At 41.8% G+C, this 59,391-nt stretch overlaps 4 protein-coding genes across 7 annotated transcripts; 2 read left to right on the top strand and 2 right to left on the bottom strand.

The window, feature by feature from the left end:
- The first annotated feature begins 4,327 nt into the window (after positions 1 to 4,327).
- On the top strand, positions 4,328 to 27,316 carry herc4 (HECT and RLD domain containing E3 ubiquitin protein ligase 4). Its single transcript, XM_047351836.1, has 24 exons — positions 4,328 to 4,513; positions 7,168 to 7,412; positions 7,499 to 7,658; positions 10,639 to 10,715; positions 10,812 to 11,033; positions 11,115 to 11,206; positions 13,337 to 13,467; positions 13,594 to 13,748; positions 13,831 to 13,907; positions 15,067 to 15,191; positions 15,321 to 15,380; positions 15,562 to 15,673; positions 15,872 to 16,061; positions 16,147 to 16,319; positions 16,404 to 16,523; positions 18,204 to 18,302; positions 18,406 to 18,573; positions 18,668 to 18,811; positions 19,899 to 20,065; positions 24,969 to 25,035; positions 25,127 to 25,209; positions 25,295 to 25,478; positions 26,337 to 26,439; positions 26,526 to 27,316. The coding sequence occupies exons 2-24, from the start codon at positions 7,187 to 7,189 to the stop codon at positions 26,732 to 26,734; spliced, it is 3,144 nt and encodes a 1,047-aa protein (XP_047207792.1). The 5' UTR covers positions 4,328 to 4,513; positions 7,168 to 7,186; the 3' UTR covers positions 26,735 to 27,316.
- Positions 27,317 to 29,502: 2,186 nt separating this feature from the next.
- On the bottom strand, positions 29,503 to 30,665 carry LOC124859204 (cytochrome c oxidase subunit 5B, mitochondrial). The gene is made up of 4 exons (XM_047351839.1): positions 30,482 to 30,665; positions 30,001 to 30,071; positions 29,813 to 29,912; positions 29,503 to 29,728 (listed from the first exon to the last, which is right to left on the bottom strand). Exons 1-4 carry the CDS (start codon positions 30,582 to 30,584, stop codon positions 29,616 to 29,618), a joined length of 387 nt encoding a protein of 128 aa, XP_047207795.1. The 5' UTR covers positions 30,585 to 30,665; the 3' UTR covers positions 29,503 to 29,615.
- An 8,296-nt stretch (positions 30,666 to 38,961) lies between these two features.
- On the bottom strand, positions 38,962 to 49,202 carry ttl (tubulin tyrosine ligase). Its single transcript, XM_047352086.1, has 7 exons — positions 48,404 to 49,202; positions 47,161 to 47,239; positions 46,822 to 47,054; positions 45,529 to 45,664; positions 45,177 to 45,446; positions 41,060 to 41,203; positions 38,962 to 40,967 (listed from the first exon to the last, which is right to left on the bottom strand). Exons 1-7 carry the CDS (start codon positions 48,573 to 48,575, stop codon positions 40,775 to 40,777), a joined length of 1,227 nt encoding a protein of 408 aa, XP_047208042.1. The 5' UTR covers positions 48,576 to 49,202; the 3' UTR covers positions 38,962 to 40,774.
- A 2,217-nt stretch (positions 49,203 to 51,419) lies between these two features.
- Positions 51,420 to 57,089, top strand: fignl1 (fidgetin-like 1). Of its 4 annotated transcripts, none has more exons than XM_047350736.1 (2): positions 51,420 to 51,516; positions 53,789 to 57,089. In XM_047350736.1, exon 2 carries the CDS (start codon positions 53,806 to 53,808, stop codon positions 55,738 to 55,740), a length of 1,935 nt encoding a protein of 644 aa, XP_047206692.1. In that variant the 5' UTR covers positions 51,420 to 51,516; positions 53,789 to 53,805; the 3' UTR covers positions 55,741 to 57,089. The 4 variants fall into 4 exon arrangements, with proteins under 4 accessions (XP_047206692.1, XP_047206694.1, XP_047206691.1 ...); XM_047350738.1 differs by having other exon boundaries at positions 51,443 to 51,539; XM_047350735.1 differs by having other exon boundaries at positions 51,445 to 51,598.
- The last annotated feature ends 2,302 nt before the right edge of the window (positions 57,090 to 59,391 follow it).

Raw genomic sequence — 59,391 nt, 5'->3', positions numbered from 1 at the left:
AAGACAGGAAATAATTACTAACCTCTTTCAGACCTTTAGAAAAGCAAATTACGACAAACAGTAGTCCAGCAACGATCTGAATGAAAGAAAAACACCAATCAGAATCACTGCTACCATTACTGTCAGAAATACAGAAACCGAAACATTTTAAGAGGCCTTTACTTACTCCAACCAGGTGCAACATGTTTGCTTCTTGAGCTTCTGTCCTGCTTCTGTCCTCAGTCATCACTTCATGTGACTTGTATGAGCCCTGGCTGCTCCAACTCATCAGGCCACTGTGCATACCTGGGAAATCTCCTAGGCAGAACCGGCAGAACGGGATGAGCAGCATAGTCAAGAAGGCACCTGATGATCAGTCTTGAAAATAAACAGTTAAAAAAAAGTACGCTTCTTACGCAAGTGTTTGCATGAAATGGGCCCTTGGAATGAGAAGGATGTTATTGACTGAAGGTTTTTAACGCACAGAGTCATCACAGACCTGTAATCAGAGGGCAAACTGAGACGCACTTGGAAAACATATTCACCTCCATCCTCCTCATCTGCGCAACGCAAAACACTTTGGAGGTTTGTTAATGTGACTTCCTAGAGTCATCTGTAATTCTTTGAATTTCACCACATTTTGAAATGCGTCATCTAGTGTGTGCACTGAAAGAATCTAAAGATTTCCTCCACCTCACTGTTTTCCTGGGACTTGCCCATCTGCAGCTACGCAGAAGACGCCTCTTCTGTGAAGGAAGACATTTTTTTCCTTAAGCTGAAGGGCAAATCTCAGACCTTACCCAGGTTAAAATTACTCGCAGGCCACATTGTTGTCCAATTAAAATCACAAAAATAATTTTGCCTGTGCTGGGGGGCCAAGTCTGTACCCTTCTTGAATTGGGGGTCACATTGAATCATTCCAAGGGCCACAAATGCCCCTGGGCCACACTTTGAAAACCACTGGCTTAAACGATAGTTCGTTATTTTAAGGGAGAAAGAGAGGATTCTGTTTCAGTGACTGAATTTATGTCTTAACTGGATAAGCCAGATAGTATATTTGTTATGTGATGAATGGGACCCTCTCCTCAGTGGGCATGACTTTGCTTTGGTTGATTTTGCTTTGCTACATCTGCTTTAAAGTTCAGTCAGCTTTGTATAAATGCAAAGATGCACTCACAGGTGAAAACGAAAACAACACAGCAACAGCTCCAGTTAAATTTGTCCGTGCTCAAACTGAAAGGTGCTGTTTTTTGCTAAATTATTCATGCCCCATGAATGTTTCCACATTTGGTCATTTTACAACCACAATGTTCCATTTTTCTATTATTTTATTTGCATTTTATGTGACAGTGGATAATTGAAGTGAAAGAAAAACGATACGAAGCTTTCAGTTTTTTACCACATTTTGCTGCGATAACAGCTACAGGTCTTTTGGGATATGTCTACATCAGCTTTACATATTTAGAGGGTTTTGCTCATTCCTCAGCTCAAACTCAGATTGGATGGAAGGCAGAAAATATTGCTTTACCAGACTTTCCACAGATTCTCAGATAGATCTAGGTCTGGACTTTGACTGGGCCATTCTAACACATAAATATTCTTTTCACATAAGTCCTTTCATTGTAGCTCAGGTCTGTTGTCCTGCTTGAAGGTGACCTCCACCCCAGTATCAAGTCTGATGCAGCCTCTAGCAGGTTTTCTTCCAGAATAGTCCTCTATTTAGCTCCATCCATCTTCCTATGACCTCTGGCCAGCTTTCCTGTCCCTGCTGAAGAGAATTATTCCCACAGCATGATGCTGCCACCACTATGTTTCACCATTGGGGCGCTGTATTTGTAGCGATGTGCAGTTTTCATTTTCCAGCAACCATACCTTTTTGCATATACACCAAATACTTTTTTTTCGGCCTCATCTGATCAGAGAAGCTTTCTCCACATATTTGCTGTGTCTTCTGTATACAGTAAAGACCAAAAGTTTGGACACACCTTCTCATTCAAAGAGTTTTCTTTATTTTCATGACTATGAATATTGTAGCTTCACACTGAAGGCATCAAAACTATGAATTAACACATGTGGAATTATATACTGAACAAAAAAGTGTGAAACAACTGAAAATATGTCTTATATTCTAAGTTCTTCAAAGTAGCCACCTTTTGCTTTGATTACTGCTCTGCACACTCTTGGCATTCTGTTGATGAGCTTCAAGAGGTAGTCACCTGAAATGGTTTTCCAACAGTCTTGAAGGAGTTCCCAGAGATGTTTAGCACTTGTTGGCCCTTTTGCCTTCACTGTGCGGTCCAGCTCACCCCAAACCATCTCGATTGGGTTCAGGTCCGGTGACTGTGGAGGCCAGGTCATCTGGCGCAGCACCCCATCACTCTCCTTCTTGGTTAAATAGTCCTTACACAGCCTGGAGGTGTGTTTGGGGTCATTGTCCTGTTGAAAAATAAATGATGGTCCAACTGAACGCAAACCGGATGGAATAGCATGCCACTGCAAGATGCTGTGGTAGCCATGCTGGTTCACTATGCCTTCAATTTTGAATAAATTTGACTGGTTTGCTGCAAGTAACTTTCTATCCATTTCCAGACCCATATATGTCAATTACATTCTAATATGTTCTTGAAATGTCTTAGATTATGGCATAATGTGTTGCTTCTTCAGATAATTTAGCCTCCTTCGTGTTGTTACACTGGTTCTATGTAAGGGATTTCTTTATTCTACACATCTAGCAATGATCAGACTTTATTGGCAAATAAAATTAAACTCAACATTTCAAATGAACTGTTGTTAATCACTGGCAATTCAAGTCTTAACATAAAACTGTAAATTAAAAATTGTTTGGTGACAATACATGTGGAAACTTGGATTCATCAAGTTGGCCAAATGATCTACTTTAACTCTAAATGAGAATATAGTTTTACAAAAAGATCACACACTGAAGAAAATATTTTGTTTTGCTCCCTTCTCTTATATTATATGTGCATCTACTTCCTTTTATATGTCCTCAACACATCGATAACAAAGCCAGACTGAATGTAAATGTTTGTGATAAAAAAACAAATGGCACAAAAATCTTCTTTGGGTGAGAAAAAACGTCATGCTCAGATCGTATGAAATAGATGAGTGTGAAAGCTGTAGTGACTTGATCTGTAGTGTTCCTTCCAATATCATTTATCTCTGTAGTCTTGCCTTCAGTAGTTCGTTCATCTTTATTCATAAGATACTGACAGTAAAGAGCAGAGCAATGAAAGCTACTCTAGATAACTATGTAGTACATTTTACAGCTGGAGGTGTTATTATGGGTTTATGTGTAGCAAAGCCCCTGTATGGACATGTTCAAACTAGTCACATATTTTAAAGTGAGCAGTTTGTCCTACATGTGACGTTCCCGATTTCATTTCCTCCAGAGGGCGCCAAATGATCCACATGCTGCATCAAGTCAAGATAACTCTTTTGGTTTGAAAAACAGAAGCAAGATCCAGCAGATAAATTCCAGATCCTTCCATGAGACGATCAATTCAATTCAATTCAATTCAAAAATACTTTATTAATCCCAAAGGGAAATTAAATATCAAATATCAGTTCTATGACGTAAAATAATCTGTTGAATAAAACGTCTTTTAGTTGTCTAGATAAACACAATTATACTTGGTTTTATAGTTTATATAATCTATTTCTCACAGTTAATATATTTTAAATATATTACTGTCATTTTAGTATTCATCACGAAAAAAGTCAACAGATATTCTAATGAAATTTCGGTTTCTGTGTTATTTTGTAAAAATGGATTTTGCATTATTTATTGAGCCCGACTGCGCACTAAAATGAAACAATTTCGCTTTTTTTTATTTTTTTATTTTATTTAGTAGCTAAATTTAACAACTCAGAAATATTTTTGTGACGCAGCCTAAACAAAGACGATATAATGACATAAAGTCAATAAGTTTGTTTTTGGTGTGGTTAAGGAAACAGTTAAGGATTTGATGTGGGCATTTTCTATTACTGCTTACTATGGCAAGGACACGCATGCGCACACTGTCCATCTAGAACATTTCCGATGCTTCGCGACATTTCTTTACTACTCGAGGGAAGTTTGCGGAAATGCATTAAATTCCCCGGTTAAATTGTCAAACTTTCAAAATTAAATCTCACTATTTGCTCACATACTGATTCTTTACATGCATACTGGCACCGTTTTAGAGTATGTTGCACTTCTAATAGTAATTGGTAAAAGCAAAAAGCTGTTTGACTCCCATTTGAATGATTGGTGTCGCTAACTTTAGCAAATGGCTTTTATTTTTTAAAGCACAACCGGAAATACTGATTATAGCTCAGCTGCTTTGACACTGTACATTAATATCGCCGTATAGCAGTTGTTGACAGATCTTGGAGTTGACTGGAGATTTACTTTCATCCAGCTGATTGTTAGCTTTCGACGGTAGTTTCTGAAAAATGCCGGTTTTAAATATCTGAAAGCAGCCACAGTGCGAACCGTGGGGAGACTGGGAGGCTGGTTGTGGAGAAGCGTTTGGTGAGATTCACTGCTTGACTTGAGATTAACGGCAACTAAAACATGCTCTCAAAGTTGCTTAAGTGGCGACTTTAGCAAAGTAAAAACACTAAGAAAATGTATTTTACGTATTATATATAATATATTTAGTTGAGTGTTTGCTAGTTGGTGTTAGCTTGAATGAACTCAATGCTAAAATCTAATGCTTTAGCTTGCTAACTGCCTCTCCTATGGTGATAAATATCCCATTAAAGCCTTACTGTCGCCACGTGTTGAACGCTTTGATTACATTTAAATTTTATATGTTGAATATGGCATATATATGTATATAATGTGTCAATGTGCTTGCATCTAGCAGTCTTGAGTTCCAGAAGGAACGTTTTGGCTAACCTAAATTAGCTCACCCATTACCTTAACTATTAGCTTGGCTAATTGGTTTAAATGTTACCACTGAAGCCTGTGTGCAGATGCATCTTAATAGTATAGAATATAACCAAAAGGTTAATTTATCAGCAAATTAAAGCCACAAATCAGTACATGAATGTTATGGTTTGGCCATGTTATGTTCTACACAACCATGGAGAAGGAAGCTGATTGGACAGCTGTACAGCAGGCAGTCTGTGACTCCCCCATAAAGAGCGTAAGCCACAAAAGGTCAACGAGCTGGCTGTATTCATGCATGGATACCTGCCCTTATTGACATCGTACCAATACTTGCCCTAATAAGCACCATGGCATCACTGTACTGGATTGGCCAGCAAACCGACCTGTTCTCAACCCTACAGAGAGTCTATAGAGTTTTGTCAAGTGGAAGATGAGAGACACCAGAGCCAATAATGCAGATGGCTTGAAGCCACTATCAAAGCAACTTGGTGTCAGCAGAGCCACAGGCTGATCTCTGCATTGGTGCAACAATTCATGCAAAAGGTGCACAGACCAAGTAATAGGCGCATCTGATCAAATTACATAGTGTACAAGAAGGTTGACTGTTTATTCTGTGTGACCTTTTGTGTTTAGTGACTGGATTTGATTTACCACTCCTAAAAGAACTTCTAATACTTTATTGTAAATACGCTGCTCTCAAAATGAAAAGGAACACTAACATACATCCTAGATCTCAATTAATTAAATATTCTCATTGGAAAACTTTATTATTAACACAGTGTAATTGATTGAGAAGAAAATAACACAAAAATTATCAATGTCAATCAAAAGTATTACACCATGGAGATCTGGATTTGGATTCATACTCGATATGAAAGTGGAAAATAACATTAAAGGCTAATTCAACGTCAGTGAATATTCCTCAAGACAAGTATAAATGAGGTTCAGTAGTGTGTGCGTCCTCCATGGGCCTGTATAACCTCTCAACAACACCTGGGCATGCTGCTGATGAGACGGCGGATGTTCTCCTGAGGGATCTCTTTCCTCACCTGGATTAGAGCATCAGTTAGCTCCTGAACAGTATGGGGTGCGACGTGGCGTTGGTCGATTGACCGAAACATGATGTCCCAGATGTCCTCAGTTGGATTCAGGTCTGAGGAACGGGCGGGCCAGTCCGTAACATCAACGCCCTCATCATGCAGGAAGTGCTGACAAACTTGAGCCTCATGAGGCCTAGCATTGTCAGGCATACCTTATGGCAGTCAGGGCACCTCTGGCTAGTACATGGAGGGCTGTGCAGCCATCCAAAGAAATCCCACCCCCACACCATGACTGACCCACCACCAAACCATGCTGGATGATGTTGGAGGTAGCATAACGTTCTCCACAGTGTCTCCAGACTCTCAAGTCTGTCACATGTGCTCAGTGTGAACCTGCTTTCATCCACGAAGAGCACAGGGCACCAAATGGCGAGTCTGCCAATTTTGGTGTTCCCTCGCAACACCAGTCATCCTGCGCAGTGTTGGGCTGTAAGCACAGGCCCTACATGTGGATGTCGGGTTTGACAGTTTGAGTAGAAACATGCACATTAGTGGCCTGCTGGAGGTCCTTTTGTAGGGCCCTAGCAGTGCTCCTCCTGTTCCTCCTTGCACAAAGGACGAGGTAGTGGTCCTGCTGCTGGGTTGTAGCCCTCCTACAGCCTTCTCCATGTCTCCTGGTGTACTGGCCTGTATCCTGGTACCTATTCCACGCTCTGGACACTGTGCTGAGAGACACAGCAGATCTTCTTGTCACCGGTCACATTGATGTTTCATCTTGGATTAGCTGCTCTACTTGAGCAACTTCAGTGGGCTGTAAAAGACGCCTCATGTACCTCTATGCGTGACAGCACTGACAAAATAGAAAAGTGACTAAAAGTTCAACCAGAAAGGATGAGAACAGAGAAATGATCTGCAGAATCACTCTTTTATAGGGGTTGTCTTGCTAAGGGCCTCTCATTGCCACTTGTTGTATGTTCCACTTGCACATTAGCAGGTGAAATTGATTCACAATAAGTGTTGCTACCTAACTGGTGACATTGATTCGACAAAGGTGTGACTGATTTGGAGTTGCAGTGTTTTGTTTAGGTGTTGCTTTATTTTTCTGAGCAGTGTACTTCCATGTGGTACAAATCACAATATCTTATATTTTCTGGCTGCCTTTTTTCGAGATGCAAACTGCAGAAGGGTTATGGTTAAAATAATGCATTCGATAACATAAGGTTAGAAGAGCCAACATGTTTTTTCCAACAGAGCCAAGGTGAGAGCTACCATGCTTTGCTGGGGAAATGCTTCCTATGGACAGCTCGGTCTGGGCGGGATCGATGAAGAGATTGTAGTTGTGCCACGAAAATGCGAATTTTTTAACGGGAAGCGAGTGAGTGACGTGGGGTGTGGCCGCAGACACACGGCTTTCTTGCTGGATGATGGCACCGTTTACACTTGTGGCTGCAACGATTTGGGGCAGTTAGGACACGAGAAGTCCAGGAAGAAACCAGGTTGGTGATTTTTATGGTTTTGCCTTGTTAAAGTATTCTGCACAATCAGCCACTACTCATAAAAGACTGAACTTGTCATCTATTAGAGCAGGTAGTGGCCTTGGATGCCCAGATCATTGTGGCATTGTCCTGTGGAGAGTCCCACACACTCGCCTTAAACGACAAAGGACAGATTTTCTCCTGGGGGCTCGGTTCAGATGGACAACTGGGTCTAAATAACTTTGAAGAATGTATTCGAGTCCCAAGGTAACTTCAGTAACTTATTTTTATCATGCGTTGTATTTACTAATGGTTGCTATACGAAGCGTTGCAAAAGATGGGCAATTTTTCAGACCATTTTGTCACATTATGACCACAAACTTTGATGTATTTTATCAGGATTTTATGTGACAAACCAACACAAATTGGCAAATAATTATAGTGAAAAGAAACGCATAGTTTTTAAATTGTTCTATTTATTTTTGCATCAGAAAAGTTCAGTGTGCTTTTGTATTTAATCAATGTTACTCTGATACTCCTAAATAAAACGCAGAACCAGAAACTTCCTTCAAAAATCTCCTAATTAGTAAATTGAGTCCATCTCTGTGTGTAATTTAATCTCAGTATAAAGCCTGGTGTTCTGTGAAGACCTCAGAGGTTTGTTAGAGGATATTGGTGAACAAACAGCATCATGAAGACCAAGGACCACAACAGACAGGTCAGAGAGAGAGTTGTGTAGAAGCAGCTTGAGGTTATAAAACAATACATCGAGCTTTAAATATCGCACAGAACTCTGTTCCATCCATCTGAACAGGGAAGGAGGACGGACCACCTGCAGAAATACCGTCCAACTAAATGGCCAGACTGGTCAAAGAGAGCATTAATCAGAGAAGCAGCCAAGAGGCCCAGCATGTACAGGTCCTTCTCAAAATATTAGCATATTGTGATAAAGTTCATTATTTTCCATAATGTCATGATGAAAATTTAACATTCATATATTTTAGATTCATTGCACACTAACTGAAATATTTCAGGTCTTTTATTGTCTTAATACGGATGATTTTGGCATACAGCTCATGAAAACCCAAAATTCCTATCTCACAAAATTAGCATATTTCATCCGACCAATAAAAGAAAAGTGTTTTTAATACAAAAAACATTAACCTTCAAATAATCATGTACAGTTATGCACTCAATACTTGGTCGGGAATCCTTTTGCAGAAATGACTGCTTCAATGCAGCGTGGCATGGAGGCAATCAGCCTGTGGCACTGCTGAGGTCTTATGGAGGCCCAGGATGCTTCGATAGCGGCCTTTAGCTCATCCAGAGTGTTGGGTCTTGAGTCTCTCAACGTTCTCTTCACAATATCCCACAGATTCTCTATGGGGTTCAGGTCAGGAGAGTTGGCAGGCCAATTGAGCACAGTGATACCATGGTCAGTAAACCATTTACCAGTGGTTTTGGCACTGTGAGCAGGTGCCAGGTCGTGCTGAAAAATGAAATCTTCATCTCCATAAAGCTTTTCAGCAGATGGAAGCATGAAGTGCTCCAAAATCTCCTGATAGCTAGCTGCATTCCTGCCCTTGATAAAACACAGTGGACCAACACCAGCAGCTGACACGGCACCCCAGACCATCACTGACTGTGGATACTTGACACTGGACTTCTGGCATTTTGGCATTTCCTTCTCCCCAGTCTTCCTCCAGACTCTGGCACCTTGATTTCCGAATGACATGCAGAATTTGCTTTCATCCGAAAAAAGTACTTTGGACCACTGAGCAACAGTCCAGTGCTGCTTCTCTGTAGCCCAGGTCAGGCGCTTCTGCCGCTGTTTCTGGTTCAAAAGTGGCTTGACCTGGGGAATGCGGCACCTGTAGCCCATTTCCTGCACACGCCTGTGCACGGTGGCTCTGGATGTTTCTACTCCATACTCAGTCCACTGCTTCCGCAGGTCCCCCAAGGTCTGGAATCGGCCCTTCTCCACAATCTTCCTCAGGGTCCGGTCACCTCTTCTCGTTGTGCAGCGTTTTCTGACACACTTTTTCCTTCCCACAGACTTCCCACTGAGGTGCCTTGATACAGCACTCTGGGAACAGCCTATTCGTTCAGAAATTTATTTCTGTGTCTTACCCTCTTGCTTGAGGGTGTCAATAGTGGCCTTCTGGACAGCAGTCAGGTCGGCAGTCTTACCCATGATTGGGGTTTTGAGTGATGAACCGGGCTGGGAGTTTTAAAGGCCTCAGGAATCTTTTGCAGGTGTTTAGAGTTAACTCGTTGATTCAGATGATTAGGTTCATAGCTCGTTTAGAGACCCTTTTAATGATATGCTAATTTTGTGAGATAGGAATTTTGGGTTTTCATGAGTTGTATGCCAAAATCATCCGTATTAAGACAATAAAAGACCTGAAATATTTCAGTTAGTGTGCAATGAATCTAAAATATATGAATATTAAATTTTCATCATGACATTATGGAAAATAATGAACTTTATCACAATATGCTAATATTTTGAGAAGGACCTGTATATGGAGAAGAACTAGCTCTGCACATTACCCTGAACACAACATTCCTGTGCTGAAACTTGGTGGTGGCAGCATTGTTCTTTGGGGATGTTATTTTTCTGCAGGCAAAGTAAATTTGAAAGAGGACTGAGCTAAATCCAGGACAAGCTATGGGGGAAACCCGTTGGAGGGTCAAAAAGATTTGAGACTGGGGTGGAGGTTCACCTTCCAGCAGGAGAACAACCCTAAACATACAGCCAGAGCTACAATGGAAGGATTAATGTGTTAGAATGGCTCAGTCAAAGTACAGACCAAAATCCAGTTGGCGATCAGTAGTAAGACTTGAAAATTAATGTTCACAGACATTTCTATCCAATTAGACTGGGTTCCAGTTTGCAAAGGAGAATGATTCTGGATGTAACGCTGGTAGAGACGGCAGCTGTAACTGCTGCAGATTGAATCAGGCTGAATACAAATGTCCCTCTTTTCAGGTTTCTCTTTAACTATTCTGAAAACTATGTATCCTTTTCATTCAGTTAATATTCATTCCTTTGTGTTGGTCTGTCACATCAATTCCCAATAAAACAGTTTGTGGTTGAAACAAGACGAAATGTGAAAAATAAGTTTGAAGAAAACAAACACTATATTTGCCACTGCTTTTTTGTCTCTGCTTCTAATGATGAAATGTCTTTTTATTAAGGCTGCGGCTCATGATCCATATTTGTTTCTTATTTCAAACATGTCAGAAACATCAAGAGTTTGTCAGATGTACAAATTGCCCAGGTAGCCTGCGGGTTTTGGCACTCCATCGCACTTGCAAGAGGTGAGGATGGTTTGTGGCCTCGTAATGATTGCTTATTTGTTCTACTCCTCATGTTTGTCTCACAGTCGGCCTATCATGATATGTGTTTGTTCGCAGGTGGCCAGATCTTCTCCTGGGGCCAGAATCGGTACAGTCAGCTGGGGCTTGGAATAACTGGACAAAGCATTTCCACACCTCAGATGGTTCAGTCTCTGCAGGCCATTCCTTTCTCTCAGATATCAGCAGGTGGAGCCCACAGCTTCGCTCTCACTTTCTCTGGAGCCGTGTTTGGTTGGGGCTGCAACAAGTTCGGCCAGCTGGGTGTCAATGACACCAATGGTGGGTTATTTACAAGCCTTTAACTGCTTGAGAGTATTTAGGACTTCACCCACAGACTAATTCTTAGGGGCTCTTTAACAGATCGGTGTTTCCCAACACTCCTAAAGTCCTTAAGATCACAGAGAGTGATCTACGTCTCCTGTGGAGAAGATCACACAGCTGTGCTCACCAAGGTAGGTTGGATCTTTTCTGCTCAGTTTATCTGAACAAAAATTTACATTTGAATCAGCAAATCTAACAGTTCAGGAGTTACTTTTAGCTTATTGTTATTTGCCAGTTTTGTTTGTTTCAGTGAAAACTGGGATACCACCAGGTTGCGTTTTCGAAGGCAACGAGTTCACTGAGAAAAAAGCTTTAAAAGGAACATTTCTCTGTGGGTAAAGAGACTCGGTTGAGTCACATGTTGTCCCTCCCAGCTCAGCATTTGACTGCTGGTTGTCTAAACAAAGGGACAACACTCTGACTTCCTGTTGATGCCATCACACAGCAGGTTGGTTGGTGTGTATACAGAGAACACCTGATGGCTCTGGAGGTTGCAGGATAAACGCCAGGATCCTGCATAAGTATTCAGTCTTCTGCAGAAGACGATGTCATTATTCCAACGTTCATTAGTGAATCAATTTCCAGTTTTATGATGCTTGGAAAATTGCTCATACCCCCTGGAATGTTTTCCCATTTCGTCACGTTACAGCCTCTAACCTCTGTGTATTTTAGTGGAATGTCCCGTGATGGACCAACACAAAGTAGTGCATTATTGTACAGAGGAAGCTGCAGCTTTCAGCCAGCTTTGAACATCTACAGGCTGACATTGTGCCTCGTTCACCTTTTTACAAAAACTGTCAGATTGGATGGAAAGGCTCTGTGAACTTAAAGGTTTAAGTCTTGACCTAGACCAGAGGTGTCAGTCTCCAGTCCTAGAGGTTTGGTGTCCTGCAGCTTTAAGATTTGTTCAGGTCCAACACACCTGAATCAAATGGATAAGTTACCTCACCAGTAAAAGTTCCAGGGCCCTCGAGGACTGCAGTTTGACACCTGTACCCTAGACTTTGACTAGGCCATTCTTGTACATGAATATGCTTTGATCACATTTTTAAGTATTTTAAATTCCATGTTTCATTTACTTCCACATCACAATTATGCACTACTTTGTGATTCCTTAGTTTTTCTTAGTTTTATGATTAGAATAGATTAGGAATGTACGTAAGTAACTTGGACGTTCTCGCTGGACTTTTCTCCGACCATTTATTTCTGATTTATGAGTGGATATTTTTTTTTTTTTATCGAATAAGAGCTAATTCATGACAAATGTTGTCTTAAGGCACTATTTAAACTGGTTTCAGTTTCAATTAAGGGGTGTGAATACTTCTGTCATTGTAAATTCAGTTCACACACAACTGAATTAATTCATGTTCATTGTTCAGCACCTAAAAGATTTTGATTCAGTTTGAATTTGAAATTCAGTTCCATGGTTCTTGGTCATTTATTAGTTTTTAATAAAATAAAACAATATTTAATTAGAATAATATATAATTAGCTTATTTAACTGTTTAATTCTCTCCTTTTTCTCTTTGATCATGTAAATGCATTTTATTTTGTCCAATTTTCCAATAAAGCATCTCTAATGAACATGTTTTCCTGCTTTGAGGTAAATTTCTCTGCTGTGGCTGCAGCTGGCTCCTACACATTAACAACACATATGTTGGGCACACAAAACTTTAATCTTTATGCTTCGATGGCTGGGTGTTAATCTGCAGCTTCATTTAAGTTGAAAGCGAGATGAGAGCCACCCTGAACCACACCTACATGCATCTGCTAAGCTTTGGCCTTTGAGGGAAGATGTTCTGTATAAAGATGTTTGTTCTGAAAATGACTCATTTTCCAGATAAAATAAAGAGTTCTGTTAAATGTTGCCTTTCAGTGCTGTGTTCAGTTCATGTTCAACATGTAAAAAAGCAAAAAGCTTTCCAGCCCTTGTGTTTAACACTGCCAGGCGTGTTGTAAGAATATAAATCATTTCGGAAACGGAGGAAAATGTGGCCAAGATGGAAAAAATGTTCACCACAAATTGCTGCTTATGGACATACTTTGGGTAGAGCTTATGCCTGAAAACATGAATAAGTTGCTTCATAAAAAAATAAGAATAATGGGTGAATATCCATTCACAATCCTTATTTAAGAGATTTTGGTCAAAAAATCTATTTGGTGAAGCGTTCTGTAGTTTTTATGGAAATGTGCTAAAAGCACTGCATCATACATGTTTATATGAATCATTTTCAGCTTCATATTTCTGGGTGTTTTCACAGGAAGGAGGTGTGTTTACCTTTGGAGCCGGAGGTTATGGTCAGCTCGGACATAACTCCACTAACCATGAAATCAACCCCAGGAAGGTGTTTGAGCTCATGGGAAATGTAGTCACACAGATTGCCTGTGGAAGGTAAATGCATACATACTGTATTAGCATTAATTTACATGGTGCATTAGAGAACTTATCCGATAATACGTGGATGTTGTAGGATTTTCTTTGCTTCAGTTTAAACTTTTATTCTACACTGAATATTAGGCAGCACACGTTGGCGTTCACACCTGCCTGTGAAAAGATGGATTCCTTTGGGCTGGGAGGCAACGGGCAGCTCGGTACTCGCTCCACCTGTAACAGAAAAAGTCCCGCTCCAGTCAAAGGGCCCTGGGCTACTTCCAGCACTGCAGAGGAGTACGGTGAGACTTCCTAACCAAAGCCTGAGGTGGAGAAAATCATGGTACTAAATATGATTACTAAAACATCCACTCTGATGTCCAGACTCAGAGCAGAGCTGTTTTGTCAAAAGGATTTATGCTGGAGGAGATCAAAGCTTCGCTCACTATTGCACCACTAACGTAAGTATGCTAATAAGAGGCTCTTAAGGCATCTAATGTCTTTCTGGATTTACCCGGTTTGCAAATAAGTTTATGTTCTCCCTGTGGATATTTGTATGCTGTCCCCCCATAATCCAACTGTTCCAAATCCAAAAAGAAATAAAAACAGAAACAGACCCTCTAAAATTGTGAGGACGTGGTTATTAAAGTATCTGAATCCAACAAAACATCTGCATTCACAGGCTGTATCATATGATATGACGCATTCAAGTGCTGCACGTCACACTTAGAAGCTTTTAAATGCAGCTATCACCTGATCCCAGGCTCTATGTGCACCGTAGCCATAAATCCACAGTTGTAGTTGTCCATATTTGATTTAAAACTTAAAACAACTACTTTCTCCACGGTGATATCTTGAAAACTATTTAAAGTTACAGTGTCCTCAAAAAGTATTGACACCCCTTGCCACTACGTGCTTGCTCAGAGGGAGAGAACTGAATTTGATTGCTTTGTATTATAATTGGGACTGAATTTTAATGTCTGTAGTTTAATTTGGATCTGTGCTTATTGGATCTGATTGGATTCTGCTGGATTGATTTGATTCAGCAGTTGGAAGTATAAAGCGGACCTTGTCGTCTAGTAAAGTTTCTGAGACGATGGTTGTTGTAATTGGGATCTGTTTTTTTCCACATTTTGTCACCTTACAACCGCAAACTGCAATGTATCTGAAAAGTGCGGCGTGTGTTTGTGTTCATTACTCTTCCACTTCATCATTATGCGCTGCTGTGCTGCTCTATCGCATAAAATCCCAGTAAAATACATAGAAGTTTGTGATTGTAGCAAGACTGAAAACGTTAGGATATTAAGAATTTTGCAAGACATTGTATCCATAAACAATAGTTCTTATTGTGTATGAATATTATATGTGTAGTATGTTGGTCCTGTACTAGAACCAATGGTATTAAAACATTGTATTGATGGTAAAAACAAATGAAAGTGGGTTGCTTCACCTGATTAGTCACATATTTGATGTTTTACAGGATATTTGAATCCTTGGATTTAAGAAACACTGAAGTAACGTTAAGTTTTAGGATTTTCAAACAGTAAAAGCTGTCAGGTTTGTCTTTCCCTCCACTTACTCTACATAAGTTGATATATTTCTTGTCATGTTTAACTGTAGGACCCTCAGGACATGGACAATGTGAGAATACAGGATTCCCAAAGAAAGATCTGCACCCTGAATGAAGATATTGTACAGAAATGGTTGAATCACTCACCAGGAAGACTCCCGGCAGAAATCTCCAAGTAAAGCCCTCTCCTAAGATTGGTTCTGCCGTCATATTCCTACTGTCCAGTTATATCTCCTAGGTCTGTTTAGAGATTTTGTTGCTAAATGTCACCAAACTCATCAATGATCGTTTCTGATTGCTGCAGTGAAATCGACCTCGTGTTCTCCTCTGCAAGCTGCCTCAACGGATCGTTTCTGTCAACAAGGTAATCACATTTTAGGTGAAGTCTATTTTTCACTCGGAGGGGGTGTCGTTGGTCAAACAGCAGGGAGACCCCAGCAGGAACGCTAACTGCATACACCAGTACTAAACCTTGCCCACCTTCATCAATCTGTTTGATTCTCTGTAGCGTTATCAGCTTGTTTAAAACCGTTTCCTTTGCACAGTCATCCAGGTCACTTCAGCACCAGCAGTAAGTATTCAGGGGTGGATATGAACATGGCTCGCCTGCTGCTCCACAGACTAATTCAACAAGAACGCCCAAAGATTTCTCAGCAGGTCAGTGCTCGCTCTTAATTCATCTCTCTAGATCCTCCCTGATGCTCCCTGATGCTCTCCTCTCTTCAGCTCAACTCAAAGGTTTTCTGCAGGGTTGAGGTCTGGGGCCTGAGATGGCCTTGGAGGGTTTTCAATAGAGTGGAGCCATATCAGCTGGTGGGACTACAGTAACCGTCTCCTCCCTGTTATCTGCCTCAGGTTGCTGCCAGTCTGGAGAAAGCCCTGATTCCCAGACTGACTAACTCTCCTCCAGACATCGAAGCCCTGAGGCTCTACCTCACTCTGCCAGAATGCCCACTCTTCAGCGACCGGAGCAATTACATCACCATCACTATCCCGTTTGCCAAATGTGTCATCAGTCTGAAAGAGGCTCCACTGAAGGTGTTGGGTATGTTGCATTTTTTTACTCACTGAAATTCGTGTGGTGATGAAGGGAGTCATCTTGGTCACAAACCGTTTTTTAACTGCTTCAGGAAACTGGTGGTCCACATTTGAGCCTCTGTTCTTCCAGCGTCTGGTTGATTTGTACAAAGACGTAGTGGTGTATCTGCTCCAGATGCACAAGATGGGGATTCCCTTTGCCGAGCAGAAAATCTTCACCTGCTTTGTGGACACCTCACTCCGGTTCCTGGAGATTCTGCACAAGGTGAGAAAGGAAGAAAAAAGGTTCCCTAATTCGCTTCATCAGCTCCCAAATTTCCTACAACTGCGTTCACTTTGCTCTCTTCAGGTGAATGAGAAAGCAGGAAGCATCATTCAGTACGATAAATTCTACATTCATGAGCTGGATGACCTGATAGACATCAGAAATGACTACGTCACATGGATTCAGAGGCAGATGTACCCAGTGGTGAGTCTACTGAGGCAGTTAGTTTCACTACTCCCTCACAGTGGAATCGTTATCAGAAATCTGGAACTGTTTCACATTTCTGTGATGTTAAAAAACACAAACTTGAATGTATTTTAATGGGATTTTACCTGATTGGTAATCACAACGCATCAAATTACTGTGAAGTGGAAGGAAAATGTAAATGCATGGTTTAGATGTTCTGTATTCAGCTCCCTTTCCCTCCTAATTACCTTCAGAACTCCACTATTCAGTAAATACTCTCCCTGTGCAGATCTTATTTTCAGTAGAAATCAACAAGTTCTGTTTCTGGCTTCAGATGTTTGTTTGAGAATATTAGTGAGCAAACAAAAACCAAGAAACCCAGCAGACAGGTCAAGGAGAAAGTTGTGGAGAAGTTGAATGGAAGGTTAGGGTTGAAAACAATATCCTAAGCTTTGAACATCTTACAGAGCTCTGTTCAATCCCTCATCCAGAAAAAACCTACCAAGGCATGGCCATCCATCTAAACTGACAAGCCAGGCAATAATCTGAGAAGCACATGCTAACTCTGGAGGAGCTGCAGAGATCCGCAGCTCAGTTAGGGGATTCTGTTGACAGGACAACTATTACTCAAACAAATATAGCCCTGACAAAAGAGTCAAAAGCCATATGAAGTTCTGTTTGTAATTTGCTGCCAGCCACGTAGGGGACACGGCAAACATGTTGAAGGGGTGCTGTGGTCAGATGAGACCAAAGTTGAACCATTTGGCCCAGAAGCAAGATGGCGGCGGCAGCATCAACAGGCACAGGGAACCTGATCAGAATTAACGTGAAGGTGGATGGAGCTAAACACGGGACAATCCCAGAAAGAAAACCTGTTAAAGGCTGGAGGAGACTTGAGATTGGGGTGGAGGTTCACCTTCCAGCAGGACAACAACCAGAAACATTCAGCCAGAGCTACCTTGGAATGATTTAGATCCACGGCTTTGAGCCGGCTTAAGTGATACTCTGGTACAATATGTGTATGGTCTGAATGTAAACTAGACATAGGTTATATAATACTGTTTGTAAAAGATTTAATGAGATTGATATCACAAAAATGGCTAATAAAGAGTTTTTTGGGACTGCCATATTAGATGTTGGTTAAAGTTAATAAGGAGCTTCCTACTTTCCCGACTGGTATTCTGAATTCAGGGGAATATTTTTGTTAACTTGGGACATTCAAGATCAAGCAAAGTCTTGAATTTGTGTCCAAGTTACAATTTTAACTTGTGCATCAAGAACTATGTTGCATATTTGACCAATCACTGAGTGGTGATGCATAAGAAAATTTTGAACATTTCTTTGAATTTCTGACTTCATCTACACCGACAAAGCCCAACTCCGACTGGAGTTTTGTTTGAAATGCTCAGTGTGGTGGTGCAAAACCTGGTTTAGATCAAAGTTTATGTGTTAGAGTGGTCTAGTCAAAGTCCAGGCCTAAGTCCAAATGAGAAAATGTGTGTTCACAGACGCCCCCCTTTCACTCCAAGTTTAAAGGCTTTTCCAAAGAAGAATGGACAAAAATGTCAGTCTGTAGGTGTGCTAAATTGGTAGATACTGACCCTAAAGACCTGCAGCGGTAATGGCAGCAAACTATCGGCTCTGGACACTAAAACCTCTGCCATGTGTTGATGTTTGTTTCTGTCTCTGTACCCTCAGGGGCGTGACGGCGTGGTGACTCTCTGCAAGTATCCCTTCGTCTTTGATGCTCAGGCAAAAACAGCGCTGCTTCAGACAGATGCTGTTATTCAGATGCAGGTATCTTAATTCTTCTGCATGATTACATTATAGTGACTCGATGTAGAGGAACATTGGACCGGCTTACAGTCAGTCATTAATCGTACTTGTGTTTGAAAACCAGATGGCAGTGGATCAGGCGCAGCTGCAAAACTTCAGCTCCATGTTCCTGCCAGCTGTTGAATCTGTGAACCCCTGTCTGATCCTCATTGTTCGAAGGGAAAACATCGTTGGAGACACCATGGAGGTTCTCAGGAAATCCAAGAACGTTGACTACAAGAAACCACTAAAGGTGATTTAATATCTAAAGTTTGTTGAGTTAGCTAACTTAACCTTTTATTTCCTTGATGAAATCCAAACTTAAGTGTTTGTGACATTCATTGCAGGTGATCTTTGTGGGAGAAGATGCAGTTGATGCTGGAGGTGTCAGAAAAGAGTTCTTCCTCCTGATCATGAAAGAGCTGCTGAATCCCAAATATGGGATGTTTCGCTACTACGAGGAGTCCAGGCTTATCTGGTTTTCACACAAGGTGTGAGCGCGCTATGCTAATCCAAACATGCTACATATACTAATAATACAATAATAATACCAGCAATTGGTACAGTTATTCCACACTCAATGGCACCGTTGGCTGTGTCAGAGTATCTCTGAGCCACTCCTCAAAATGGGAGACACAAGAGAACATGTCATTCAACTATGGCAGATATTTGTTGATCATCCTAAATCAGGAAAAAAAACAGTTACTTGCCTTAACTTCCTCATATCTACAGTCGGAGCAATAACTGAAACGTTTAAAAGAATTGGAACAGCGAGAATCAAAGCTTGATGAGGACTAAAGCTTATTGTCACCACGCAGTCAGGAGGTTGAGAAAATCTCTAAAGCTCACTATTGGGAAACAGCAGCAAAGAGTGCTATGTCAAGGTCTCCAAGTCTCTAGAAGAGCCATTAGATACCTATCTCTCTCCTACCATCCTGAATGTAAACGGGAGGACCTTATTAAACTCTACTGGGACCTAACAGGAACCAGTTTGACTCGTTTTGCAACAAACACTTCAAGTCTGTTTCGAAACAAAAGATAAATATGGGGAAAACCACCTCTTACTTACTATCAAGTAAGGTAGAGGATCTGTGATGCCGTGGACCTTTTTCTCTCCCAAAGTCCCTATAACTCTGTTATTGTACATGGGATGATTAACTATCCCAGGACATTTTAATAAAAAAATCTCTCGAGTTCTCATAGAAAACTAAAAATGGTTCACAATTGACTCTTTCAGCAGGGCAGTGACCCAAGCATGTGGCCGAATCAACTCGGTCGTGGTTCTTTAGACACATAATCAGTCTTCCATGACTATCTCGGTCCCAGACCTACACTGAAAACCTGGACTGGGCCAAAAAAAACAGCATGAGAGAGCGCTCAAGCTAAGATCCCTCTCTCTGTAAGCAGCTACCTTCTAAAATGTTACAGGAGAAGACTGCTGCTTCGTGTTGGCAAAGGGGCTTGAACAATGTATTGACAGCAGGGAGCTGTATATACCATATCTACATTATAATGTTCTATGAAGTGTCAGAAAAGCACGTCTGTAAAATCTTTTACCATCTCTGCTTGCCGTTGCAGACCTTTGAGGACTTTGACTTGTTTAACCTCATCGGGGTCATCTGTGGTCTGGCCATCTACAATTTCACCATTGTGGAGCTCAACTTCCCTCTGGCACTCTACAAAAAACTTCTGAGGCGGAAACCAACGCTAGAAGACCTGAAAGAGCTAACGCCAGACGTGGGAAGGTCAGTGTTTGCTGGTTTCCTTCAGTGTTCTGTTGACTTCTGTTCATCTAAGGCCTGGTTCAAACTGCAAGATTTCAAGGTTATCGGTTGATTTTTCAAAACCTGAGAGATCCCATACGTGGCGATTCAAAATCTTAGATAAAACAGGTGTGGTCTCACAGTGTGTGGTGTCCAGCCACACGGCAAACACACCACACACCAACAGATTTCACTCAGGAACTTTTAGAGGTCAGAATGGAAATCTCTCGAGATCAAACATGAGTTTACAGTGAATAAACATGGCTGACGAGGAAGAAACAATGGTGATAGTGGGTGGACTAATTTTAACAAAGAAGAAAAAAACATTACAAAAAGAAAAGGCAGTTAAAAGAGTGGAGACGGCGTGAGCAATGGCTCTACTAGCTACACTATGATTAGAAGGTGTGTTGTTACACTGTTTAGATTGTTCTCTGTTCTGAGCTTTCCCCCATTTTGGATCCCCTCTGTGTTTCCGTCCCCTCGCTCTCGGATTGGCCATACGTCACATTCAACAGGCTGCGTGCTCGTTTGTCCTCAGGGAACACCCCACACGCTAGGATATCGAGCCAAGACAATCCAACATGTTGAATATCCCCAATTTGAGGTTGGTGCCGTCCCAACGTCCTTCCTAGCAGACCAGATCACTATTAACACACCACACACAGCAAGAATATCTCATAAGATTATCTTAAGAGCATCACCATAATTGGGGTGTAATTCAGATTCTCGGAGGGGGGAGGATCGGATCAAAAATCGGGATAATTATCTTGCTGTGTTAACCAGGCATAATTCCGTTCAATTCAGTTTTATTTATATAGCGCCAATTCACAACACATGTCGTCTCAAGGTTCTTCACAAAGTCAGGTTCATACATTCCAATTAATCCTAACCATTGAACAGTTCAGTCAGATTCAGTTTTTTATTCAAATTGGATAAAAAGTTTTTCTATCTAAGGAAACCCAGCAGATTGCATCCAGTCAGTGACTTGCAGCATTCACTCCTCCTGGATGAGCATGTAGAGACAGTGGACAGTCACTGGCGTTGACTTTGCAGCAATCCCTCATACTGAGCATGCATGTAGCGACAGTGGAGAGGAAAAACTCCCTTTTAACAGGAAGAAACCTCCAGCAGAACCAGAACCAGGCTCAGTGTGAGCGGCCATCTGCCACGACCGACTGGGAGAACAGAGCAGAGACACAAAGAGAACAAAGAAGCACTGATCCAGGAGTACTTTCTATGGGAAGGAAAAGTAAATGTTAATGGATGTAGCTCCTTTAGTCGTTTCACCTAGAAAGAAAGAACAGATAAACTCTGAGCCAGTTTTCAAGGTTAGAGTCTGAAAGAGAGCACATAGAGTTAGTTATAGTAGAAGCTCAGTCAGTAGCCATGTCTAGGAGAGAGAAAGGGTTAAACACTGAAAGACAGGGCTATGTGGATCATCTGTAGAGGGTGAGCATTAAGTTGTTGCCAGCAGAAGCTCGGACGATTCCCCTCTCCAGAAAGGTGTCACAGGTAGACACAGAGTCAGGCCAGGTGTAGCTTCTAGGAAGAGAAAAGAGAGAGAACACAAAGTTAAAAGCTGAAATAACAGCAAATAATGCAAAATTGGAGAGTAGTGTGAGAATGTAGCGAAGAGGGTGAAAGTGGTCATTATGTCCTCCAGCAGCCTAAGCCTATAGCAGCATAACTACACAGATAGTTTCAGTTTATTTATTTATATAGCGCTTATTTACAACAATGTCGTCTCAAGGCACCCCACAAATGGTCCGGTACGGCGCGGGGCCGCCGGGGAGGCCAGACCAAACCACAGAGTGCCAGAGCCCGGCCACCCCAGAACAGGCCACGTGTAGGGGCACTAAGTAAAATAATAAACTGATAAAGTTTGTCCATCTAGAGCCCACTGATGGTCACTGTTATACTAAAAACCACAAGGATTGTGATACCTCTCTCTGTCAGACTGATTATAACCATTGGAAAAGAGAAGGGGTCATACAGGTAGCAGAAATGGAGGGTGTGTTTGCACCTCAACCATAACTGAGCCGGTTTAGGCTAAACCTGACTCCACCTTACTCCATCCAACAGGGAGGGAGGAAGGCTCCCTCCCTGATAAACTAAGCCACTCTAACTATAAGCATTCTGATAGTAAAGAATTACAATAGTCCAGCCTTGAAGTAACAAATGCATGGACTAGTTTTTCAGCGTCACTCCTGAATAGGATATTTCTAATTTTGGCAATGTTCTGGAGGTAAAAGAAGGAAATCCTAGAAACCTGTTTAATATGGGATTTAAATGACATGTCCTGGTCAAAAATAACACCAAGGTTTTTTACTTTATTACCGGAGGTCAATTTAATGCCATCCAGGTTAAGTGATTGGCTAAGCAGTTTCTTTTTTAAAAATTCCGGTCCAAAGATGACAACTTCTGTCTTGTCTGAATTTAGAAGCAGAAAATTTAAAGTCATCCAAGTTTTTATATCTTCAAGACATGCTTGTAGTCTATCTAACTGGTTGGGTTCATCAAGATTTATGGATAAGTAAAGCTGAGTATCATCAGCGTAACAGTGAAAATTTATCCTATGCTGCCTGATAATTTGACCTATTGGAAGCATATATATAGTGAAGAGAATTGGCCCAAGTACTGAACCCTGTGGTACTCCACAATTAACCCTGGAGTTTAAAGATGATTTATCATTTACATGAACAAACTGGAATCTGTCAGACAGATTTAAACCAGCCTAGCGCTGTTCCCCTGATCCCTACAGCATATTCCAGCCTTTCTAAGAGAATATTATGGTCGACTGGATCAAATGCAGCACTGAGATCTAACAGAACCAGAACAGACACAAGTCCATTATCTGAGGTCATAAGAATATCATTAGTGACTTTCAGCAGAGCTGTTTCAGTGCTATGATGAGCTCTGAAACCTGACTGAAACTCTTCAAACAGGTCATTGCTGTATAAATGTTCACACATTTGATTAGAAACTATTTTCTCAAGAATTTTAGATAAGAATGGAAGATTGGATATAGGTCTGTAATTTATCAAGTCATCTTGATCAAGCGAAGGTTTCTTAAGTAAAGGTTTAATTACAGCTAACTTAAAAGCCTTGTGGTTCTGATCCATTTACTAAAGATAGGATTAATCATAGTCTAAAGTGGGACTGGTAATCAGAGGGAACACTTCCTTAAATAATTTGGTTGGGATTGGGTCTAACATACAAGTTGAAGGTTTAGATGAAGCTAATATTTCTGATAACTCAGGAAGCTCCACAGGATCAAAACAGTCCAAACATAAATCAGGTTCTACAGTTACTTCAAATGTTGTCTCACTTGCTGAGGATGAAGTAATCATCTTCGGGAGTATATCAAAGATTTTCTTTTTAATAGAATCAATTTTATTTAAGAAGAATCCCATAAAGTCATGACTGCTAAGAGCTAAGGGAATGGATGGCTCAACAGAGCTATGACTCTGTGTAAGTTTAGCAACTGTACTAAAGAGAAACCTAGAATTATTCTTGTTCTCTTCTATTAATGATGAGAAATAAGCTGTTCTAGCTTGGCGAAGTGTCTTTTTATACAACACTAGGCTATTTTTCCAGATTAAGTAGGAATCCTCTAGGTGTGTAGAACGCCATTTTCTCTCCAATTTTCTAACATTGTGCTTTAAAGTACGCAGATCTAAATTAAACCAAGGAGCCTCCTATGAATAATCACCTTATTTTTCAAGGGGGCTGCATTGTCTAATGCATCACGCAATAATGAAGAAACACTATGAACAAGAGAATCAATTTGTGAAGGGGAAGAAACAGAATTATTGCCCTCCACTGTGTTTTTCAGTGATAATGAGGAAACCAAAAGTAGAACAGATTCTTTAAAGGTTGTTACAGCATCATCTGATAATGATCTACCATAATGAAATTTTCTTTCAGGTGTGGAGTACTCAGTTAAATTAAACTCAAAGGTTATTAGAAAATGGTCAGACAGGACAGGGTTATGAGAAAATATTGTTATGTCTTTACACTCAATGCCATATGTCAGCACAAGGTCCAGAGAATGAAGACAAAGGTGGGTAGGTTTGTTAATGTTTTGATCAAAGCCAATTGAGTCTAAGATAGCATTAAACGCTATATTTAGGCTATCACTTTCAGCGTCTACATGAATGTTAAAATCCCCCACTATAATAACCTTATCTGTATTTAACACTAAATCAGATAAAAGGTCTGAAAACTGATCTAAAAATTGAGAGTAAGGACCTGGTGGACGGTACAAAACAACTAACAGAAGAGGTTTTAGTGCTTTGCAATTTGGATGAAGAAAACTTAAGGATTAAATATTCAAAAGAGTTGTAGCTATTGATTGGTCTGAGACTAATCAATAAATCGGACTGAAAGATGGTTGCTACTCCTCCTCCTCGCCCACTAATTCGAGGAATGTGAAAATTTTAATAATTAGAAGGAGTTGACTCATTTATAGTAACATAATCCTCTTGCTGCAGCCAGGTTTCTGTGAGGCAAAATAAATCAATCTGATTGTCACAAATCAGGTCATTAACTAGCAAAGTCTTTGAAGAGAGAGATCTTATGTTCAGTAAGCCACATTTAATTGTTTTATTTTTCTTTTTAGTCTGAGTTGTGTTTATTTTTATGAGATTTTTCTGATTTCCTCCTTTTAGATCATTTTTTTATCTATTCAATTTTTGCCGTGGGCGATACACTGTCTTAATAGGGTAATGGGTGGGTAGCAGTACAGAAGCTGCAGAGAGGAGTGTTAAACTATGACCCTGCTTCCTGGTCTGAACCCTGGGTTGTCAGAGTTTTGGAGAACTAATAAATTCGGCCAGATAAGCTGTTCCCATTTTAACAATTCTGTGATTCACCCTTAAACTAGAAGTCTGCAGGAACTGCTTGACTACACAGAGGATGACATTGAAGACACCTTCTGTTTGAATTTTACTGTAAGTTAACATTTTGTGTGAACACTTGTAAGAATAAATATGTTTGTCTTTCAAAGAAACCAACTAAAAACGATGTCTGTGTGTTTTTCAGATCACAGAGGATAACTACGGAGCCACAGAAGTCTTGGAGTTGGTACCAAACGGTGAAAACATTTATGTCAATAAGTCAAACCGGTAAATAAGTCTAAGCCGTCTTTTTACAGTCATTAGCTGATGTGACTATGCTTACCGTTCATTCTACCTATGACGATTTTTCCAGGCAGGACTTTGTCGACGCCTACGTCAACTACGTTTTCAACACCTCAGTAGCTCCTCTGTTTGAGGGGTTCTCTGCAGGCTTCCACAAGGTGTGCGGTGGAAGGGTTTTAGATCTGTTCCAGCCGAGTGAACTGCAAGCTATGATCATTGGCAACACCAACTATGACTGGACAGAGCTGGAAAAGGTGTTTTCAGTAGAATGTGCCATTTTACAAACTTGCAGTGCTTTGTAAAAGTATTCATATGGTTTCACATTTTGCCTCATTGCCAAAGCAAAGTCCAACATTTTTAATGGGGATTTTTTGTGATAGACCAACAAAGTAGCTTTGAAGGAACTGCAGAGACCCATAGCTCAGGTGGGAGAACCTTTACAAATCTGGACTTTATGGACGAAAGCTTCGCTGTAAAGCCTCGATAGTTTCTGTTTGTCAAAAGCCATGTAGGGGACAGAGCAGATGGTGAGATGAGACCAAAACTAAACTTTTTGGTCTACATGCAGGTGGAAGACCACCACCCTGAGCCCACTGCAAAAAGTGGCTTACAAAATGAATGTTCAGTCTTCATCCAACCTGACTGAGCTTCAGCTATTTGTTGAGGAAGAATAGGAAGGATTTCAGTCTTTAATTGTACAGATGTGTTGGAGACATTCCTCAAAACACCTGCGTCTGAAAACTGTGATTCCTTTTCCTCCCACATCAGTTATGAACTGCAGCCAAGTTTCTGCTCGGCAGACTAGAAATGCTTGGAACACATCTGGCTTTACTCTGAGGTGAAAGTAAACACACATGGTTTGTTTACTGAGTCGATAACCTCTGAAAGCAACTGGATTCTATGAAGGGGGGCTGAGGACAAATCCATGCCACACTTTTCAGATTTCTATTTTTAATAAATGGTAAAAACATGCATCATTTCCCTTTACCTTTATAATTATGCACCGCTGTGTTGGCCAATCACGAAATCCTCATAAAATCTTTGAAGTGTTTGGTTGTCACTTGACAAAAAGTTCAATATGTTTGCTTGAATAATTTATTTTATCTCTGCAGAGTACTGAATATAAAGGAGAATACTGGGCTGAACATCCAACCATAAAGCTTTTCTGGGAGGTCTTCCACGGTCTTCCGTTGGAGAAGAAAAAGCTGTTTCTCTGTAAGTTTTGCCCAAAAGGCCTGATGACCCGTCTATGTAAGAAGATCAGTTCCCTCAGCGAGTTCACATTGTTCCTGTTTCTCCAGTGTTCCTCACAGGAAGCGACCGCATCCCCATCTTGGGCATGAAAAGCCTGAAGCTGGTGATCCAGCCAACCGGTGGAGGGGAGCATTACTTGCCTGTAGCCCACACCTGCTTCAACCTCCTGGACCTTCCCAAGTACACAAGTATAGAAACACTCAGAGAGAAGCTTTTACATGCGATAGATCACAATCAAGGCTTTAACCTCGCCTGATGCAAGAAAACGACTTAAGCTTGGCCTGTTGATGGCAAACACATTCCCAAATGTTGTTTTACAAGCTTCCTAGGACTGCACCTCGTTGGAAAGAGGAAACCGATTTTCCAAATTCAGTTCATGTCATCATAGTATTTCGATGTTCTGATCCCGATATATGGTAATGTAGATATGCTTTTATTCATGTTTGGATAATACAAGTATGATGAGGCTAAATAAATAAACTCTTCATCACAAACAGAACTCTTGTAAGATGCAGTGAAACAGCAGCACTGCTCTTGGAAGCTTAAAGGTTTAACGTTTCAGTTGAAATGTTTCAAACTAGCATCAAAGCGGGAAAGCGATCTCGTCCATAAATGCAAAGGTACACGAAGAGGTAATCTGATCCCAGAGTTTGTATTGTTTTTAGGTCTGTTGCTCCATTTTACAGGAGTTGTGTTCAGCAGATGGTTGAGTCCAGACCATGTAAACATGCTGATGGTGGTGGCTGACTTCATTGCCATGGCTGTATGCCTTAAGTGATCCACAATAAATTAAAGATAAAGTACAGCCAATTAAAAAAAATAAAATCCTTTGAGGTGGTGTGTGTGTTGAAGCTGGTGTTTAACTGCTGTTCTGTTAACATTGATTTCTTTGAAGCAATTTCCTTTTATTATAGCTATAAAACAAGTTTTTTAAAACATCCTTTTTTTTTTTATTTGTTAGGAGGGAAAATGTCAGCATCTTCAAAAACCAAATATTCCTGGTCTTCAATGAGTTCTGGTCATTGATGCCGTTTCATTCCTGACGTTCTCAGGAACCAAGTGGAGGCCATGAAACTGTTCTTCAGGTGGTACCTATACAGTCTGCCAGCAGGAGGTCCTTCAGCGTTATTTTGGTTTGGTCAGAGGTAATCTGTCAAATTTCATAAGCGTCAGCAGGCCCAAACGGGGATCAGAACAAACATAAAAAGCAAATAAAATGTAATACCTTTTATGGGTTGTGCGCTTCGCCACGTGCTGCACCTCCTCGGTTACCGTTTTCAGGAAGCTTCGGTTCTTCAGTGTCCGGTGCACGATGCTGCAGATCTTCTATAAGTATGTTGTGGGGAGGGAAGTCTAACATCATCAGTGATGTGAACAAGTTAATGGAGGCTGGTTCTGTTCTGGGGACTCCTCTAGAACCTCTGGAGACGTTGGTCAAAGAAGGATTCTTTATAAAGTGAGGAACATTATGGAGAACCCTGAGCATCCTCTTCATCAAACTGTCATACAGTGTTATCAGATCCACTGTAATACTGACCACTACAGGAGATCCTTCCTGCCCACAGCCTTCACCATCTTCAACAACCCTCAGAAGAAACTTGAATAAGTTACATTTCTTTATCCTTGGTATTGAAAGTTTTTCAATTAAATCAATAATCTTCTGAATATCAATTAATAGGTTAGATTCAAGCATTTTACTGCTTTATCTAATATATCTACCAAAATAAATATGCACAATGATTTAGAACGAAACAGGAAAATGTCAAATAAATTTGTAATCAAATTATCTGGGTAGATTAGATTATTTTGAGACCAGGGAGGCTGTCAGGATTGGGTTACCCTTATTGCAGCGCCGCCCACTTTGCCTCCTCTGGTCTGATGTGTTACACACAGACTCTGTTCTAAACAATGATTTAAGATGCATCATTTAGCACTACTGGCACAGTATGAAGTGTAGTACATAATTATCATTTCTCCTCCTGGCTTATTGAAACATTTTTCCTCATCACATACAGAAAAAAATATATATATATCACAGCACTTTGTTGTAGCTCCTTGAGTTTTTCTGACAGCTTGAAGGCATTGAAGACTTCCCTTTCCACCATTCTTCTAGCATTCAGTTTGGTGGCCAAATGCATCACTCTACATGACTTCATCAGCAAATCTGCTTTGGATTGATAGAAAGGTGTCATACATAGATGTAAATGGCCTGCACTTGTATAACGCCGTATCAAGTCTGAGGACTCCAAAGGTCTTTACGCTACAATCAGTCATCCACCCACTGATAGTGGTGAGTTACGTTGTAGCTGCAGCTGCTCTAAGGCAGACTGACAGAAGAAGGGCTGTCATACAATCTGCACCGCCCAGCCCTCTGACCATCAGCAGGCAAGGCGGGTAAAGTGTTGTACCCAAGGACAACGATTGAAACGGATGGAGCAGGGGTTCGAACTGGCAACGATGGTTCTTTGGCTGCTTTTCCTTCAGCTAATTACTAACAATTCCCTCCAACTTACAGACTGGCTTCTGCATAAGCCTCATAGCATAGTTGCCATAAACCTTTTGCCATTTTAACCCTTATGTTGGGCAATTACTGATGCTTGAAGTTTTCTGTCCTGATGTTTCCACTGGTCTACCTCAATGTCTCCTACAGTTTTCCCAGTTTATTTGGACAGTCCCAGCTAACTGGGAACCAACATCTTTGGTTACACTCCCTGTCCATTTACCCTGTAGGACTTCTAGACCTGACCATTGATTGCTGGAAACTCCCTTGCTGGGTCCATATTTCTTTTTAACTTCCTTAAGATCTGCATCATCTGCTCTGTGCAGGTGTTCGTTTTAGATAGACAGGATTTTCTCTAGGATTCTGCTCGCTTCCCTCTACTCAGGAATATTTTTTTTTTTACCAACAGCTGCTGTTACACTAAAACTCACCAAGCATCCCACAACAATCGTGATTCTGGATTTTTTTCCAGAGCTATGACGATGCAGGTTGATCTTTCCACATACAAACAGACAGGACCCCTGTTCTTTTTGTTACACATTTAATGATAAACTGTACATGTTAAATGATGAGCACACATTCCACTGAAGCAGAACATTGCTGTCCTGATATTTTGGCACAGAGCGTTTGGCCTTTTTTAATGGGGCAGTTCGTGATGGACGAACTTGTAGTGAGACCCACATGAAGGACACCGCTGGGGATCTCCCTCATGAAGCCAGAACCACACGATAGCAGTGTTGTCTTCCTCACCTGCAACAGGAAAATAGTAACACTTGCATACAGAGTTGTTTAGAAACCTGGACCATCTTTAGATAAAACCGCCTCCGAACTTACAAAGACAGCCAACCAGCCTCTTGTTTCCAATGCCCGGAACAATGTGAGGGTCTGCCTTGGTGCCAGTGTACTGTTTGGGCTTCAGGATGCTGTAAGGATCCTGTAAAGTTAACGTGTAGAAAATTGGATCACACACAGCATGGGGTGCACCACCATGTTTACACAGAAAACACAGATCAGAGACCCACTTTTCCTTGTTTGAGGGCCTGCAGGGTGCGCCGCTCCAGTCCAGTGGCTTGCTCTTCATCTGTTGGTATTCCTGAAAAAGATGCAATGCACAGGTTCTGGTGAACACATTCAGCTGAATGGGAGAACAGGATTCATGGCAATAAACGTGAACTTTGTCTCAGGACACCTCCCTCTGCTCAGCAGGGAAACTGGCTGTAATCCAGGGAATGCTGCCAAGGAGGTGGGTCTATTAAAGGCCTCTCCACAGAGCTAAAGTTAAAATGACCTTCATTACAGTTCAAACGCACTCCACGCGAAACAACAAAGACAGTTACAAGGTTTAGGGGTTTCAATAGGTCAGATAAAAGGCGGAGTTTATTTTAGAAACGGCGCAATAACATAGCAGTTTACACCACCACACATTTAACCAGCTTCAACCCCTCTCATGGCCGAAGACAGGTTGTTTTCTCCTCAGTGAAGCATTAAATAACGGCCTCCTACCTCCCGCTGAGGCCACGGCTCGCTGCAGCGGTTTCCCCGCATTGGTCCCCCTCAGCTGCAGGGCTCTCAACGAACAGGTTCGGAGAAGAAGGCGGGCCGCCATGCTGGTGCTGTTCCTCTCAGGTAAAGACAATGACCTAACTCTGACAGGGCTGTTAGCTGGACTGAAATGACCCTGACACAACACATTAACACACTCTGACCAATAGGAGCGAGATTTATGGCTGCAGCAGCCAATGGAATTGAAAGGAGGGCGGAGCTATGAACAACCGCCTTAAAATGATACTAAAACTCAAACTGGCCACATAAACTTAGTATGTCGTAAACAGTTCATGTTTTTGTCCGTCTTTTAAGAAAGTGAATCTCATATATAGATTAATTACACATAGAGTTAAATATTATTATGCCTTTATTTCTTGTAGTTTTGATGGTTATGGCTTACAGAGAATGAAAACCCAAAATTCAGCGGTCCTGAGAAATTAGAACATTACATAAGATCAACAAAAATGGGACATTATAAACGGAAATGTCGGGTGCTGAAAAGTATCTTTTTTCTATGCACTCAGTACTTTGTTGGGCTCCTTTTGCATGAATTACTGCATCAATGCGGTGTGGCATGGAAGTGATCAGCCTTGACATAACTTACTCTATGTGTAATAAATCTATATATTATAGAGTCATATCCAATAAATTAGAATATATGTTCCACGGAAGATTGTTTGTGACATTAAGAGTATTTTTTGAAAATAACAATCTTAAAACAGGTATAAAACATACCTTTCAAACAGCCCACACTTCTGTATTAACAAAGTTTTTTTATTCATCTGATTTAATATTCTAATCTTAAATGTCCTGTTTTCATTAGCTGTAAGCAGAAAATCATAATTAACAAAAGCTTGAAAACATCAGTGTGTGCAGTTAATCTATATAATGTGTTTCATTTAATGAGCTAAATTACTGAAATAAATTCACTTTTCAACAGTTTTTTTAATTTAATGAACAGGTTTGTGTGTGTTTCACTTTCTGAGTTGATTAACAAAATTATTAAACTTTTTGGAGCTCTACTGTATTCAACTGATCACTTGGGATTTTTCCTCTAAGAATTTGCAATCATCTTTTGGCAAAACATCTTATTTTCAAAGAAAATGTAATATTTATCTAGCCAAATTAAACTAAATAAACACACTGACTCTAATAACAGAACAGATAGTGTTACTAAATGCACTTTAAAACTGGTCCCAGAGCCTTAAACCACTAACAAAGGCACATTATCTGTAATCCCTCATTTTGGTCAGAAATATTCTCAGGCTTTGATCATTAAGGAAAATTGAAGATACAGGGGTTGGACAATGAAACTGAAACACCTGTCATTTTAGTGTGGGAGGTTTCATGGCTAAACTGGACCAGCCTGGTAGCCAGTCTTCATTGATTGCACATTGCACCAGTAAGAGCAGAGTGTGAAGGTTCAATTAGCAGGGTAAGAGCACAGTTTGCTCAAAATATTGAAATACACACAACATTTTGGGTGACATACCAGAGTTCAAAAGAGGACAAATTGTTGGTGCACGTCTTGCTGGCGCATCTGTGACCAAGACAGCAAGTCTTTGTGATGTATCAAGAGCCACGGTATCCAGGGTAATGTCAGCATACCACCAAGAAGGACAAAGCACATCCAACAGGATTAACTGTGGACGCAAGAGGAAGCTGTCTGAAAGGGATGTTCGGGTGCTAACCCGGATTGTATCCAAAAAACATAAAACCACGGCTGCCCAAATCACGGCAGAATTAAATGTGCACCTCAACTCTCCTGTTTCCACCAGAACTGTCCATCAGGAGCTCCACAGGGTCAATATACACGGCCGGGCTGCTATAGCCAAACCTTTGGTCACTCATGCCAATGCCAAACGTCGGTTTCAATGGTGCAAGGAGCGCAAATCTTGGGCTGTGGACAATGTGAAACATGTATTGTTCTCTGATGAGTCCACCTTTACTGTTTTCCCCACATCCGGGAGAGTTACGGTTTGGAGAAGGCCCAAAGAAGCGTACCATCCAGACTGTTGCATGCCCAGAGTGAAGCATGGGGGTGGATCAGTGATGGTTTGGGCTCCCATATCATGGCATTCCCTTGGCCCAATACTTGTACTAGATGGGCGCGTCACTGCCAAGGACTACCGAACCATTCTTGAGGACCATGTGCATCCAATGGTTCAAACATTGTATCCTGAAGGCGGTGCCGTGTATCAGGATGACAATGCACCAATACACACAGCAAGACTGGTGAAAGATTGGTTTGATGAACATGAAAGTGAAGTTGAACATCTCCCATGGCCTGCACAGTCACCAGATCTAAATATTATTGAGCCACTTTGGGGTGTTTTGGAGGAGCGAGTCAGGAAACGTTTTCCTCCACCAGTATCATGTAGTGACCTGGCCACTATCCTGCAAGAAGAATGGCTTAAAATCCCTCTGACCACTGTGCAGGACTTGTATATGTCATTCCCAAGACGAATTGACGCTGTATTGGCCGCAAAAGGAGGCCCTACACCATACTAATAAATTATTGTGGTCTAAAACCAGGTGTTTCAGTTTCATTGTCCAACCCCTGTAAGTTTCAAGCACTTGTTTAATTCAGAAATTTTAATTTATGTTAATATGAGTTAAAATTTTCAACATACAGTTTGGCTCAAAATGATCTGCACCCCTTAAAATATCTTTTATAAGAGTGGTCTGGATAACACAAACAAGACACGACAGGTTATAAGAATCAGGGAAATCTAAAAAGGAAATCTTTTCATTTGACCCACGTGTCTCTTCTGAGTGGACTTTCTGGAGAGGCCAGAATCCCAACTCAAAATTAGGGTGATGGCAAGCAGGCCTTCCAACCTCAAAGATTGGGAGCTGATGTTTAATTATCACCCCCAGCGTTGTCTGGGCGCTGCAGATTTTTTCCTGATGTCTGTTCCTAGAATTTAAACGGAATCGAAAAGAGGCTCAAAGATTGTTTCCTGGAATGATTTACAGCCAGTCCTCGACTGATCTGGTTACCCTGGGGAAGTTTAGGCCTACTTTGGTACAAGACAAGGCTTCTCTCGGTCAGTATGACTGTTTGAAGTATACGTACTCCTGCTAGGTTTTTCTGCTAGTTCGGCTGCTCATTGGCTTATATCAGTTTAAAGTCTATGTTGAAAAATTTGCTGCAGTTATTTTGTGTCTTTAGATACTCGTATTATACACAAATGTAATATGTATGTTTTACTGTCCATGTGACCAGGTTTCTCTTGAAAAGCTGATTTTAATGTCGGTGAGACTTTTACCTGGACACATAAAGTATATAATGATATAAAATGCGTCGATAATATATAAATACTTATAAAACAATCTGTACAAATCCAAATGCACCTGAACACGATACGAAAGCAACGAAGGTTGTTATTTGCATTGTTGTCCAGGTGGAGGCGCTGTGATCCCAGCAAGCCGCCGTGGTTTTGGGTTTGTAAAAGAGAAGGTTTTTGCTGCTTTAAGATGCTTTCTTGGTGCAGGTCAGTGTGGAGCGGTTAGTTAGGTGGAGCAGGTGGTGTAAAAAGACTGTGTCCCGCTGTGTTACTCAGGCTGCGCTACAGCGTCTATTCACAGGCGCGATCCCACTACTGAGCGGCACGGGGGCTTTGACCTGCTCCGTTTCCGACCTGGACCGGTGCACCCCTCCTTAGACGACCTGGTGGTCTCGGGCTCCCCCAGGAGCACCATATCGATACCGAACTTAGTGCGGACACCCGATCGGCATAATCCACTGCAGCTCAGAGCTCCTGAGCTCAAACGGTCCGCCAGCCTCAGCCTCCCGGTAGCTTGGATTACAGGAACGAGCCACCGCACCCGGCGAGAGGCGGTCTGAGTTTTTCAACCGAAATCACCGCTTTTTGCTCACAATATAGCGCCTCCAGTCCAGTTGGACAACATGAGTCACACATTCATTATTTGCCAGAACAGATTACTTTGTTCGCTCTAATGTCTCAGTGCTTGTCTTAGATGAACAAATACTGCAGACAGATAAGTTCAAAAACATTTTCTCTCCAGTGCAATTTGACATTTGATTTCTTAAATTCATCTGGAAGATATAAACACAAACGCATTTTTAAAAATGACCAGTAAAGGTACAGTCTCATTGACACGTACCCCCATCACGTAGCATCCACACTCTTTAATGTATTTTATTGGACTTTTATGTGAAAGTCCAAAACAAAGTTAATCAATACCAGCCCTGCTTTAACTCTGGGAACACTGATATTACAAATAAATAAGTAAATGAATAAAGCACAAATTTGGAAAACGGATAATTAATAATAACCAGTTGTTATCAACGTGTTTGGTTTTCTTCTTTGTGCTGAAAAATACTGAATAAGACGAGAGATAAATTGTATGTTGGTTTCATAAAATAAAATAAAGTCTATTAAAATAAATATGATTGTGGTGATGTTAAATGACGTCAGCAGGATCAAAGCCAAAGGCGCTAGAAGTGCTCGAGACCGTCGCCGGGTGCGGTGGCTCGTTCCTGTAATCCAAGCTACCGGGAGGCTGAGGCTGGCGGACCGTTTGAGCTCAGGAGCTCTGAGCTGCAGTGGATTATGCCGATCGGGTGTCCGCACTAAGTTCGGTATCGATATGGTGCTCCTGGGGGAGCCCGGGACCACCAGGTCGTCTAAGGAGGGGTGCACCGGTCCAGGTCGGAAACGGAGCAGGTCAAAGCCCCCGTGCCGCTCAGTAGTGGGATCGCGCCTGTGAATAGACGTTGTAGCGCAGCCTGAGTAACACAGCGGGACACAGTCTTTTTACACCACCTGCTCCACCTAACTAACCGCTCCACACTGACCTGCACCAAGAAAGCATCTTAAAGCAGCAAATTTACTGAAAATCACGACTGAAATCACTGCTGTTTGCTCACAACACAGTGCCTCCATCTGGACAACAACACCTTCATTGCTTTCCTTTTGTGTTCCGGTGCATTTGGATTTGTACTGATTGTTTTATAAGTATTTATAAATTATTGAGCTATTTTATATCATTATATCCTTTATGTGTCCAAGTAAAAGTCTCATCGGGATTAAAATAACCTTTTAAAGAAACAGTAAAACATACATATTGCGTTTGTATAGAATACAAGATTATCTAAAAACACACAAAATAACAGTTTGATGTGCAGTATCCAAGCATATTAATGAAAAATTGAGTGGAGAGAAAAACTGGTAGGTACTGGTACACAAGAAACAGGGATCCCACAGCCTTGAGAGAATAGCGAAGAAAAGCCCATTCTGGAGTTGCAGGAAGGTTAACAAGGTATGGACTGTGGCCAGAGTCAGAGCTTTAAGAGCCATCACGCACAGATGTATTCAGGATCTGGGTAACAGCTGCCACAATCCTTGTGTCAGGGCCACAATCCTTGTGTCAGGGCCACAATCCTTGTGTCAGGGCCACAATCTTTGTGTCAGGGCCACAATCCTTGTGTCAGGGCCACAATCCTTGTGTCAGGGCCACAATCTTTGTGTCAGGGCCACAATCCTTGTGTCAGGGCCACAATCCTTGTGTCAGGGCCACAATCTTTGTGTCAGGGCCACAATCCTTGTGTCAGGGCCACAATCTTTGTGTCAGGGCCACAATCCTTGTGTCAGGGCCACAATCTTTGTGTCAGGGCCACAATCCTTGTGTCAGGGCCACAATCTTTGTGTCAGGGCCACAATCCTTGTGTCAGGGCCACAATCTTTGTGTCAGGGCCACAATCCTTGTGTCAGGGCCACAATCTTTGTGTCAGGGCCACAATCCTTGTGTCAGGGCCACAATCCTTGTGTCAGGGCCACAATCTTTGTGTCAGGGCCACAATCCTTGTGTCAGGGCCACAATCTTGTGTCAGGGCCACAATCTTGTGTCAGGGCCACAATCTTTGTGTCAGGGCCACAATCCTTGTGTCAGGGCCACAATCCTTGTGTCAGGGCCACAATCTTTGTGTCAGGGCCACAATCTTTGTGTCAGGGCCACAATCCTTGTGTCAGGGCCACAATCTTTGTGTCAGGGCCACAATCCTTGTGTCAGGGCCACAATCTTTGTGTCGGGGCCACAATCCTTGTGTCAGGGCCACAATCCTTGTGTCAGGGCCACAATCCTTGTGTCGGGGCCACAATCTTTGTGTCAGGGCCACAATCCTTGTGTCAGGGCCACAATCCTTGTGTCAGGGCCACAATCCTTGTGTCAGGGCCACAATCTTTGTGTCAGGGCCACAATCCTTGTGTCAGGGCCACAATCTTTGTGTCAGGGCCACAATCCTTGTGTCAGGGCCACTTCTGAACCAGAGACAATGTCAGAAACACCTTATCTGGGCAGGGGAGCAAATGGACTGGACTGTGGATCAGTGGCCCAAAGTCACAGCATCATTTACAACTAAAAGGTGTCACCTAGCTTGTAATGAATCTGAGTGTGATTTTTGAAAAATGAATTACTGAAGCAAATAAACCCATTGATGATGTGCAGATTTATTAAGATGCACATGTAAATCTAATGAAGTGAAATCCCAGCACACATCAGGAGTGTCCACAGTATAATGTACTGATTGGTGTGGATCCATTTACAGATTGTAGCACCTAGAACCAAATTAAAGTTCTGACTCATGAGTCAAATGTGTAGAAAAGACAAACAGTGTTAGATTATCAGATGGATATCTGTACCATTTAAAATAGGCATAAAATATCTATTAGAAATACCAAAATATTTTAAAACAAGACTAATAGAAACGTGGATGGTTCAGTCAGACAAAAAATACAAATGTTTAGGGCTGAAACAATTCATTGGATTAATCATGAATAATCAATTATTGAAATACTTGTCAACTAATTTAGTAATCGATTAACGTAAAACAGGCCATTTGCTGAAAGAACCCACTTAGAGCAGTAATTAGGCCAAAATGGTAGAAAAATATACACATTTGACATTTAAGATGAAAAACTTTGTAAATATGCTCTATCCAGAACTCCTCAAGTGGCATAGTCTTAGCTTCACCTGGTTCAAGTTCTGCAAAAATCTCCTTTTAAGCACATTTGGCTCTCCAATTATTCAATCCAATCCAGCTTTATTTGTAGAGCACATTAAATTATCACAACGACCAAAGTGCTGAACAGAAAACATGAGGCATTAAAATGACAAAAAGCCAGTTACACAGACACAAAAACATCAAATAAAAAGCATAAAAAACTAAAAACAATACAAAAAGTACTAAAAAGCATAAAATATTGAAGACAAAATATAAAATACTAATTTCACAGTCATGCAGTAAAACTAAGCTAAACTCAGACTAAAGGTAACATCTCACATGGTGTCAAATGCAGAGGCAATGAGATGAGTTTTAGGAAGCGATGTGTCTAATGTGCGGTAGGTCATTCAGTCAGCAAATTAATCGATTATCAAACATAATCATTAGTTGCAACCCTACAAATGTTAAGTATCATTTTTGTCAGATTACCTGAATTAAAGCTAGAAATGTATCAGAGATCCATATGAATCACAGAAAAACAAGAATCATAAGAATTCAAGACTAAGGTTTGATTAAACAAATGAGTTTTATTCTAACACTGTTCCTCATGAAGACAGAATTCATGCAACTAAATGTTACATTAGGAAAAAATGGTTCACACAATCAGGATGTTTGCTTTTTGATCACTCTACAAAACAACCAACAGCTGGACTGTTTTATCTTTGGTAAAAATGGGACAACATACATTAAACAATATAATAAAAATATGTAAAGAAAATGACATCATGTTTTGTTTTTTTTTAAAAAGAAAAGGCAAATTTAGCTCAATCCAAAGTCATGAAGGTGCTTTTTAATGGTGATTTTCCTTTTTATTGACTGAAATTCCCTCCACAGGCACCTTCTCTCCGACACAGACACATTTCCTACACCGCTCCCATTTTCATGTTTTGTTACTGGGATTTTCCCAATCTTCATGGAAGCAACACACATGATAAAAACACAAGCACAGTGATTAAGAAGCATATATGATCTGAATGAGAGCCAGAGAACCTGAAAAGAAACTATAAAATTTAAAATAAATGAAAACCTTTTGGTTTTCAAAGTGAAAGAGCGATTTTTAAACAAAAGCAGGAAGGGATTGCCATGATACAACTGGAATCTTATATTTAAGTGAAGGAACAACCCAAAGCTCAGGGAAGAGGACGCAACACACTTTATTGCAGGGCTACTACAGATAGCTTGAACAGGGAGTCAACAGCCAGACCACAGAGGAAACTACAGCTATTGTCAGCATAACGATTTTAACATAACGATGATAATTAGCTGCTGCAAGCCATCTTTTTTTTTTCTTTGTGTCTGAGCCAAATGAATCCATAGTGTACTGGTTTGTTAATTCTCCAAGCTACTGCTCTGAGATGATAACAAGTTTATCACAAGTTTATCACAAGTTTATCACAAGTTATCAGAGATGATAACAAGTTTATCACAAGTTCATCTGCGATGTCAGCCGCCTTGTGCTAGCTTTATGTCGCACGATTTAAAAAAAAATGTCTAAATTTCAGACATCAAAATGAATTCAGCTACGAGCCTAAACACAGTTGAAATGGAGAAGTGTGAAAGTCATGATAAATGCCCTTTACAGAAACAGTTTCCCTTTGTAACAGTAGGGGAAGCATAACATGACACCTGTGATCCGAAGATAAAACATGGAAATAATTGTCCAAAACGTCTTATTTTGTAGTTGAAATGAACCAGCTGTCAAAAAATTAAAAAAACGAAAAACACAAAACATCTACCAAGTATCACTCTACAGTCCCTACTGATCACAGAGATTTATCCAAAATAAAAACAGCTGAAGGACCCAAATGAACATACGCTGCCATACACTGACCTCTACTAATAAAGCTTTTCTCTGCAGGTCGGTCTTCATCTTTTAGTCACATCAGTTTCAGAGAATCATGTCTGAAATAATCATTGAGATATTCTGTACAGCCTTCACTACTTCAGGTCCAACCAACACATTGCTTTCATCCAACTACACCAGAACCATAAAGACACAGTCCAAGGGACAGTTTCTTACAGCAGAAGGTGTTCTGCTGGGGACCTAAATGCTACATGCCATCTACAAACATGCTCTCCAAAAAACATGAAACTTAGTTTGGACCTTGTTAACAACACTTTACTACTGCTCCTCATCTTCTTTCTCAGCCAGTAAGAGACTGGGACACAACAGGGCTTCCAGGGCTGCAGTAGATGAACTTGATGTTGTTGATATGGGTCGCCACCCAGGGTGGTACCCTATTGGGGGAGGCAGGAATGCTCATTTTGACAGAAGAAAATGTTTTATTAGTAATTTTCATGTCCAAACATCCCCTCAGAATCACGGTGCAGGGAGTGACCCCTTGCAAGTACTCGTTTGTTGCTTGCTGCCACATGCATTTGGACAGTGGTGGGTAACATTCTCCTCTATGAAGGTGTGTTGGCTACACTAATGGGGCCTCGGAGAAATCTTTATATAATTTCTATATTAAAAAGCATCCTTAGTTTAATAAGCTACAAAAATGTGCAGAATGGATTTTTGTCTGCAGGCAGGCTTGGGATGCTGGACCAGGGTGTCCCTCATCTAAGAACCGCCACAGTAAGGAACTTAAAATGGGTCTTCCATGAGAAAACAGTTGGGTTTGCTACCCAGTTGCCCTTAACATAAACATGTAGCTCCTCCTCTGTCAAATTGTTCACCAATGTTATTCTTCAAGAAGATCTTAAATCATAAATACATTATATGGGTAGAATGGGTCTTCTGTGTGATATGAAAAAGGAAAATCCACAAATTCAATACATAAAGTTTATCACATCATCTAGTCATTGTTTTTTTTAGTGGAGGGATGTTATGGGCATTGATGAGGTGCAGGACGTACAGAACAGGAATCAGCTAATAACAGAGCAGTCTTTAGTGGCAGTCTGTTTGAGGGAGAGTGGCTGGAAATGTAAGGCACAGTAAGTCTCAGCTGGAGCATCTCAGCTTCCTGCACACCTCTATCCATCTGCTCCCGAAACGATCAGGGGATCAACCCAGGGAAAAAAGGGTCTTCTGGCTTCATTCAGAAACCCTGACAGTGTTTGCTGAACAGCTCCCACCATTCTCATACTACCTTCTCTGTAGTGTAACCAACTCTATAAAAACAAAGTCTAAGCCAATTGTCTCCACATGTGCTTCTCCTCATAGGTGCAGGTCATGAGTTTGGATGGATCGTGGATGATGTGTTCAGCAGAGATTGTCCCTAAAGGCGAGTGAAAGGACCCACATGCAGAGGACCCCTCAGCTTTGGAGAGGAGCAGCAGTTGGTGGTGAAGAGAGAGGAAGGCGAGGAGGAGTAAGGTGATGACGATGCAGACGAGGAGTCACTATTGAGAGTGAAGACACTGGAGATGGCCACATCAATGATACCTTGACATAATTCTGGGTAGAGTTTCCTGAATGAATCAATAGCAAAGGAAACAGTTAAATGTAATCTGAATCCTAGTTGGCTTTAAATCTGCAGCACTTTAGGCTAAGTGTTACTGACTGTGCACAGGCTGGAGCTCCGTTGATCTCGATGAGCCACACTTTGAAGTTTTCATCGACCATGAAGTCAAACCCAAAGAGCTGGAAGCTCTGGTAGGAGAGGTGCTTGGTGCTGATTGCCGCCTCGATGCACGACAGACAGCTCCTGAAGGCACACAAACCAAAGTCATTTAACATTATTTACATCACAAAAACCATCAGTTTGACTAATAAGTTGCATTAAAATGTCTGCGTCTAGTTGAGCTCCACCACCACTGTGTTTTATACAGGTCCTTCTCAAAATATTAGCATATTGTGATAAAGTTCATTATTTTCCATAATGTCATGATGAAAATTTAACATTCATGTATTTTAGATTCATTGCACACTAACTGAAATATTTCAGGTCTTTTATTGTCTTAATACGGATGATTTTGGCAAACAGCTCATGAAAACCCAAAATTCCTATCTCACAAAATTAGCATATCATTAAAAGGGTCTCTAAACGAGCTATGAACCTAATCATCTGAATCAACGAGTTAACTCTAAACACCTGCAAAAGATTCCTGAGGCCTTTAAAACTCCCAGCCTGGTTCATCACTCAAAACCCCAATCATGGGTAAGACTGCCGACCTGACTGCTGTCCAGAAGGCTACTATTGACACCCTCAAGCAAGAGGGTAAGACACAGAAAGACATTTCTGAACAAATAGGTTGTTCCCAGAGTGCTGTATCAAGGCACCTCAGTGGGAAGTCTGTGGGAAGGAAAAAGTGTGTCAGAAAACGCTGCACAACGAGAAGAGGTGACCGGACCCTGAGGAAGATTGTGGAGAAGGGCCGATTCCAGACCTTGGGGGACCTGCGGAAGCAGTGGACTGAGTCTGGAGTAGAAACATCCAGAGCCACCGTGCACAGGCGTGTGCAGGAAATGGGCTACAGGTGCCACATTCCCCAGGTCAAGCCACTTTTGAACCAGAAACAGCGGCAGAAGCGCCTGACCTGGGCTACAGAGAAGCAGCACTGGACTGTTGCTCAGTGGTCCAAAGTACTTTTTTCAGATGAAAGCAAATTCTGCATGTCATTCGGAAATCAAGGTGCCAAAGTCTGGAGGAAGACTCTGAGAAGGAAATGCCAAAATGCCAGAAGTCCAGTGTCAAGTACCCACAGTCAGTGATGGTCTGGGGTGCCGTGTCAGCTGCTGGTGTTGGTCCACTGTGTTTTATCAAGGGCAGGGTCAATGCAGCTAGCTATCAGGAGATTTTGGAGCACTTCATGCTTCCATCTGCTGAAAAGCTTTATGGAGATGAAGATTTCATTTTTCAGCAGGACCTGGCTCCTGCTCACAGTGCCAAAACCACTGGTAAATGGTTTACTGACCATGGTATCACTGTGCTCAATTGGCCTGCCAACTCTCCTGACCTGAACCCCATAGAGAATCTGTGGGATATTGTGAAGAGAACGTTGAGAGACTCAAGACCCAACACTCTGGATGAGCTAAAGGCCGCTATTGAAGCATCCTGGGCCTCCATAAGACCTCAGCAGTGCCACAGGCTGATTGCCTCCATGACACGCCGCATTGAAGCAGTCATTTCTGCCAAAGGATTCCCAACCAAGTATTGAGTGCATAACTGTACATGATTATTTGAAGGTTGACGTTTTTTGTATTAAAAACACTTTTCTTTTATTGGTCAGATGAAATATGCTAATTTTGTGAGATAGGAATTTTGGGTTTTCATGAGCTGTATGCCAAAATCATCCGTATTAAGACAATAAAAGACCTGAAATATTTCAGTTAGTGTGCAATGAATCTAAAATATATGAATGTTATATTTTCATCATGACATTATAGAAAATAATGAACTTTATCACAATATGCTAATATTTTGAGAAGGACCTGTAGAATATAACTTCCAGCTGTTATAACTACACCTGAACGCTGTAGGAGGGAAACACAGTCAGCCCCATTGAAAGTGAGAGTTGCGGTCCACGGTTCAGTTAGGATCATTACACTGGTCAGACGTGATACCTGAACACAAATGGGAGAAATGAGCTTCTCCTGTAGAATGGCTGGAGCCAGGTTCATAAGGTGTGATTGTTGTTTGTCTTAAATCGGTAGTCGTTCAGTGGGACAGACAATTCAGCTTCCTCCCAAACAAAGATGAACTTCGACAAATATCAAGCAGTGTCCAATGTTTTCTAGGAAAATCTCCAGTGGATCTACTGCTTCGACCAGCGTCTGATTCTTGTCTTCTTTTTGCTCAGTCATGAGTGTTTCTACCGTCTCTTCTCTCTTTTTCAGGGTCCAATAATAACTGCATTAATACCTGATACTTGCTGTTTATTTATTGTTGGACTGACATCTCAGGCGGATCCTTCTGGGTGATTTCACTGCAGCAGCAAACCCAGCAGTCTGACATCTTCACAGGTCATCTTTAAGACTTTGGGATGAAAAGCTTGTGATGTGTTCAAGTCTTGCACGAATTTGGAAACTGGACAGTGGGTGCCAGGCTTAGAGGTAGGGAGAGCAACTCTGTTGTTCAGAGCCAGCTTGGAGTAGAGCCGGAGACAGTTCCTCTAGAGTGAGCTAAGGTGGGTCTGGTATCTGATCAGGTGGCCTCTCTTTCTAGGTTTACCAGGCATTTCCCGCAGGAAGAAAACTACTGGGCAGAACCAGAACTCGCTGTAGGAACTATAGCATCATTTTGCCCGGGGAACACATTGGGATTCCCCAGAATGAGCTGGAGAATGTTGGAGTTACCCTCCTAAAACGGTTACTCCTCAGCTTCCAGTGATAATGTTGTCAGAACATTACAGCTCTTTTTCCTGCTGTCGGTGGAGGAGGACGCTTTTTCTCTGTCTCCCGCACCCCTCCCATATCTGCCCTGCTTCAGCTCTGTGTCTTGTCTTTTTTTGGAACCTCTTTTTGCATATCTTCCAAATTCTTCCAAAATATGGATTTGGTCAGCTGGTCTCTCAATGCAATTGATCAAATTTTCTCGACGAGAAGACAGGGGTCGGGAGAGCCCACTAGCCTGGACGGGACATTTTTCTCCAGATACACGATGGACTCCTGGCAGAAGTGGAGGATTGTGTGTTTGTCGATAATGTCAGTCGAGGATGTGGAAGATGTGTATATAATTGGATGTTTGATATCAGGATTTCTGCTTGTTGGAGTCAGCGGTTACCTGGCATATCGAGAAATTTGGAGAATGTCAGCAGCTGTTCTGGCCATTGTGAGGCTGCCTGGCATGTATGATGGGATCTTCAGAGCGATCAACACTCAGACTGAGATGTTACGTGAGCTGAACCGCAACCTGCCTGTGATCCTTATACAGGATCACAGGCAGGTTGCGGTTCCTGGACTCAGGGGTGAAATGGGATAAATCTTGGAGAAAGTTGTTCGCTCGGATCTGGCAGAAAGACCAGGAATTTGGCTGTTTGGATTCACCTTTAAGAAGCACCAGTGAGACTCTCAAGGCTGACGGAAAATTAAGAGTCAGCCTAACCCAAATAATTATTGTTTTTCTGAATCTGGCTCCCCTACACGGCTTTGATGGCTGGCTATCTTCAACTTCTCCTGGAAGTTATGTAAACATGACGCTCTGCTCCCTCTGCTCCCTCCCTTCCCTGAGGACACCTGTGGACCTGCTCAGAACTTTGTGGCCAGTTGATGAACATTCCAATGTACCATCAAGGACAATGGCCTCTGTGACAGTGCTTCATGGACTCACTTACACACACTCACTTACACACACACACATGCTCAAGATAAACATTTGCACCCCCTCACACCACCTTCACCGTTCCCAGCATGATGTTGTTTTGTCAACTTGTTGCTTCGTTGTTCTGAGGTTTTTTACAATTTCAAACTGTATCCTGCTGAGGATAAAGTGTGAAATATGATTTTTTTTTCCCTCTACTTACCTAATGTGGCCTCTTTTCTCATCTAACAAGGGCAGCGCCTGTGAGCGGGCAGCAAAGCCTCGGTGACCCGTCCCCCCTTGTCGTGTGTCATGATGTATGTTTGGATGGGTTGTACTGGAATTCTAATTTCCCCTCGGGGATCAATAAAGTATCTTTGAATTGAATTGAACAGCTCCAAAGCAGAAATCAACAGGAAAGAAACAGGAATAAACTTACTTAATGATGTGTTTGATCTGAGGTAAGATGGTTGTCTCCAGGGTGACGTTGTGAGTGTTCAGAAGGTACATCCTGAACTCGTCAAAGAACATCTCGTTCCCCTCTTCATAGCGTCCGTAGTTCTGGGAGTGCTCCATCTGGATGCAGTGGTTGGTCAGGTGGCTGGTCATGTCCTGGAGGTCCGAGCTGTTGTAGGGCTCCGACGAGGTCCGCAGCACGCCCTCCCGGTACAAATAGATGTTATACTGGTGGTCTACCAGCACCCAGCTCCTGTCAATGGCACAACACAAATGGTCTGAGTCACAGGGTTCAGGCAGCTTCTCTGGACTTGTATCATGCCTGAAAGACCTGCCTGATGTCAAACTTCCGATGACCTGGTTCCAGCAGCAGGGGTTTCTCCAGGTACTTCTGGATGACATGGACCTGTCCCTGATTGTCAATATAATCCAGCAGCTGATTTGCATCATGTGATATCAGAATACCAGCACCTGTTGCAATATAAAAGGTTAGGTTGCTACCGAGCCTTTGTTTCAGTATATCCTCAGTTTAATTCATGCAGACAGGATTCTAACATGTTTTATGTCAATACTCTGAACTTATCTAAGCTCAGATTTCTAGAGTTCTCCGTCCCTTTTAGCTTGGAGGTACAAATCAAAAAGCTCTGGATGGATGGATGGAGGGACAGATGGATGGATGGAGGGACAGATGGATGGAAGGACGGATGGATGGATGGAGGGACGGATGGATGGATGGATGGAGGGACGGATGGATGGATGGATGGAGGGACGGATGGATGGATGGAGGGACGGACGGATGGATGGAGGGACGGATGGATGGACGGATGGACAGACCGATGGATGGATGGAGGGACGGATGGATGGATGGACGGACGGATGGATGGACGGATGGACAGACGGACGGATGGATGGAGGGACGGATGGATGGAGGGACGGATGGATGGACGGATGGATGGAGGGACGGATGGATGGACGGATGGATGGAGGGACGGATGGATGGATGGAGGGACGGACGGATGGATGGAGGGACGGATGGATGGACGGATGGACAGACGGATGGAGGGACGGATGGATGGAGGGACGGATGGATGGACGGAGGGGCGGATGGATGGATGGATGGACGGATGGATGGATGGATGGAGGGACGGATGGATGAATGGATGGAGGGATGGATGGATGGAGGGACGGATGGATGGATGGAGGGACGGACGGATGGAGGGACGGATGGACGGAGGGACGGATGGACGGAGGGGCGGACGGATGGATGGACGGAGGGACGGATGGATGGACGGAGGGGCGGACGGATGGATGGACGGACGGATGGATGGACGGAGGGGCGGACGGATGGATGGACGGAGGGACGGATGGATGGATGGACGGAGGGACGGATGGATGGATGGACGGAGGGACGGATGGATGGATGGACGGATGGATGGATGTAAATAAAATTTGGACTTTTTTTTAACTTTAGATATTTTGAAGATACTTTTCCAGCCTGTATGAAGAACTGATTGTATTGAGGTAAAAAGACAAACATCTCTTTTCTCAGGGTGAAATGTATAAGAAATCACCAACAGTCCATAAGAATGACCAATAACTCGGACATAAACCAGTGAAACAGTTTGTACCTTTAGCACCGGTTGAAGACTTAGCGATCCACACAGTTCCTTCTCCACTTTCCTTTCTAGTGTGGTACGAGGCCAAGAAAACCTCCCGCTCATCCGTTTTAGGGTTGCTCTTCAAATGACTGATGCCGTTGGAAGCAGGAGCCACAGGGGTGTTGAGGTTTGTAGGGTAGATTATGTAGGACTCTGGAAACCAGTTGCTGGAGTCGGACAGCTCTGGGCTGGTCTTTATAAGCCTAATGGTGCAGAAGGAGACTGGTCAGCTGATTCTACCCTTCTTGGCTAATTAGCTTTCAGACAAGACAGAGAAAAGTTTTGTAGTCAAAAAAGGTAGATACTCACTTGACCAGGGATGCCTTTCTGCAAACCTTGTCTGCTCCTCTGTAGTAATTCACCAGCTGCACCAGTCCTGGTTCATGGCCTGAAACCACAACATGAGGACACTTCAACATCCAAAAGCCACATATTCAAAATAAATCAAAACAACTGCTCCAAGTAACACTTGAGAAATTCCTAATGTTTAAAAGCACCACTACACTGACACAGAAAAGAAACATGGCCAAGTCCTGTTTCTTTTTGGTGTAGTTTAGGATGTAACTCAAATATTTTTCACTCAGACGTTAGGGTTAGATGTCTGACCCCAACCCTGACCACATATTCAATATGGCTGCCCCATGTCTAAAACAAAGTGAGAGCCGCTTTAAAAAACTGTTTGTTTGCATGTCTCACCGTTTGTATCTTCTTGATTCTTTCAGCAATTCAGTTCTAAAACTTAAACTCATGTAATATATATTTTATGACGCACAGAGGGATATATTTCAAGCATCTATTTCTGCCAACAAAACACTACATTTCAGGTTTTTAGAAAAATTGAATTAAATAAAATAAGTCCAATTACCAGGATTATTTAAACAGAAATGTTTGCCAACTGAAAGGTATAGACTGTGTGGTCAAATACAAAAAAGCTCCTTTTGCATGAATAATGCCATCTCATACCCCAAATCATCACTGACTCTTTTAACTTCACACTGGACCTCAAGCAACATGGATTATGTGTCTCCTCTCGTTTCCTTCAGACTCTGGGACTAAGGACCAGTGAGCAACAGTCCTGTCCTTCTTCTCCTCGGCCCAGGTAAGATGTTTCTGTCATTGTCCCTTGTTCAGGAGTGGCTTAACACAAGGAATGCGACAGTCGTAGCCCATGTCCTTGATAGGTCTGTGTGGGGTTTTTCTTGAAGCTCTGACTGCAGCCAGTCTGCCTACTGATAGTGCACCTTTATCTATCACACCTTTTTCCTTCCACTAAACTTCCCATTGTGTCAATGACTGTGTCCTGGACCACTGTCAAGTTAGCACTCTTCCACATTATTGTATAGGCCATATCATTTCAGTATTATAATTTTTGAAATCAGCCAAATGTAATGTTTTTCTTTTCTCAGAAACTGCATTTTGGGATTTCATTAGCTTTAAGGATTCAAACCTTAGAACACATGAACTTTTTTCCCACAGTAATACATTAAAACGTGGAGGCAGCTGTCTCATCCTGAGTGGGTGGACACTAAATATAGCACACTGAAGCACTCACCAAGGCGTCCAAATGGCAGTCTGTTCCGCTCACCGAGCATTAGGTTGAATCTTGGATTGTCTCTTTTCAGCCTCTTCCAGTGTCCGGTAGAAAGGAGGATTTTGGACACTTCTGCATAAATAGTGCTGTTATCATCGCGGCTAACAAAGGTGTACATTGGAGAACTCATCATTACACGCTGACCACAAACACACGTCTAGTGGGCTACAAATTCTAGACTGGTGTGTTCTGGTTAGCAGAGGGTGAAGGCTGGATCTGCAGCAGACAGCCTGATGTGTCTTATCATCTCTGTCCGAGCCATGATGATGATGATGATGATGATGATGAGTCGGTCATAATAAGTCCACACTTTCAACTGGACTCAAACCGATCTCCAGTAGCTTAAATCCAGCAGCTAGCGGCTAACACATGCTAGTGTAAAACGTCGAGAAATATGAATGAACGTTACGGCATATTGCTGAGCTACAAAGATTAATCCACTGTTCCCAGATAAGGGTGTGACTGAATGACTGGTGCTGCTATGGTTCCTGGGGCTGGTTCCGTCCGACCGGATTCATTCACGTCCTATCACCACTTCAGCTAGCAGCTAATGGTCTCCTATTGCTTCAACAGCCGCTCCGTCAACTCTTCCGCTGCTCGTCACTAAAGGCCACAACAGTAGAAACAAACCGCTCAAAATACAAACTATTTAACAACTTTATGTTTCCATATCACCAACACGCAACATTTCTCCGTCTGCAGCGTGCCTTATTCTCTGAAATCTCAGGCATCCGTTGTCGACCGCTATCAGCAGTATAAACACAGCGGTCAGACATTCTGGGTAATGTAGTTTCAGCTTTCTGTAACACCCAGAATGGCTTACAATAAACGACTTTATTATATCATAAAATAAGCTGTGGATGTGTTTTTAAGAAGTTTCACACAAAAGTAAAACGTTTTGTAAATTCTATCAAATTAAGGGCCGTGTGTGTTTATAATTATCACACAAAGAAATCCCACATTTCCCAGTATGCAGCGCGCTAAACCGATGCCGTCCCACTAAAGAAGTCCCCCGTTATGGCATTCCCCATATTGGGAGTGGAAAGTGCTTCCCAGAACTTTAAAACTTTCTTTTCCATATAAAAAAGGCAACAAAGTTTACGTTCAGTTACTTTTAATCAGTGGGTCTTTAATTCTGATAATGGATTTATTTTGTACAAAAATGAAAATGATTTTATGAATAAGAAGCACAAACTGTGTGGCAAAATGTTCTCAAAATACACTTAAATCGACTTTATTTAATCTCTGAAAACATACTAAACGCACTGATTAAATATAGTTTAGGATTAGGGTTAGGGTAATTTCTAAACTGCAGTTGTGCAAAAAATAAATAAATAAATAAAATATTGTAAATGCAAAACTCCTTAATTCTTGTTTTTCAGATATTTATTATTACTGTTATTATTTATAACTTTCTGTATTATCAGACTTGTAAATTAGACTTTTTTATATAGTTAATATAAATAATGCTAAAATTATTATTATTATTATTTTGGCCCAATGTCGATATACGATATTAATATTGCTGTTATGGCTGACAACTGATATTTATTGATATTACATTTATATTATACATATATATTTCCCTACTCGTTCAACACTGAAAAAAAGGACCACATCACTGACATTGCTTCTCTGTTTCATTCAAACAGCCCTCAATCTTGCGCTTTATCACTGTTACTGTCAAATGCCCAAATAAACACCACATCGCCAACACCCTCTCCTCCTCCTCTCGAAAAACACATACAAAAATGGCAACATGATGGAAATAAACATCAGTTATTAATATCGGGCCGGTTTTAAAAAAATCACTAACATCGGCCGATACCAATGTTAATACCGATAAATTGTGGTTCCCTACTTATTATTTAAGAGCTCAAACCAACTTTTTAGGAATAGGTTGACTAAGCACATTGAAAAGCAGTCTCTAATCATTCAGTCATTAATGTATAATCATACAATAATGGAGAAACCATTTAAGGTGCCTAGGTGCTTACACTTCAATAAAATACATCAGTTTAAACAAAGCAGAGAAGAAAATCATCAAAGGTCTCATTTAAGATGATAATTGTGTTAATTTTTTTTTTAGAGTATTCATGTTTCTAGTTACATATTTAGTTTAGTTTTTTTTTACTCATTCATTTGCTCTCTAATAAGCTTTGCATAACACTTCACTGTAAAACAACAGCGTAGAGCTGCAACCCAGGGAAATGTAAAATAGAGCTTATATCACATTAAACATGAAAACGTCCTTGTTCTAACAGTATTCTTTTGGCATATGGAAAAACGTACCATTACAATATTTATCATGTTATAACCAAAAACATTTAATGCTTGTACAATATAATGTAAGAACATAAAAAGTTATGTCGTTTTGCGTGGTGTGACAGTATATTGTCCTAACATAAAACATATAAAATAAAGCTGCCACGTTATAAAGTGATGTTGCTATATTTTTTTATTTTGCCTGGGTGGCAGTTCTGCGCTTCCGTACCTCACAGTCACACAGCTTGACTGGGGTTAGGGAACTTTATCTCACAGCTTTTATGGTTTCATCAAAGATGCCACCCACAATATGGCGGTAGCTCTTATTTTGCTTGTTACGTTAAGGCCACAAGATGGCGATGTAAAACCTTTCTACAAACTGGAAGATCGTTATTCAAATCATGCCCCGGTAATCATTTGATTTAAAAATATCATATGTTCCCTCTGTAGAAAACCGTCCCCTGTAATAAAAAAAAATAAACATAAATTAGAGCGTATCTGTTGAATTTGACCTGTATCTAAATGAAAAGTGGGACACGTTTGGGTCTCGTTCCATTCTCTGTTGGAGAACTATTTGGAACCAAGATCTCTATATCGGTTCAGGAATGTTATCCTAAGAAAACTGAATGTCGGTTTAATTAACTCAGTAAGTTTAATGATTTTTCTGGTCATCTAAATTTCCCTTAAAAGCGACCCTGAACGTTGTCATTGTAGGATTCCTTTGAGCGAATCGGAACGAGACAGGAAGTGGTGTCGCGGAAGAAGAAGCAAGTGGCGGGAATTAACAGGGACGCTAATGGAGTTTTAAGGTGGAGCTTTTACCGCCATAAAGGTCACTGTTTCTATCGCACTTTTAACGTGGTCAGACATAACAGGAAGGCAGTTCTAACTGTAAGTGACGCCCGTCATTCTCAGCACCGTGTCTGGTTTTATGGTGGAGATATTATCTGTAGACAGTCCAGGTCTGGAGGACATGCGATGATGGAGGCTGTCTTCACCTAAAACGGCCGCTTTTTGCTAGTAAATATTTCCTAAACACGATTTTATCACATTTGTCACTTTACAACAACAAGCTTAATGTATATTATTGGGACTTCCTGTGATAGTTTTGCATTAGGTAGTGCATCATTTAGCAGATATCAACAAAGTTTATAAATATATGTTTGGATATGATAGTTTAAGTCAGGGGTTCCCAAACCTTTCCATACCATGGCCCCCCAAACAGCATTAGTTTCTGGGTGGGGACCCCCTTTTGCAAACCCACAGACGATGTTAAAAATTCTGTAAAGAAACTTCAACTTTTTAAAATGTTTTTTATTAACTATTCAATAATCAAAACATTTCTTTTATATAATAATATTATTAAAATATGTTAACACAATTAAAATCCCATTGAATACCATTCAATAAACTGTTGAGAATAAGAACCATGTTTGTTTTTTTTTATCCGCCCCCCCCCCCCCCAGCATAAAAAATACAAAAGTACTACAAATGTTTTTTCCCTGTCTGACGTTAACTCAAACTAAACTTTCCTTGTTTTAGGTCAGTTGGGATTAACAAAATAATACAATTTGTTGAATATCAGAATAATATGAGGAAATTTTTCAAAAAAATCTTTCAGATGTAGAAGTTTACATAAATTTCGGGAGTATTTGGTGGCTTTTAAACTGCATGACTCCAGTAAAACATTTTAGGTTTCCTTCTACTAGTCCTTCAGAAGACTTTGTTGGAATTTTGGCCCGTTCCTCCTGACAGAATTGCTGTAACCAATCCCGGTTTGTAAGCCGCCTTGCTATCACACACCCTCTCAGCGCTGCCTACAAATGTTCTAGGAGACTAAAACCAGGGCTTTGTGACGGCCGCTCCAAAACATCGCCTGAGTCACTGTGTAACATGTATGGCAGTGAGCTTATGGTTATTGTCCATTTGGATCCACTTGTGCCCAAACTTGACCTTTCTGGCTGATTTTGTGTTAATATTTCCAAATAAACTCCTCTCCTCATGATGCTATGAATTTGTGCACCAGACCAGATCTGCAGCAAAACATCCCCACAGCATGATGCTTCCTCCTCTGTACTTAACAGTTGGGTGAGGTGTCCTCATGTTTGAAAGCTTCTTCGTTTTTTTCTCTAAATGCTTCAGTTTTAGTTTCAGCAGACCACGGGACATGTCTTCAGAAAATAAGGTCTGAGTCATTTTGCTTCCTGTAATCTGTCTTATTATGTTGCTTTTGGAGTTATGGCTTCTTCCTCTCTGAGTGGCGTTTCGCCCCATATGGGTTCCAGACTCGTTCAGTGTGGATGAGGAGACTCTCTTACCAGCTTCAAACAGCATCTTCACAGCCTTTTGTTTTTGTTCTGAGGTTGATTTGCATATTTCAACCCAAAACATGTTCATCTCTGGGTCATGGGACCCATCTGTTTCCTAAACAGTTTTAATATCTGGACATTCTCATGGTGTTAATGGTTGCATATGATTGCTTGAACAGATCAACCTGGCATCTAGAAATTGTACCTAAAGAAGAACCAGAGGTGTGGAGGTTCACAGTTCTCTTCCTGAAATCTTGGCTGGTTTCTTTTAAAATTGCTTCCATGATGTCACACAGGTAGACAGCCTGTTTGAAGTGTAAATACATCCAGAGGAGCGCCTGTGTTTAACCCGGATGTTGTAAACGAGTCTATCAGAAGTTCACCAAGCCATGAAAACATCAGCATCATCTGGGCCTTGTCAAATTGTTTGAAAGGCATAGCAATCTTAGTGTATGTAAACGTCTGACTTAGAAGAAAGTAATAAAAAAATGTATTTCCTGATTCTGTCATTTAGCAAATTGAAATAATTGTAGGGATCCTGAGTGTCCCTAATAGGAATCTGATTTATTGTTAGACAGTGAGAAGGATTGTTGTTCAGTTCCAGTAAATATCTGCTTTAAACTGTGTTTAAACGTGTGAATCCTGTTCATAGTGTATTCAGGACAAACTGTGAAGAAGGCACTTCTTGTCTGTCTGGGTCAGGTGTGGAGTGTGTTTGGCGTTTACAGAGGTCATGTATTTTTCATAACGTTTGTTCCCTCTCCTTCACCAGGCTGGAGCAGGCCAGGCATGAGCGGCGCACACCTGGAGGAATGGCAGAGGAGGTCCTTTGACATTTCATCTGGCAGCTGCACACCTGAACAGAAGGCCGGTGCCTACCGTGCCCACATCCTCTCCATTCAGTATGCATGGGCAAGCTCCCAGCTTTCTCAGGCCGGAACGGCTAGTCTGCTCAGGACCTACTCGGAGCGCTACGCCGCCGTGCTGGACTCGGATGACCCCCAAGCAGGGCTCAACAACTATGCAGAGAGCGCTCTCCATCTGGCACGCAGTCAGAGGAACCTCAGTGACCAATGGGAGTCCTCGCTCACTGCAGAGAGTGTGCTGCAGATTCCTTTAGTGCAGAGGATGATTGAGACAAGCTCAGGAAGAGAAAGCTTCTCAGTGGCACCAGCAGATGTTGACATACCTGTGGGACAAGAGGGCAGAGGTGATCTCCCTTCGGTTCCGTTTACCACAAGCAGGTCAGAGGCTGCGTGGTTCAAAGCTGCACCGTCTAGCTCAGAGACTAACAACACTACCAATAATCTAACTAATATATCTGCAGAGAGACCAAGAGCTTCAGTCGGAATCTCAATTAATCCAAACATTTTCCCTCGACCGGCAGTCCGACCTCAGTCAGTGTTTAGTCATCCCTCTTCAGCTCTTCCACAGGGGAATCCTGGTCCTTCAGGAGGAGCACAGAACCATCAGTCCTCCTCGTTTCCTTCCTCAAACCCGTCCAAACGAAAGAATTTTTACAATCCAGATGGAAGCGATGGCATAAGGGGCCAATATGGAGGTCAAGGGGGAACTGAACCCCGAGCCGGAAGCAATTTTAAAACTGCTCGGGAGCAGCTCATGGTCGATCAACAGAAAAAACATTCCTACCAGCCCCAGAGAGGTCAGCCCCCTGGGATGGCAGCAGCTATGAAGAAGTCTCTGGGTGCTAACAGGCCTCGGGGGACTTTTTCCAAATTTGTGTCACCTATCCCTCGGCAGGGCGAGGAAGACGGCACTGCAAGTAGAAATTCCAACCCTGAACTCCAAATCCTGGACGAGCGTCTGAAGAATTTTGAGCCGAAGATAGTGGAGCTCATCATGAGTGAGATCATGGATCACGGCCCTCCCGTCGCCTGGGATGACATCGCTGGCCTGGAGTTTGCTAAGACTACCATAAAGGAGATTGTGGTGTGGCCAATGCTGCGTCCTGACATCTTTACGGGTCTCCGTGGACCGCCCAAAGGCATCTTGTTGTTTGGGCCCCCAGGAACAGGGAAAACGCTCATAGGAAAATGCATTGCCTGCCAATCAGGCGCCACCTTCTTCAGCATCAGTGCTTCATCGCTCACATCCAAGTGGGTGGGCGAAGGAGAGAAAATGGTCCGGGCCCTGTTTGCCATCGCCCGCTGCCACCAGCCAGCTGTGATTTTCATTGATGAAATCGACTCCTTGCTGTCCCAGCGGACGGACGGGGAGCACGACTCGTCCCGCAGAATAAAGACCGAGTTCTTGGTTCAGTTGGACGGCGCCGCCACGGCGGCTGACGATCGCATCCTGGCGGTCGGGGCCACCAACCGGCCCCAGGAGATCGACGAAGCTGCACGACGGCGCCTCGCGAAGCGGTTGTACATCCCCCTCCCTGAAGCGGCTGCCCGGCGGCAGATCGTGACGAACCTCATTTCTCGAGAGAAAAACCAGCTGAGGGAACATGAGCTGGAGAGCGTGGTAACGGCCACGGAGGGTTTCTCCGGAGCCGACATGACTCAGCTGTGCCGGGAAGCCGCCCTGGGGCCCATCCGCAGCATACAGCTCAATGACATCGCTACCATCAGCGCAGATCAGGTGAGACCGATTCTGTACGGCGACTTCCAGGAGGCTTTAAAGACCGTACGGCCCAGCGTGTCCGCTAAAGACCTGGAGCTGTATGAGGAGTGGAACAAGACCTTCGGATGTGGACGATGAACCTGGTTCCTCGACTGCCTCTGCCATACGTTCTTTAGCAAAGACCAAACCAAAAGCTTTGAGCTCTGGTAGGCATGAGCTTGAGTAAGAATACCTCAGATTCATGTTAATAACACATAAAATAACCTGTAACATGTGAACTAAGACCCCGTTTATTTTATTTAAAAGAGAAAAATATTTAAAAATATTCCTTTTGCTAATAAAATATTAGATATCGCTTCTTAGTAATAAGGGTGTTTCCAACATTCATTTGTTCTAATTTTGATACACAGCAAAAATATAGAATGAAAACCTGTTAAATTTAGTGGTTATTAAGAGCTTTTTGCACAGAACATTATTCCTCTCTCCCTTTCTGCTTCTCCCAGACTAATGATCAGAACAGGCTGCCTGCTGCTGTAGCCTGCCATCAGCCTGCCTTGCCAGCATGCTGCTTATAGCCAAGTTTTAAAACAGCATGATTTTACTGAGAGGGATGCACAACACTTCTTTAGTTAAAGCTGTCCATGTTTTCTGCAGCTGGAAATATTTCCAAAGAGCTGAATTTGTGTTTGTTGTAAGCAGTGGGTAATGTAGTTGCCTTCTTTCTGTGTGCAGCAACAGGTGGGGGAGGGTTTGTGCTTCCTTTATGTTCTAAACAGCCGGAGGAAATTTCAGTGACACTGTGTGCTGTAATAAAAACACTCTGGTAAACCTTGAATCCGGTGACCGGCCCACGCCAAGGTGCTGGTTATTTCGTACCCGACTGCCTCAGGTATGACATGGCTGCAACCTGGTTGACCAACAACAAAGTCGAGTTAATTTCCATAATCCACTCATGGTCTGCTGGAAGGAAGTACAGTTTTATGACCCCAGTAAATAAAAGAGACCAGCTGGACGTCGCTGGATTAGTCATACGTGACTCGGAGTCTAACACACTCACCAAAGGATTTATTAAAGCAGCTTCTAGAAATTGCTTCTCAAATAGGGGAATTCGGGTTGATTCTAGCTTGCTACTCTGATGTTTACGTTCCTGTTCTGTATTGTGGTGCATCCTCAGGTTTTAGGATCCTTCAGCTCTTTATGTTTCATTCAGAATTTAAAGAAGAAAATCAGCAGCTGTTACTGAGACTCATTTCTGAAACCTTGACTTGAGCATTGGCCCTGAATCATGTTTGTTTCTTCTAACGTTGTGATCTGGTGTTTTATTCAGCATCTTGCTTCGTTCACCAAGCATGTGCCACCTTAGTATGTTTCAGGCGATTTGCATCATTCTGTATGCTCAAAGTATTATTGTATGAAAACAGAAAGAGGACTTTCAGATCTGTGTAAAGATTGTGACCCAGAATTGAAAAATAAACGTTTGTCTTTGGTTTGTTCTCTGTGTGGCGTCTCTCTCTGTCCTCCTTGCTGATGTGATCCACAGAGGGCAGTGTTTTCCCCTCCGTTTGCATGAAGTCGCCCTGTCCTGAAATCTTCCTGACTCTGGATGGGTTAATATCTACGGATGTTGAGCAATGCTCAGAGGATCCTAAGTTTCATGCATAACATTTTGTTTTTGTTGCTTTGCCTCCCTTCCTGTTAGAGATTGAGACTGCCCTGGAGTCAACAGAAAAAGTGCTTCTGCGGTGCATGTCTTAATAACATGCATGCAGTTCAGCACAGATCCTCATCCAGATGTGTCGTGACGGGTTGAAATGCTTTTATTTGAGATATTTGCAGCTCAGTGGTAGTTTCAGTCAGAAGACAAACTGGACTAGTTGAGGTGTTAAACATACAGTTGTTTGCAAAAGTATTCACACCCTCTGAACTTTTTCACATCGTGTAACAGCAAACAGACATCAAACGTAATGCCAATTTTCAAGTCTTGCCACATTTTCTTAATTGGATTTAGTTCTAGACTTTTACTAGGCCATTCTAACACAAATATGCTTCAGTCTAGACCATTGAAGCTGTTTTGGGTCCTTGTCCTGCTGGAAGGTGAACCTCCACCCCAGTCTCAGCCTCTAATAGGTTTTCTTCCAGGATTGTCCTGAATTAGCTCCATCCATCTTCCCATCAACTCTGACCAGTTTCACTGGCTCTGATGAAGGAAGACATGCCTGCAGCATGATGCTGCCACCAGTATGTTCTGCCATATCCTTTTTCATTTGGCCAAAATGTCTTGTCTGTCAAGGGCACCTTCCACATTTTTGCGGTGTCCCCTGCATGACAAATGAGACATCCTCTCGATAATGGTGGACAGCCACGTCCACGTAGGTTTGTAGTTGTGCCAGGATCTTTTTTTATGACCTAACCCCACTTTAAACGTCTCCCTGACCTTTCAGACGTGTCCCTCAGTCTTCGTTGATGCTCTTCGGTCGTTAATGTTCCCCAAACAAACATTTGAGTCCTTCATAGAGCAGCTGTCTTTCTACTGAACATTAATGCTTTATTAATCCCAGGGGGACAGTAGTATATAATTATTTTTCTTACAAAGTTTAAAATGAAACATTTAGAAAATGTAACTGTTAAGGTAAATTCTGAAGACTTGCACTGGTTTCTGTTGGGTATCAGAGTGAAGAGGCCTGAAAACTAAGGCAGGTCAGTCTTTTCAGAATATTTGCAAAGCATAAAGTATAAATTTACTCTCATGCTTTACTGCATGTTGCTCTATTACATACATGGCGCGGATGTTTGAGCTTGTAATTTGATAAAAGTGGATACGTTGTTGGGGTATGAATTTTTTTTAACATCCACACATTAAATGACATTTTCATGCAGATTTAATGAGCAAATCTTTGAAAATCTGGAGGACCATGAAAAAGGACTTTCATTTATTTTTCATCTTTTTGTCAAGTCCCTGATAAATATTTCAGACTTGTGTGCTTGGCCACTCTATAGAAACTTTGTTGAATTAGCCAACAGTGAAATCAGTCACACACACACACACTCACACCCCCTGGGGCTTTGTCCAAACACAGGGACCCGTCACAGCTGGACCGGGACAGATGCACAGAATTCCTCTGGTGCTGACGGGATCCATAGAGTCCGGTGAGTATCAGCTGAAAAGTGTGCCATATGGTGAGTGCTTGTAGTGGCGCTCACATCTGGGCCGCCTTACCCAGCACATCTCCAGGAACAATTTTTATTGTCTGCATACATATGATCTTTATTTGACATTTTTTGGACAATTCTAAATCTGATATTTAGAAACAAAAAGTTTTATTAACATTTTAGTTCCTGCTGAAAAAGTACATTTTGTTTCTTGGTTTTCCCCCTGCTTCTACATTTTGGTTAGTATTTTATACATTTTTTAATGAATGTATCTAATGAATGCAAGATTATTTAAAAACAATTTCTCAAATGTCTAGTCATACATTTGAAAAAAAACTTTTATTTTTTAAATGTATTTTACTTTTTTCCTAATTTTTCAATCATATTTGTTTTGATTTTATTTACTCTGTTTCGATCAGCTTCAAGTGTTATCGGGTTTTCATAATTTGCTACATTTTAAATGACTTTTAGAATGATTTTTACCAATATTTTCAACAAACCTGTGCTAATTTCTTCCACCACTGACCACTGGTGTTACCAAGGTAAAACATTTGGCCTGTAATCTGCTGTTCTGGTTACATCTTAATCATAGGCATGAAAGTCATATTAATGTGGGAATTTTAAGGTTTCAGTCCAACT

The sequence above is a fragment of the Girardinichthys multiradiatus genome, chromosome 22 (assembly GCF_021462225.1).
Source record: "Girardinichthys multiradiatus isolate DD_20200921_A chromosome 22, DD_fGirMul_XY1, whole genome shotgun sequence".
Taxonomy (NCBI): domain Eukaryota; kingdom Metazoa; phylum Chordata; class Actinopteri; order Cyprinodontiformes; family Goodeidae; genus Girardinichthys; species Girardinichthys multiradiatus.
The sequence above is the reverse complement of the archived record's forward strand: the minus strand, read 5'-3'. Positions and strand labels throughout refer to the sequence as shown.

Coding starts and splice junctions, on each gene's coding strand:
- herc4 (XM_047351836.1), top strand. CDS start 7,187: ATGCTTTGCTGGGGAAATGCTTCCTATGGACAGCTCGGTCTGGGCGGG. Junction 11,207..13,336: donor ACACAGCTGTGCTCACCAAG/GTAGGTTGGATC, acceptor GTGTTTTCACAG/GAAGGAGGTGTGTTTACCTT. Junction 16,524..18,203: donor AGAGGCAGATGTACCCAGTG/GTGAGTCTACTG, acceptor CTGTACCCTCAG/GGGCGTGACGGCGTGGTGAC.
- LOC124859204 (XM_047351839.1), bottom strand. CDS start 30,584: ATGGCGGCCCGCCTTCTTCTCCGAACCTGTTCGTTGAGAGCCCTGCAG. Junction 30,072..30,481: donor AGCCGTGGCCTCAGCGGGAG/GTAGGAGGCCGT, acceptor CATCTTTTTCAG/GAATACCAACAGATGAAGAG. Junction 29,729..29,812: donor GAGGCTGGTTGGCTGTCTTT/GTAAGTTCGGAG, acceptor TTCCTGTTGCAG/GTGAGGAAGACAACACTGCT.
- ttl (XM_047352086.1), bottom strand. CDS start 48,575: ATGATGAGTTCTCCAATGTACACCTTTGTTAGCCGCGATGATAACAGC. Junction 47,240..48,403: donor ACTGCCATTTGGACGCCTTG/GTGAGTGCTTCA, acceptor TTGTGGTTTCAG/GCCATGAACCAGGACTGGTG. Junction 45,447..45,528: donor CATCGGAAGTTTGACATCAG/GCAGGTCTTTCA, acceptor TGCCATTGACAG/GAGCTGGGTGCTGGTAGACC.
- fignl1 (XM_047350736.1), top strand. CDS start 53,806: ATGAGCGGCGCACACCTGGAGGAATGGCAGAGGAGGTCCTTTGACATT.